The following is a 72,089-nucleotide window of genomic DNA, read 5'->3' on the forward strand; positions in this document are numbered from 1 at the left end:
CAGCAAAAAAGAACACAAAAAATAAAACACAGAATAATTGTTAGGCTCTGATATAATCAGTGCCTGTTCTCCATCACGGGTCTTCCATGCTTATTAATTGGAATGTATGTTCATATATGCCTATGAAAACACATATGCATGTCATCATCATGCATCAGAGGTCAAAGTTACAGTGCACTTCTGATCAACTGAGAGAAAAAGATCTACGGAGAACTGTCAGGATGTCAGCAGTGTTGGCACCCTTGCTCTTCACACATACAGACTCAGTGTCTAGTCTCATTTTTAATTTAGCAGACAAACCACTCGTACTGACTGATCTTGCATTGAAGCTGTTACCAAATTCAAATGCCCATCGTCTTGATATAAAACCTCAGTGGGATCTCCGAGCTCCTGGGTCCAGCTTTGCCTGCGAAGTTGTATACAAGCACCAGCATTCCTTTGTTTGCCTGGTCTCCACACTGGGACACTGAAACTGCCTATGGAACAGAATAACATTTATTTTAATCTGAGTTTTGCTTCCTGGAAAATTCCTACTCTTCATCCCAATTTCAAATATAACCTAAATATTTCTACGGATATCAGTGCTGGCTAAAAGTTGGTAATGTAATTCTAAGACTTAAGCATTGGAGCAGCAATCTGTGAATGCCTGCAGGAGGAGAAAGAAAGGATAAACAAGTCCATGTAAGAAAGATCAAGATGCTGCAATAACAAAAGCCAGATATGTCTCTAAGTCTCTGGAAAACTATTTTAGACTAAGGTTTGTGATGCAAGGGCCAAGGCTGGATGTGGCTCTGGGCAGCCTGTCTAGTGGTTGCACGTAGCAGGGGCTTGAAACTAGATGGTCATTGTGGTCCTTTTCAACCCAGGCCATCCTGTGATTCTATGATTCATTCTATGATGCACCAATAAGATAGTACTTAAAATGCATTTGGAAAAAAACCAAAAAATTATAAAGTCAGATAAAATCTTAAGCTGGCTATAGCTGTAAGCCTTGAACTGCCTTGAAAATGCATTTTCAAGGTGTACGACACTGTTTCCTTGTTATTCTGGTTATTTTATATTACTTCTAATAGAATTCGGGATGAGGAGGGTAACCTACCCTTCTCCCTCACACCCTCTCACAGAGGTGTTGTGTCTTCCTATTCAGCTACTTGCAATTCTGTTAAAATTATCTTAATTGAACTCTTCTTTTTGCTGCATTTGAATGCTTTTCTTATGCATGGCACAATTAATATTTCATTAGTGAGACCTTCAATTTTCCTAAATGATTTAAAATCATTTGTTTTATTCTTCTATTTAAATGATTAAGTCAACAAAGAAGAACACTATGGGGTTTGCAATAGATTAAAAAAAACCCAAACTTCTACATAATTCTTCTTTCCACAGGAAAAAAAAAGATTTAAAAAAATCCACAATTGAAAGATGAGCTGAGTATTACATGAGGTGCAAAAATCAACTTTACAGCACCATTTAGCAAAGTATCTACTTTACAATTCCTCCCTCTCACACCTACATGAAGATAGTACTGCTGTGCAGGATTTCTTAAAGTTATTATTACCTCAGTTCAGTGGCAGTGTTTCTTTGCACAATTTAATTTGTACAAGTTGCACGGCTTTCTATTACCAGCTGCCAAGCAGAGAAGTACATTTAAATCTGTGTAATAAGCAATATTCTTACTCAAGAAGTTGGCTCAGATGTATTCATTTATCTTTTAAGTGAATAGCTTCATTTCCTAAATCACTACATAAATGAAAATACCTTTAGCTTTCTGTGGGATATTTGAACACTGGTCCATCTTATTAATATACCCAACACTCATTCAGCATTTTAGTGCAAAGATCCAGCAGAAGTAACGCATCTGCTCTTCCCTCCTGATAACTTCCATTGGGATACTGGATATACCTTTACAGCTGGTACCTTGTTTTCCAAAGAGTAGCCAAAACATCTATTAAGTAACGTATCATATCACCTCTGAGGTGATTTGATTTTCCATTTGAGAGAAGGTTTTGTTTATAAAAAACAGTATTTCAGTGATATTTTAGGTACAAATTCACATCTTTCATAAATAACAACAACCCTTTGCTCATTTAAGATCCAATATACAACTTCTGAACATTTTATTTTCAGGGATACTCAGAGCTATTCAGTGAAAGTGCTCATTGATCTCAGGTTAATGTTGCAGCACCACATGATCAGCAGCGATAAGTAGAAATAAAGGTCTTTTAAGTCTTTTTATACCATCATTAGCTGCGAAGTCAGCTCTAAAGTCACCTGATGATATCACTATTCATATTCATACAATCTGAATTGATTTTTAAGAGCAAAATTTGTTTACTTCAGCTAATGAACAGTCAGAGATAAATGGAAAGTATTGTTTTACCCTCAAATGACAGATCCCCAAACAGCTGTTTTAGAACAGTATTATGCTAATGATCAATTTTCTGACCATTAGATTTCAGCAGAGCATTCACAGGCTTAAAGGCAAGACTGCAAATGCAATGGATCAGTAGCCCACATGGGAAAATGTGTGTGTGTGTGTGCACACGCGCAGGCTGAATCATCAACCATCTCATATAGCTCAGTAATAAAGTAATTGCTCTTCTTGACATTTCAGATGAGATTTGGGTCAGATTCTGTACCGTCCCGCTTATGGGAGTGTGCAAGGAACTGCCAGGAGACATGCTTCACTCCACTCCTGCTATCAATCAGCCATCCTAATGGAGTGACCGCTGCTGCTGCAAGGCAGCAGCATTGTTTGCAGCTTGCTGTCCTGCAAGAACCCACACCCAGGGATCTGCACACACTCGTCTGCGGCGTCTCTTCAATAACTAGTTGAAATGAACAGATCAGGCTTGGGGGAGGGTAGAAGAAAAAACAACAATAAAAAAGCACAGACAAACAAAGCCTAAACAACCCCCATCCAACAGCAACAAACCTTGTACAGCTGCACTACAGCGAATCATTACAGGCTTCACGTCTAGTGAGATGAACGTATCTGCTAGAGTCTCACAACAGCAGCTGTGAGATTAGCGTCAAATTCTCCTGAAGACACAATAAGAAAAACTCTGGATTGCTGAAATTAGTTCACAGACCAAATATATCAATTATCAAGAAGTACTAATGCATTTGAAATTCTACCCATTACTTATGGCTCAGTACCGTATAAAGGCTGCCCAGATTGTTTTCCTACAACAGAAAAAATTATATCCGTGGATGTATTTTGTGAAGCCCATCATAAGCACATCATGTTGTCAGATATTACCCCATAAGGTAATAGTACTGATAGTGTCTATTATTCAAATAGTCCAGGAGACCAAATGGGGGTAAAAAAAAAAATGAATCCAGCAAGACATTGCCCTCATTAACCTGGAGTTCCAGAACAGATTGTCTGTTGTATGATCACTACAAATACATTCTGCAGTGGCAGAGATGGTCTTCCATGTCTTATGGATATCTGAGAACTATGGAGGATCACACACAGAATCACAGAATCATAGGGGTTGGAAGGGACCTCCAGAGATCATCAAGTCCAACCCCCCTGCCAAAGCAGGATCCCTACACCAGGTCACACAGGTAGGCATCCAGGCGGGTCTTGAATATCTCCAGAGAAGGAGACTCCACAACCTCCCTGGGCAGCCTGTTCCAGTGCTCCATCACCCTCACCGTAAAGAAGTTCTTGCGCACATTGGTGCGGAACTTCCTATGCTCCAGCTTCTGGCCATTTCCCCTTGCCCTGTCTCCGCACACTGCTGAAAACAGTCTGGCCTCGCCACTTTGCCCCCCACACCTTAGATATTTATAGACCTGGATCAGGTCCCCGCTCAGTCTTCTCTTCTCAAGGCTAAACAGACCCAGATCACTTAGCCTTTCTTCATAGGGGAGATGCTACAGGCCCTTCATCATCTTTGTGGCTCTCCGCTGGACTCTTTCCAAGAGATCCCTGTCTTTTTTGTACTGAGGAGCCCAGAACTGGACACAGTACTCCAGATGAGGCCTTACCAGGGCAGAGTAGAGGGGGAGGATCACCTCCCTCGACCTGCTGGCCACGCTCTTTTTAATGCACCCCAGAATGCCATTGGCCTTTTTGGCCACAAGTGCACACTGCTGGCTCATGGCCAACCTGTCGTCCACCAGGACACCCAGGTCCCTCTCCGCAGAGCTCCTCTCCAGCAGGTCATCCCCCAACCTGTACCGGCGTATGCAATTATTCCTCCCTAGGTGCAAGACTCTGCACTTGCTTTTGTTAAACCTCATCTGGTTTCTTACTGCCCAGCTCTCCAGCCTGTCCAGGTCTCGCTGAATGGCAGCACAGCCTTCGGGTGTGTCAGCCAATCCTCCCAACTTCGTATCATCAGCAAACTTGCTGAGGGTGGCCACTATCCCCTCATCAAGGTCATTGATGAAGATGTTGAACAGGACCGGACCCAGCACCAACCGCTGGGGAACACTGCTGGTTACAGGCCTCCAACCAGACTCTGCACCGCCAATGACAACCCTCACAAAACACAAAACACTCAAGTACTTGCTCATTGCATTTGTTGCTATATTAAATATTGCTTCTTTTCCCAAGTACTACCCTTCCACCCAGCTATTAAGAAATAATTCCATCGCTCCAGGCTATTTTCATTGGCCAGATATCCATTTACCACAAATTGAAGTGTCTACAGAGAAGAGATACAATTCCAGATACACCAGCACACATAACTCTCAAATATATTCTAGTTAATTCTATATAAAAATTGCTTTTAGAAAACTGATTTGCATTAAGAGCAATGCTTGACATATGTATCTTAGAGACATTATATTATAATAAGACTCTTTGTAGTAGAAGAGCAAGAATATCCACATTTTCAAAATAAAGGGAGTTAGCTTTTTCGAAGTCACAATTTGAGAGACAGAGAACAACTTAAGGAATTTTTGGTTTATAATAGTGGGTCCAAGCCAGTGAGCAATGCATCTGATTTTAAATAAATTACTAGACACAAGCTTCAGGTCTGTTATGCAAGTGAGTGCACAATGAACTACACAGGGAAGCGTGTCAGAGACTGTATTTCAGATAGAGTTCTCAGCGTACTCTTAACAACTCACTACTGCTATCTAAGAAGGATCATAGGGTATCGATGAAGATCTCTAGTAGAGAACAGGGTCAAAAACTGATACCCATACAGATACATTTGCACAATGCTGAATAAGTTTTCAGTACATTTCCTTAAGGCATACTGCCATCATGGATTAGAACCACATCAAATGCTATCAGTAGAAGGGCTGAGTTTATAAATCTCTGCTAAGGAGGGCCGGGGTGTGGGCAGGCCATGAGCTGAGCAGGTACAAGCCTGCAGCGTACTTGAGCAGCATACTGCTTTAATCGTTTCCCTTTTGAGAAAGCTCGAAATCACTGATTTACTGCTGATAACTGCAGACAGAGTGCAAAGGCAGTACATAAACAGCTAGGCAAAGGACTTAAGTAAAATAAAAGCAGTTCAGCTTGAATGTCAAAGCAGGCTGTGGCTACCAGGTGGTCACTAGAAGAATGATAGGAAGAAAAATGGACTCTGAGTTGGTAAGCCTTGAGTAGTTGCGCTTGACACAGAGCAGGTTGCTTGTCTTCCTGCTGCTGCTCAGATAAAAACATACTCAAGTCCCATATGCTTTATAATCCTAAATGTGTGAACGAGAGCATTTCACACATTCAGAGTGAAAGCCATATACCACTTTTTTTTTTTTTTCTTAAGATTAAATATCCATTCCCTGTGAACAGTTAACTGGAAAGCACTACCCCATTCTGAAAGATTATTTTTACTCCTGGTTGCGTTTAAGCGCTGGTAGTGGAGGGGCCGGGAAGAAGGACGGCAAGCAGGAAACACTTCACCAGGTTCCTCTCCTCAGGCAGCCCTCAGTTCCTCAAACGGAACCCGAAGTATCCCATCTCGCTGACACGGCTGCGGACGTGGGCGCTCAGCGAGGTCACGGCACCACCTATTGAGGGAAGGCAGCAGCGCAGCACGCTTCCAATTTACAAAGAGCATGAATCCCCTGAAGAGTGGAAGATTGGTTGCCAGCCATCAATTATGTATATTAATAAATCGGCAATAATAGTGGGGGAGGTGAGAAGGGGGAACAGGAGGTTCTGCACTTTGGGATAGGACCCTAAGTACTCCTCCACCATCCCTACCTTTCAGCTCCTAATTTTGCTGCTCTCATCAAGGTTACAAAGTAACTGAGTTGTATTCAATATTTCTGCTGCTCTTTTGAGACAGAAATAGAATCCCTCTTGCGTTTGAAAAACCCAGCTTTCATTTTAAATCAGAGCAGGACAGTGGGTATGTCCATACATCAGCTTCGTTTCCTCACAGAAATCAAAGAATGGGAGCTTCTAAGAATTATACTGGCCATCCCAAAGCCCACAAGGCAACACCCCAGCCATGACCACCACAAACACCACCACTGAAGAGCTGGATCCTGGTGCACAATGGTAGAGACGTCAAAGCCACAAAGCTCCCCTGACCATAAATTGTGCACAAATTAGTCTGGCCTGCTGGGTCACAGAGCAGGCTAAAATAGAAATAGCAGCTCTGCCGTATCCCTGGGACAGGAGAGGCAGCAAGAAGCAGCTGCAGATGGTGCAAGTTCTGGAATCCACAACAATATTAGATTTCTAGGATTTATTTTAGCATTTCTTTGCCTATTCAATGAAAAAAAAAAAAATCACTGTCAGTGTGGGAAGTGAAATAGTTCTTAACTCATAATACCACTGTTTAAATACACTGAAAGAAAAATATCGTCACAAATTGAAAGAGCAAATTCAATCACTTAAACGGATTCCCAGGCAGACCACCAGTAACATTCCTAAAAAACAAAATTAAAACATATTTAGCATTCAAGAAATAATACATATCCCTGTAGAACATAAACATCCACTAATTTGATATGAAAAACAGAAGATTTTTAACTTATTTTTTTTCCTGGACATTAACATACATCATGGCAACTCTTACATTACTCTTCTGATCACTTTGAGAACAACAGTATTGTGGTGTGGTGGTCAAAGGAAGTGTGAAATAAAGGCAAATTATGTTTATTCTTCTATCTCAACTATATGGCTGGTGCAGCTACAAGCATTGCTTCTTCCTGAAAACCTCTCAGGAAAGATACCCGCAACTGCAGTCAGTAAAATGTTACATTACAGCGATGCTGAAGCTCCTTAATCAAGTTCTAGTTTTGCTGTATTAGGTGATCGACTGCATCAAGAAAATTGACTGCCTCAAGAAAAAGTAGCTCCATTATGGAGCTGTGTCAGCTCTGCAGAGCCCATGACAGCTCATTAAACTGTGTGGCACCTGCTCCCCTTAGACAGGAAACCTGAGCAAGTCATCTCAGCTTTCAGGCTTAAGAGGCAAGGATTCTTGGAGGAAGAAAAAAGAATAACAAACAAAACCAAAACAAAGATGTAGAGGGATCTTTACCTTATCTGACATCAAGAGACTTCTAGCAAAATTAAACATGTGATTTGGTATTCTTTACATTGCCAGATAGACATCATTTTCACACTTGAAGGCAATTAGTGTCATTCATCACTGGTGTACACAATCTTCCCTCAGGTGAACACATTAGCACAATAATGTCTTCTAGGTATGTGCTCAGTTTCACGGTCATATAGAAAGCTGCATGAAATTGAGAAATAAAAGGAAAAGCAAACTACAGCCAGCCAGAAATACCTCCAAAATCATTCAGAAATTGTCACTGTCAGATCTTTGAAACTAGGTTATTTTAAGACGTCAAATCTTTCTCTAGTTACACTGACAAGCATACAGCGCTAGGAAATTTTGGGTCTTTAAACTTGTCCAAATTCATATTTGCTTACCTATTCCCATCTAAGTGTATTGGTCACATTCCTCAGAATGTGACAAGACAGAGTTTGAAATTCGCCTGGTAGGAACTCACCTTCACACTCCTTAGCAGCTCTGGCTGGAAAATAAAGTGAGAGGAATCCAACAAATTTTTCACTGCTAAAAGGTAACACAAGGTAGGCAATACAGGTAGCACAAGAGAGAAGCAGCTCTTCACAGGTCTTTCAGCTCTTATTCACACATAGTGGAACAGTGAAATTTCCCATTCTCCAATTTACAGTGTTCAACAGAGGGCTTGTCCGAATAGGAAACTGGACAACTCTGAGAAGGAAAAATGAGTATAGAAAAGAAAATAGAAAGCATGATTGTTATTTTTTTCCCCCATCTTCACTTGCAGTTTAAAATAGTTAACTTTCTAAAACTTTCGTTTTTTTAAAGAAATCCACAAACTGAAACAAAACAGCCCCAAACTCCACAGCTCATGACTTCTATTAATTATGCATTACAGTTAGAGCAGAAAACCAATGTAGCCTTCATAAATATACAAAAATAGGTTTCTGTAAGTGCAAATTTAAAAAAACACGTTCCAAAAAATCTGTAACATTACCTATAGCATGAGAACATGCTATGAATGCATCAAATAAAGCCTTTGTTAAAGATTAAAGCTTTTAGGCAATTATGATTCATAAAATAACACTGTAAATAGGTGTAGTGAATCTGGCTAGGATGAAGTTAATTTTCTTCATAGCAGCCCTTATGATAATGCGTTTTAGGTTTGTGGCTAGAAGACTGTTGATAACACGTTAGTGTTTTTGGCTAACACTGAGCAGAGCTCACAGAGCACTGAGGTTTCCTTTTTCAATACCTCTACTCCTTTCCTCCTTGCCCCCCAGGAAGTAGACTGCAGGGGAGGGAAAGAAGCTGAGAGGGACACAGCCAGGACAGCTGAATCCTTACTAAGGAAAATTCCATATCACACCAGAAGGTCATGCTCAGCAATAAAAGCTTGGTGAAAGTAAAAGAAAGGGGGATATTAGGGGTAATGGTGTTTGTCTTCCCATTGTGAACACCTGCCTGCTGACAGAAAATAAATTCCTGATTTACTTTTGCTTCTGGACATTGCTTTGTTTCACCTATTAAACTGGCTTTATCTCAACCCATGAATTTTCTTAGTTCTGCCCTTCTGGCTCTCTCCCTCACCCCAGAAGGGCAGAGGTGAACAAGCAACTGGGTGAGGGCTTACCTGCCTGCTGGAGTTAACCCATCACAACAGCCACAGCTTTTGTGTCAGTTTCTTTAGTAGACCAAAGTCAGACAACAATAAATCATTCACATATGCTGCTTTGCTTTACTAGACTTTATTACAGACCTAACACATTAAAACATAATATCAAGAAAGGTAGACTGCAGAGTTTTTACACTATAGAATGCCAATATTTTAAAAATTGAAATGACACCATTGAAACTAGATGAAAACTTGCAAGAAAAGTATAGGAGATGAGGAAGAAGAAAAATATGAAATCAGTTTTAAAAAAGAAAAAAAGATTCATGACCCAGACTTTTTTTTTTTTAAATAGAAAATTTAATATCATTCTTTGAGTCAAACAATTCTGTTTAGAACCAAATATCCATAATGAAGTTAAATTCAGATTCTGAACCTCTAAATAAGATCCATTGTCTCAGTTAACTTGCATTAAGCTAGCTTGTGTCTTCTGTATCCCAAATACCCCTTCGAGTGTTTATTTATCATGCTGAAGTTGATAGATTGTTTGCCACACAGTTACAAGAACAGGTTTACAGTTTTTAAGTTACAAAAATAGTTATAACTCATTAGTATTTCTATACATAGTTCAAGCTATTATACGCATACTCTGTACAGTGGATGTTAACAGTGGTTAAGTTCACTTACTTGAAAAAACAAAAACCAACACAAAAATAAATCACTCATGGTTAGACCCAAAATACTTAGGCACCGTAATGCTTGCATGTCTGTCAGTAAACATCCCTACTTAAAGCAAAAGCAGTTTCAGTATCCAAAAAAACACATCCACACTGTGATACCCTTACCACAGGTCTCACACTGTGCCTTAGGGCTGGACACACTACCTCTAACTGTACAGATTTCTTACAGAGAACAGCTCCTGTCTAACAGACCAATCCAAGGGCAGAAAACCAGGTTTGCATGACAAAAGCCTTAGGGGCAGCAAAGCAATCTCCTTCATTACCAGAATCTCCCTTTAAAGGTTAAAAAAAGAAAAGGAAGATGGCTTCTCGAGTAGACAAATACCAGATGTTTTTGCCATACCCAAATAATTGTTTTTAACATGTTTGGTTGGATTTTATTATATTGACTGCACTCATCTTGTTCATCCTTCCCTTTCAGAAATAATAAACCTAGAAGCATTGCTAGAGTTTTGGATTTTTGTTAGAAGCAATAGAAAAATTTAGTTCAGAGGAGAGTATTACTGCTAGTCTTACTTGTATCTTAACTACCTGTCCAGTCCCACTGATGTGAAGGTTCATGCCTGACACATTTCATAAGATGGTAACACACAGATATCCCATTACAGACTGGGGAGAGAGAAGGGGCAAAAAAAAGCAAAACCACAACTAAACCTCCCATCAGTTCCTCACCTCCCAGAAGGAAGCCTCAAATAGCAAAGAAATAAGGAAATAAATTATTTTTTCAAGTCTATAAATCTCTCTTTTACTACTACAAGAACCATCCTTTCCATCATGTGGGCACAACATTTCAGTCTGATGGTTAAAGACCCTAACAGTTCAATCCAAGAGCTCAGAAATTCTGTGGTTAGCCACACACTAGAAAGACTAGTCATGTTTGCAACTGCTATGAAGAAATTTATTCACTTGAAGGACTTCAAGGACAAACTGCAACAAAGTCAACTGAGGCATGTGCTTAACTGTGCCAGCACAAGGCTGCAAAATATACCACAACATTAACATCAAGGTCATGCAAAACCAGAAGTGCATTAAGAACTTCAAAGCTACACTACACAGGATAAGATATTTAATGCTTGTCTTTCACATGAAATTAAGCAGCGAGCAATTGCCCCTTAAATACCAAGATGGATAAACAAATCTTCAAGTTTTAGTGGCTTCATTCATTCATTTTTAAAGCATCATATTTAAATCTAATTTTGTTCTGTGGGTCAGAGCAGCAAATCAGCTAACATTCTTACTCATTTAAGTGTTTCATAATAGTTTAACTTCGAATTTTGAAATTTTATGCCTATTGTGTATGGAACACATTAAGGTTTTTGTTTTGGATTATGCCATTGCACTACAGTACCTGAACCACTGTTTCAACAGATAACTAGAAGAGCTTTATTTTAAAGTGCAATAGGTTTTGCTAAAGGAATTACTACAGGAAGAAACAGTTCAAGTGAACAGAATACCAGAAATAAATTCCTTGAAATAAAACAATACAATGTTGTCGTGTAGGCATTTGATCATATTCTAAGATTAAGGGAAAGTTACAAGTGAAATACTCATCATTTCAGAAAAATAAATAAGTTAATCCATCAGAAAACCTCTTACACAGATGAAGACAAATCAGGAAAGACAACGGTTCTTCAATCTGAATTTCTGAAAAGAATTTAGAAGTTGTACTATTTGAACTACAGTAGAGCATAAGGCTCTCATCTGTTACAAAACAAAAATCAATAGAAGTAAATGAGGTTATAAGAAGTCTTTCATTTGAACCATAGCTTGTTTACAAAACTTTGTTTGGTTAATTACATGCTGACAGTTATTGCAAGCACAAAGTAACATGCTTTTAATGCTCCTGTAAATTACTTAATTTGAAAATTCACCAATACTACCAGATTCTACTTTCAGGTAAGAAATCTTAGTTACTCAGTAATCCCACCACAAATTAATAGTGTTAAAATTTATACCCATTAGGTATCCCAGGTGATAAGCAGTTATTAAAAATAATATTTTATTCTTTCCATGGATGTGGAGGGATAATCTCACTCACCACATTTTATTTTAAAGTAGATAACAGAGCATTTTAAGCAGTGGGAGATTCACAGATTAATTACGCATTTTGCTCAGCATGTCTGCCAAACTTCTAAATGTCAGTCTGAGTTGTGTCACAACACCACATAAGCAAGCATAAAATCCCTAAAAACAGTCGTTCAAGCAGCATCTGCTACCTACTGTGACCAAATAAGTACATCATTGCACCATTCCAGTTATTTTAGATTACTTTTTCTCCTTCGAATAAAATTTTGGTTTAAACTGGTACAAAAAAAATATATATCTGCCTAGGGCTGTTTTCTTTTCTTCTACATCAGAACGAAAAAGAAAAAAATAAATACAACAAACTTGAGGCTTAAATACTTGGACACAGAGGGAAAAAATACTGCTTACTGGTTGACTTCAAATACAACATGGTTTAAAACAGATTTCTTCGCATATGCTCCAACAGAAGTGAATCCTTCCATATCACATAAGACACTAGATGTTATTTCTCTGCTTCTAGCCAGCTTCCTTCTAGTCTTATCAGCTCTATCTTTTCAGACTGTCAGATCAACTTCTGCACATGTTGTATCATCCACGACTGAACCTGATCTACAAGTATAGAAAGACCAGGAGAGCCAGTTGTGAACTTGTCTGTCTTGTGATTAAGACATAATGGAGATTTTTAAGTGCCTAGATACAAGAATAACTTTCAAAATGTAAGTAAAGTTAGTCATCAGAATCAATTACTCCAGTACTGAAGTTCTCCTAAACCAAAACTCAATTTTTCAATCCTATCAGAAACTACAGGAAACTGACAGTTTATGTTCCAATATAATAGTCAAATTTTTCATAGGCATTCAGGATAAGTGCTCACTGCATTTAGAGACTTTTTTTATATACTTTTTTTCCTCCCCCTTAAAAAAAAAAATCATCTATCTATCAGAGTTGCCTGATATTTTTCCCCACTACCACCTTTAGGTCCATCTGAAGAACACTGATGAAGAATAATACAGACACATAACTTCACCAAATTACTGCAGCATAAAGGATGATTGGTTGCAAGTTGTTACTCTGTAGCTTTTTTCCATAGTGTTTATTGCTAGATCATTTTATATAGCTTATTTCCAGGAGATGGGCAGCATAAAAACTACAGCATTTCAAAGATTTAGTATTCATTACAACATCAATAGAATTTTCTTGAAGCTTCACCTAATTCAGAATTAAAAGAATCCCAACCTAGTTAACTAAAAAGTTTTGCACCTTGCCCTTAGAACAGTCAGTTTTCAGAAGTCAAGCAACTTCAAACCTGAAATTTACAATTACCATGTTTGATAGAAATCCCAGAAATTCTTATTGTGCAAACTAAACCAATTAAACTATTTTGTATTAGTTTCGTTCTAAGTTAACATTTATTCTTTCAGAAGGAGTTGCTTTATCCTAACCCACACAACTGATGTGAACTATGAGTACTCAGGAGATTAAGGTAACTACTGCATTGCTTTCCAAGCCTGTGCACTAAATACACACACCCCAAGGTATTAGCACTGACAAGGAGCTTAGATAGAAAATAAAGCAATAAAAATGCTAAAGATTTACATCTAACTGCCCAAACCCATGCCCAGTTTTCCACTTAGTTTCTAACTACACAATTCTGATCTTAATAGTCATACTCGAAAGTTTAATTGAAAAACAAAAGAATGGAATGACACTGTTGAAGTCTTAACTCCTTCACTTTCCAGTCTTGAATTTTTCCTTTGTCAGCAATGATTTGGCAGGAAGAATTTCTTTTTATTAAACCTTGTTTTAAACCTGGCAACATACATTCTCCTTATAACATCCCAGAGATGGCAGGGGGCAATATAAATAAGATTCTAAGAGTTGTACATTCAAGTATAGTGTCCTCCATGAGAGCTTTCCTGGCTTTCACAGACCGCATATCACTTCTGATCAAACATAGCAAAAAGTAGAATCCCAACCAAAGAAATATTGCCACTGGTTTACTAATATTAGTTTCACACCCAGGTCCCTCATAGCAATCTTGTTACTTAAGTAGTTATACTGCAAGTTTCAAGAGTCAAATATCGAGAACTGAAAATATAAACTTAGAAGTCATGAGTATCAATTCTTCTAAAATGCTCATTAGTGACACATTTCACCTAAACAGACAAATACACACAATTACTCTAAATTGATAAACCACACTGTAAAAGCAAGGTCCCAGTTCAGCTCAAGAATCTGTAATTCCCCCTCTCCCTCCAACCACACAACTTGACAGAAGTGTTTACAGTAACAGAAAGCAAACAGAAGGGGAAAAACACAACATTTAACAAGTGCATTTATATACATTTTGAAACTTCTCCCTCCTTGCAATTAAAGTGAACAGGCCACCATGTTTCCTTTGCATAACATGCACATGTTCTCTCCTTTACAAAGTACCAGTCCTATTTAAAGGATTTCTGCAAGCATCAAGAGCAGTCATTCCACACTAATGAACAGGTGCTTTTACTGAGGAGGCTGAAGTACATTTAAATATTCTGACTGGCCCAGCTGGTAGGTTGTGTTTCCTCCACAGTCCACATACTGGTATTTCTCTCGGGATATTTGCTCAGAATGGCCAAAGTAAGAGGTTGTCACCGTCACTCTTAGAAACACAAAACAGAAGAGATGCTTGTTTTGTAAAGGACTATAAAGTTCCCTATTCTAAAGTCATTAATAGATTTTTAGTGAAGTTTTAGAACAAAACATGTTAGGAACAAAGTTCTTTAAAAAGTTAAAAAAATAATACCAGTTAACACAATCTACAGATTTTTCATCATAAATTTCACAAGTCACAGATTTTTTGTCACAAAAAAAGTCCCAAGCAGAGTTTTTTCCTAAAGACAATAAAGCCAGAGTTTAATCATTAATACTTGGTTTTGAAAGGGGAACAAAAATGATTACAGAAGTTACATAAACATTGTTCTACTCACCACCCTTCCCAGCCACCCAAAACAGGCAGCTGTTGATTTGATCTGCTACAAAAAGCAGATTCTGGCAGAGAACTAAAAGCCTTTGACTGACTCAAGGTCATGAGATTTTCAGCAAGTTTTGAACAGCAGCTGATAAATAGAAGCTCATAACAAAGTTTGTGAGATCATAGGAACTCTATGTCACAGTCCAGCCACAGAGTAGATACAGTACTATATAATCAACGAATATAAAGATGTTATAATTATAAAATAAACAAGAGAATTTGGCTAAGCAGGTTATAACAACAACAAGAGAATAGACAGAATGCTTACCCATATCCTGGGCTCGCTACAAAACTCCAGAGGAGAGATCTCCAGAAGAGATCCTTTCCCACTGGTAGTCAGCTCTTAAATGGGTCTAGGAGAGGTGCAGCCAGGCTCCACCCCTTCCAACAGCACAGGTGAATTGCCTTTACCTGTGCTCCCGTAGCTGACTCATTGCTCACCTCAGGTGATCAATCAGAGGTTCAGGCCGTGATTCAGCAGTTCTCATACAAGTACTAATGGTTGCAGCTACTCAAGTACTTTTATACTACCAGACCCTGCCAGAAGTTATCTTTCCACAGTTCCATTTAAAGAACTGAGGATACTACACTAGAATGTAAATTGATGTCATTTTATCTAAGATATAGAGGCAACTGGATTAAACATTTCTGAATAACATTTCAGTGAGGACTATGTGGCTTTTAAAGTTGCTTCCCACAAATAGGAAATTCCCATACTTACTGCATCATCACTACTATGTTATGCACTTTGATTGATGCTAAAGTACAGAAGTCACTGAAAAAAAAAAAAAAACAAACAGCTGTTAGATTTACATCAACATCTTATACAGAGTTATCTAAAAAGCAAGAATTGTTGCTTCAACCAGAAATCTTACTATCTGTATACATAGAGCTTGTAGAGTCACTAGTAATGACAACTAAAGCACTTGTTGAAAAAACACTGTCCATGAGCATGTACTCAGTCTAGGCCTACTCATACACACAGTCTTGCTTTTTACAAGTATGTTCATATGTACTTGCTTACGTGAAATGCTAGCCAACAAAAATGTCTTGTGAAACAACATCCACTCTCTTTCAGAAGCTAGCCAGAAGTTAACCTGAAGAACTACATCACAGTATGTCTTCCCTAGTGAAGAACTCTACTATAAAAACACATTGGCATCATTTGCTACAATTTCACTTCACATTACCAGATTTAAATACAGACAGGAAATTTTACCATAGAAGATTGTTATTCTAGCTTCAGTATCCTTCTGTGTAAGATCAGTCATTTCTATTAAAAAAGTCCCTAGGGTTTATTCTTGCCCCCAAAATATCATAGACTTAGAAAACCTCCAATGTGTTTTTACAATAATTTACTTCTCTATTATGCAAAGTGATCTTTGCAGACTCCAAAAGCAGATATTGTTTTCTTAAAAAGATAAATTTTACAGACTTGTATTTTCTGAGCTGCACTGGTATGTAACTCTCTGTGTAACTGGTACATACCAGTTACACAGAGAGTTACAGAAGCATATAGACTTTCTCTTGAAATTAAGCTTCAACAACTGCTGCAACACTCTCATAGCAATACTGAAGTTAAAGCAACAGTACAGACCACAAAAGAAGTATTTAGAGTGTGAATAGATCCACAAGATTCAGGATCACTTAACCACTAACCTACACATCTTTAAGAGGTGACGGAAATACAATGCTTTACATTTATTTGAAGTTAGCCTCCACTTCTCCGTCTCACACCTGTTCCATCTTATTCCAACTCTTCAAGGCTATAAGGTTCTCTTATAGCTTCCCACTCAAAAGGGCTGGCATTCACAACTGCACATAGCATCCAAGTCTCAACAGTTAACAGTTCAAACCAAACGGTTAATTTCAGCACAGGAGAACCAATACTCAGTATTGTTACCAAGATACATGAGTCATCAGTCAAATAAACTTTCAGAAACTATAAATAACAGCTTGAAGTTTAAATAAAGGCTATAAACACTGCTTACCATCATATACACACAGTCTAAAGAGCTGAAAATAAAAGCTAGCCTCTAATTTGTATAAAATGAAATACAGACTTCCCTCTACAACAGTAATTTATGAGAAACTTATTAGTGAATGCATTATAGGAACATATTTATGTTCCCACCACTGAAGTAGCTGGCCCATGCTATTACCAAGGCCTAAAATAGATGAAATAGAGATACTATTCAAAGTGCTGAGCCACGTACAGCAAGCCAGTATACGAAACCACAAAAAAAAATAATAATACCATTTAAGTATTTTTCAGTACTATTAAATTAATGCAAAAAATGGCACACCATCTCTGTAAACACATTTCAGCTCTGAAATACATTTCATTTTACAAGATTATAACCATCATAACTTTTACCAAGGCACAGGCAATATTTAGAGGCTGGTATACTTACAACATGTAGCTCATTTCATCTTGTATGACTGTGGGCACCATATAGTCAATCTAAAAAAAAAAAAAAAGCAATAGAAAAAAAATATCAACTAAGCAGAATCAAATATGAAGATTTACATACACCCAACTACAAAAGCCCACGCTATTTACCTGTTTCATATCCAGAGGACCAATGTTGGTGATGTTGTTTAGCCGTGCTTTGCCAATAACTGTTTTTGAAAACTGAACTTGGGCTGTGATGTTTGCTACTTCAACAGAATAATAGTTGTTGTTTGTTATATTTAGTGTGTTCTGTAAATAACAAAAGCAAAAAAGCAAACAAAAAAAACTTTAAGAACTTCTCATGTTGAGGAGCATAGATTTTTGAACTTACGTATGAAATAATAATATCTGAAATCATGCAACTATACTTTCCTGTCATCTGAAGTCTCCTTGGGGTAAGGTGGAAGGGAACCAACACTCCTGCGCAAGTAACCCTGAGAAGGGGCTGAAGACTGTGCTTCCCAATACATTCACAACTCCACTTATGACTTCCTTCCCCTACAAATACTGACTTCTTCATTCTATTCTGTTATCCCTTCCATGAAATTTAACTATTTCAGGACTTTTCCTATCATAGCTACCTGTTTTATTCAAAGATGCCATAAAGAATTCCATCAAAAGTGTATGGAAAGAACTTCTTAAAGTTTTAAGGTGAGTAGGAAATAATTTTTCTTCAAAATCAGTTTTGACAGATACACAATACCAGTTGCTGAATGGCATCCCTGTATCCACATTCCACCTGTATTCCCAAAATAACCAAAAGAACTTCAAAGTCACAGTTCCCATGAAATTAGGAGACTCAGCAGTAGCCTACAACTGCAACTGTATTAGCTACAGCTACAGGAAGCAGTCACAGCAAGTCCAGTTACATTTTTCAAATTGCTCATTGCATCTGCTGATATTTCTTAAGGCACTAAGTCTACCAGCTAGCCCACAATTTCTATGTATATTAAACTGTCTCAGCAGCATCTCTCATTGCACATATTGCAAATATCCAAACAATGGACAGTCTTACCGTAATATTTAAATATATTATACGTCTGCTCTGTTCATAGTTGACATAAACTGACTTCACACCAATGTATTCAACATCGACTGAGCGAGGAAATAAGAAAAATACAGCCAGTCCAGAAAGTAGGAGACATACAATTACAGAAGCAGTCACGTAGAGTTTTCTGTAGGGGGGGAAAAAAAAAAAAAAAAAAAAGAGGACATTTCAGAGTTAAAAGCATATTAAAGGAAAATAACACACCACTCCTCTCGTTTAAGTGATAAGGAACAAGACTAAACAATACAACTACATTCAGCCTGTTTTGAACTGCCTCTGATTTCCAAAGGGGGGGATAAGGGGGGAAAATATGCTGCACTTCATGTCTACATCACAAATAGAGATGATACTCTTGTATGTATATTAAAAAAAAAGTTCCAAAACATGTGGTTATCGCAACATTCACAAATTTAAGGTAAACAAAAGAGGAAAATATTCATTTGCTTTAAATAAAAGCACTTCCTTTAAAGTTTATTTATAGTAGAACCTTCCTCATTCTGCAAAAATCTTCAGCACGCTGTACTTGTACCAAAACATACCCAGAAAAGAATAACACTTATGTTTTACTTGGGATTCTTTGTAAAAAAAAAAAAAAAGAAAAGAAAAAAAAACAAAACACTTTCTGGGAAGCATCAGGAACATCTTAAAACCCTGCTATGAAACTGCAAGTCTGCAATTAAATTAACACAAAAGGAGGAAGGGACTTTAAGCAATAAAAATACACAAATAAAAGGCTCTACATCAGCTGCAGTTTTCTCAAAGTCAGAACACTAAATGAATATTTCTGAAATTTAGACTACTACTACATCAAATTCATTATCTGTTATCTATTATGTACAGTTACTGTATTTTTTCACATCATTATTTACTGTTTACCACAGAGACACCCAAAGATTTAAAACACGTATGTGAGAAAAAGAAACCCTTAGCCATTTAATTACAGTGTTGAGTAGATCCTAGAAGAAAATACATCTTTTTAAATTACGTTATATAAGACAGACAAGGTTGTTTATTCTACTAGCAACTCAGATCTTTAAAAATTAATTCTAGGTGACTTATTTGGTAGTAGTGGCCCGAAGTTAACACTTCCTCTGATTTGAATCAACTGTTTGAAAGGGTAGATAACTGCAGGACGAGGGGAAATGGTTTTAAGCTGAGGGAGGGGAGATTTAGGTTGGACGTCAGGGGGAAATTCTTTACAGAGAGAGTGGTGAGGTACTGGAACAGGCTGCCCAGAGAGGTTGTGGATGCCCCATCCCTGCAAGTGTTCAAGGCCAGATTGGATGGGGCCCTGGGCAGCCTGGTCTAGCATTAGATGAGGAGGTTGGTGGCCCTGCATGTGGCAGGGGGGTTGGAGTTTTATTATCCTTGAAGTTCCTTCCAACCCTGGCCATTCTGTGATTCTGTGAACTTTAATAACGAAGACTAAGCATCTGCTTAGATCCATTAATATCCTACAGAGAGTGATAAATAGTTGCAAAATAACTGTTGATATTCAGATAAATACTGACATGAAGACATCGTGCAGTATTACCAACTTTACAAGATGTAGTTTGATGGTTGTGTGCATACCTATTAATAAATAACTCCTGCAAGAGCTAGAGGCGAAGGTTGATAGTACAAGCAGAGTTTTTTCAATAGCAAACAAAAAAAAATCCACAGGTAGCGATTTTGCTTGATTCTTCTCATCTCTTTTGAATTATTAAATTTTAGCTGGATGAGAATGTGAATACTGTAGATTCATGCATCACAACTATTAACTTACGTTCTTCTTGGCCTTAGTCTCTGATCACTGTATGGAATTAATGCTACCAGCTGGTTTTCCTGCCCTAGAAATAAAAACACTATTTCAGAATTTAAACAAGAAGAGTCATTACTTTTGCTATTACTTCAAATAAAAAGTAGCCTTTACACCTTTACAGCACTGAATTAGGACAAACATTTACATTCCAGTTAATGACTGAAGTAAAACATTGCTATAGCATGTGTACCCATGCCAACTCCTGAAATAAGACTATGGATACCAACACCAAAAGGAAAAAAAAAAAAAACCACACAAGGCTGACAAACACTAAAACAGCAACAAATTCTGCCTCTGTGTTGTACTCGTGCACAGGAGGCAAAACAGCTCAGGTGCTTCCTTTTCTCTCTAGCAAATGGTGCCAAACAGATTTCAGCTCTGTATGTTAGATTATAGAGTCAGAAACCAAGAACACAAGCACAGAGGATCCACTGAAAAAACACATGGATGACACCTGTCTTTATGTGTTTTGTGATTTGCCATAGAAAAAGATATAATTGGGATTCATCTACACCAGTACATACATGCCTCAATAAGAACGCTAATCTGCATTTTCAGTCAAATACAGAATTTGACCAGCACTATCACTTAGCTAATCAATCATGCTGAAGTGATTTCAACCTGAACCACAAAGCCAAGCCTTTGCTAAGCATAAATTAGTATAAAACATCAACCTTGTAAACAGCTCCACCAATTTAATGCAGATTTTCAGCTCAGCAATCTTATACTGAAAAGTTAAAGCTGGCCAAGTGCCAAAATGCAATTTCATGCAAGTATTAAACAGTTTAATCATCATAGCCCATATTGTGGTCTTCTGTAACAGTCATGCAATGATCCAGAGAATCCTTAATTTCTCATTTCTCTTCTTAAAAAAAAAACCCACAAATATATTTTCCTTTTTAAAAGTACTGAAGAATAATTAAAAAGATAGTCCTATTTATTTTGATAACCCACTTGAAGTTTCAGTTTTACTCAAACTATTCAATTACAATTTATGAGAAACAAATATTTATAATATTCAGTCAGATGTTTAATAAATTAAACGCTTTGTATCCAAAAATCTTCCAGCCAAAAAATAAGCTTCTGAGCACAGAAATCCCATTATTACAGAATTTTTCCTTGCACTAGAATAAGTACAGAATTGCCATTGGTATTATTAAATATTTCAAGTAAGGAAGTAAACAAACTTCCTTCTTTTCAGTCTCTTAGTTAAGACATTTTTTGTCACATTACTTCGCTGAACTTCCTGTTTGATGCATTTGGAAGTACTCAAAGAATACAGTGTTGTATGACATTTAACAGCTACTACATAAATCCCTTTTGATATCTTTAGCTGTTTAAACATCCTGTGCCCCAGCACTTGCCTCCAAGGGAGGCAAGTTATCTGTGAACTATATGAAAACTTAATCCAACAGAAGCACATGTATCTGTGCCACATCATCCTTGTACAGCAGTCAGTTTGCCCAAACTGCAAGTTAAAATCAGTTTTGTGAGCTTTTACAACCAATATTGTGACTATATGAAATAAGAATTCTAACAAAAACAAAATCTTCCATCAGTTCCTTCCCCTGGTAAAGGCAGAAGGCCGTGCCTCAGCACACTGATTCACCACTTTCTCCTTCCCAGTTTCATGTACCCTGCATTTTCCCTTAAAAGGTCGATTTCTAAATAGCTATACATGATGATTACCATACAGGAAGGAACTCTAATAAAGCAAAAATGTTTTATTCAATGAAAAGTGAACAATGAAGGCAGCAAGTAAAGCAAACTGTCAATAACGAATGCAAAGGTGCAGTGTGCTCCTTCCTGCAACAGCCAGAGAATACATGTGTTTCCATACCCAGCAAGGACAAATGAGACAAAGGGAACATGAAGCAAAGTGCAGGGCACTGAAAACAGTGAGGGCAGGAAAACAGCTATGCATGATCCAGGAAAAATGCTGTAGGTAAAGCTTTCAATTTCTCTCTGGTACACAGCAAACCAAGATTTTAATTTTCCAGATGCTCTTAGAAAAAAAAAAAAATCCAGTATCTTGTCTATCAACCCCTATAGACAGAGCCCTTCCAAATGAACACCTGAAACTCTGTCTTCAAGTAAGTTACGACTCTGGATTATATTTGACATGCACAGAATTCACCTGTCGAACCAGTTGCTCAAGTGTTGAAAAACATATCTGTACTGAAAGTGACTTTCTACCGCAGAAAAAGAACAAGGGACATCCCAGGCATGCCAATCATCCTGGAAAAGCACATTATGTTTTAGAATGTATTCTTCAAAGAAATAATTCTGAAATTTGGTTTTCAGTATACAACTTAAAAAAAAATAAATTCTTCTCCAAGTTATAACAATACCAAAGCATGATCTACTAAGGAGAGCTGAATGTTATTAACTATTGGCTTCGCACCCTTACCAGCACACACACCCACCTGTTTTCAAAAGCACTACTTGTTCTTCTAAAACAGTCAGTTGGCCTGCTGTCCTTATGCCAATTGGTAAGCAAGGGAAAAGCAGGATGTTTTGCAGGAAGTAACCTCATTTTTATTAATTCTGATTTTTTACAAGAAAATATCAGATCAGCTATAATTTATACAGGCCTACACTCTTCTTCTCCCCATGTCTAGTTAACATATAGATGTTCTCAATACTTGCAATTACTTTTGCAAAGTTGTGTATTTCTTCAAATAGTTTAAAATTGTTACTTAAAAAAGATACATGAAAATGTCTAAAAAATAAGATGTCAGCAAATTCAACTTGCAAAAACTAGGGATTAAAGCAGAGAAGCAAGGCATGCTGCACTGCATAGACAAGGAAAGAGCTAGCAGGTAGCAGTCAATGCTGATTAGATATACATTTCGTTCACACAGCGTAATAACACTAAAATGCTCAGTGCTAAAAAGAAAAGATGGCTACAAAATATCTTTACTAGAGAGTTATTTGCTATTGCTCATTATAGTTACTACTGCACACATCTATGAGGTAAATTTATGCCTTTAAAAAAAAAGTAAAGAAATGAAGGCAACTTACCTCGTGGAATTCTTCCCGTTCCCTGGCAGGTAGGACAAGTGACACTATCCCTTCCTGTGAATTCCACGTATGGAAACTGTGACACATCCCCACATCTGCCATCCTCACCGTGTGATTCTGAGTGAACTAACCCATTCCTCATATTATCCGACACTGTACCTCCATCATAGCCATCTTCCTTACACGTATGTATTGGTAGATGAGAAAGAGATTTTCCCATTTCTAAAATAAAAGGCAAAAGAAGGTTTTTCCATGGAGAATGATTCAAATACGGCTTGCAATTTACTCCTCTGTATCAAGTAGCTATTAGTGTATAATCATTTCTCAGATTAGCCTTCTATTTACTTCTGTTGTGTTTAGATTCTTAGACTTGCGAAGTGTTAGGGCCCAGTTAACCTGGAGGCTGTCTCAAACCAAAAATCTGATCTACAGGGGAGACCCATTCAGGTGCTCAACACACATGGGTTAAACAAGGGTGGATAAGAGGCTCCCAAGACAGAACAATCAACTGCTGGCAACAAGTTACAGCAGTCAAGCAGCACTAGACAAACTGCTACAGGACACATTGATCTCAGTGAAATAATTTCAGGACTTAACACGCTCCAGAAACCAGGCTCACAATGTTCAGCAGAACCTGCACATGCAACTGATTCAGTTCTAATAAGCTCTTTAGGGCAAACTTGTTCTGAGAACACAGGATCAGCTAGCAATCTCTGGGATAGAAATACAGATCATCAGGTGCTTAAACTGATGATTTCTTTAACACAAAAGAGGATTTTTTCACGGTAAAAATCAAGGGTAAAAAAAAAACAAACACATTAAAGCTGTCAATACGTAGCATTTTTAAAGGCCTGCTAAAATACTAATCACAAGAACAGTTTGTGTTACCCATGTGATTTCATAATTTTCTCATAAACATCCCTCTACAGCCACACTGAAATTACCATGAAACCAAAGCTGGAACCAAAAGCCACAATAAAGTGATAGAAGAGGCCTGCCTGCTAATTTGCAACAGGTATGAAACAACTCAATAAGAAAAAATAAATATATGTCTAGGAATGGCAGTCATCTGTCCAGCTTTAATCCATAACCTCTTTTAATTAGCCCACAGAAACACTAGGCACTCAGCTTACTGATGATGTCTTGGAGAACAGGGGGATTTAAAGCAAGTATGCAGAACTTTGTTTTTTCCACTGTAATTGGAATTTTTGCTAATAATTATCACTCTGGAACACCAAGAGAGGAAGCACAAGAAAGGTGATCAAGAGAGCAATGCAAGTCAGACTATTTTAGACCAACCACTCCAGACAGAAAAAGATCTGAAGTATGGCAATTGTAACATAAGCCCAGCATTAATGAACTGTACTGCCAGAAAAGCTAGGTGAATGTAGGAGGAGAAATGTAATTCAGCTATTGCCAGCAGGTTTCAGCAAACGTGATATTTTATTATTTACTATAAGGATAATAAAACCCATACAAGAAAGAAAACTACTTATCTTTTTGTTGCTACGGCAATTTTGAAACATTCTAAGTTAGGGAGTCATTCAGTGTAATAGAAATTAGTGAAATGAGAATTGAAACCAGTGAGCTATCGAAAAGAGTTTCCTAAAAAAGGCTGAAGTCATTCCATGCACAGTTTTCCTTCCTACTACCTCTGTAGCTGACCTACAGCCTTTATGCTACAGAACTCAAGTCTTGCAGCTTAGGTGACAGCTGTTGCATGCTTAGATCAGTCCCTGGTCCTTCTGCATTTAAACCTCATTCAATTTACCTATTCTACTGATGGGACACCTAGGCTATATCAACATTAACAAACAAAGACAGAACAATAAAAACAAAACTAGAAGTGAAAACAGTTGTTGAGGATCCAACATCCACTATACATCATTTTGTGCATTTTGTGAGTTTTATTTCATACTATCTCTTGCTGAGACTGAACAGCCACTAGTAATTGAAGCACATCATCTAGTTTTAGTCTCTCTCAACAGGAAGACAGCTCACAAACTTTCCCATCACACCATGATGTGAACTGAAGAGCAGCAAGCAAGGATAGCTGAAAATTCATTTCACACCCTCGATTTGAATTAAAATAGTAATGCAGATGTATCCTTCAATGCCAAGCACGCATGAACTTCAATAATTAGAACTTAATAGCCTTTTTCTACCACCAGTGATTTAGGAGATTAATATCCCAATTTGCAGATGACAACACTGGCAATTTCAAGAGAAACTGAAATGCATTCCTCCAAAATGCTCTCTTTACCACCCTTTAATCGCATAACAAGCACTGAACGTTACAACAGCTGACCAACACTTAAGAACACCTTGTTCTTTTACCCCTTGTATGTCAGACAACAGTTCTGAGAAAGAGTTATCTTTGTATCTGACAGCTTCTATACTGTACTTTCTTTTTGTAACAGCTGTGCTCGGACCCAGTCTCTCCTGATGCATATATTCCAGTCTCCTTAAACTTTTGCAGAATTACCTTGAATTCAGTTTGTCAAGAGACAGCTTTGCAAATTGAAAAACAATGTTGAAAAAAGGCAGTTTTGTTTAAGTTTTCTCCCTTCAGATAGCTGATACACACCACAGAACACAACACCGACAAAACCCAAATAACACGTGAAACAAAACAACCACATCCTGAGCTATATGCAACGCTTATGAAACACCCTTTTAGTTTCAGAGCTTGGTGAAATCTTAGAGTTTAATTCAACTACTGTAGTCTTCCAAAGAAAGAGTTAGGATGCCATTCCTACTTCTTACGCACAAATACACAAGCTCGAGGTTAGAAAACTACTTATTTTTCACAACAAAACAAGGCTCCTACGCATGGCAATTCTCCGTTGGTCCATCAGCTGTGGCTGAATCATTGCTAACATCCAAAACACCGAGGAGAGGCGCGGCAATGACTTGGCACTCACAAACATGCTCCGCACGGGCAGGCACGTCCGGGGATGCACGGCACCAAACTGCCTCTCACCAAGTCTTCGCGATCTACCTCTCTGTCTTCTGCAAGACTGGCTCTTCCAAAAATTAACCAACAGGCCAAGACCCTTCCCGACACCCCCCACGTTTTGCATCCGGTAAGCCCCGCAGGCGGCTGCTCTCGCAAACGCGGCGAGGTCCCGCAGGGCGGCCGATCACCGCAGATCCGCGCTCCCCCACAGCCCTGACGGTGGCTCAGCGCCGAGGCGCCTGGGGCAGCCGCGGGTCTGCCCGCACCGCACCGCACCGCACCGCACCGCACCGCCGCGGCTCTCCAACCGCCCCCGGCCCCGGCAGGGCCTCAGAACCCCAGGCCGCTCTCGGCTCGGCTCCCGCCCCCAGACCCTGCCGCTCTCCGGCTCCCCCCGTCCCCACCTGCTCGGCGGGCCGGGCCAGGCTGCACCAGGCACCGGGGAATGACAGGGCCGGAGGCTCCGAGGGCGACGCAGCTTCCCCAGCCCTAACCCCGGATCAGGGCCGTGCGCAGGCGCGGGGGGCGGTGCCGCTGCGGGCGGGGAGCGCCTGGATGGTGGCCGCTGGCCGGCGGGAGCCCGGCGCCCTGCGTTGTGCGGCATGCGGAGAGCCGGGCGGGCTTGCTTCTTGTTATAGTGGGCACTGTCGTTATTTCCTCTTCCCTGTTTGATCGGTGGTGGCGGAGGTAAATTACCCCACTGCGCTCCTGGGAGAACCGAGGGCAAAGAGAGCTGTGACAGGCCGGCATAAAGGCGGTAGGAAATAGGCACGGTGCCTCTGTCGGGGGCGGCCATTTGGTTCTGTAACTCACATCGCTTTTTACAAGGATCTTGCACAGCCCACGTGTATTCGGGGCAAGAGCAGTGAGATGTTTTCCAGGCATTTAACCAGAACAAAATAAAGCATATTGGAATGGAATGAAGTTGAGGTTGTTGCTCTCCCTGTGTGCCTGCAGCTGGTCTGTGAAATGGCTGCTCAGGGAGGCTGCTCGAGGAGTGTGGGGCAGCCAAGGGACATGAGGCCGTGCAGCGAGGCACGGCTGGGGATGAAGGCGTTCAGAGGGACAGGGAGCAACTCAGCCCAGCTTGGGAGCCTCAGGCCAACGGCAGAAATGGATCAGGTCTGGGGCTGTGGGAGGGAAGGCCTGAAGGAGGCCACGTACCAAAGTCCAAGGGCAAACGTAAGGGCAGACTTCAAGGTAGAGGATAAGGAAGTAGAAATTATGACAGCATGGGGTGAGCATGAGGACAGGGCATGGCTCCAGCCTGCTCTGGATGCTGGGAATGGGCACATGGCTTCCAACATCAGTCCAGAGCTAATGCAGGTGTGAGCCTTGCTGGCACTATCGTTCATGTTGGGCTCTGTGTCTACAAAAGGAGAGGCAAAGAAAATAACTCACCTGCAAAAATGCACACTCAGAAAAAAAATGGTCTGCACATATCATGACTTCAGCCAATGTCACCCCATTTATTTTCTTTATCCTTGGAACTTCCTGGTGATTTCTGGGAGTTTAAAAGGTCTTGTTTAGCAATCGTCCTCACTTCTGTTGAGCCAGCTCATGTATAGGAGAGGCCTGTGTGCTGCTTGCACTCCTCCACTGCAGTCAAACATGGTCAAGCATCTGAAAGTAGTGGCAGAGCTGCCATGTCACAGTCCTTGTCCCTCTTCAGCCAAGACTTTTGCCAGTCTTCAGATTTCCTGAGGTCCCCGTCATAGCTGCCAGTGCAGCACGGATGACCATGATATTCTGTGGGTTCCTAAATACAAAATTGAACAGAACCCTGGCTTGTTTGGAACATATATGAACATAACATATTCAGCAGCAAATGTCAGATGATGTGAATTTGGTAAGCCTGGCTACTGGCTTCACTGGCTATTGACTTTTGGTTCAGCCTCAAGTTTATATTGATCCACATCAAACAGTATCAAAGTTTCCAGCTATCCAAACAGAAAATGAGAACACAGTCTTTGCCTTTTGAATAGTATCAGATAATAATGTCAGTCAGGCACACTGATCTGAATCATTATACTACAGGAGACATGAAGAATAAGTCTTAGAAAAAGGCTTTTGAAATGGCTTTGGGAAGTCACACTGAATTCTGACTACTCAGAGTTACTGAGTCTGACTAAATATCTCAGTAAAAATATATTTTCCTAGCAAATTTGAATTACAGTTTTATGCCTTTGATTGCAGCAGTTTTTGTCTGACACATAAACTAATCTACAAGGCAAAATGCAGGTCAAGGTGTTACATGTTACACAGTTGATTGAGACATTGTTTCTCCTTCCACCATAGATCATAACAGTTGAAATCTGGTTGAGGCTTTGAGTCTGTTACTTTAAACAATGGATTGTTTTGTATTAATACATTTTCGAACTGCTATTAGCCTTTCCTTCTGTGGATTTGATACAAGCAGAAAGCTTTTTCCCTTGCCTTGCCTTGCCTTGCCTTTTTCTCTTCCCCTCTCCTCTCCTCCCTCCCCTACCCTTTCTTCCTTTCTTCTCTCCTCTCTCCTTCCCTCTTCATTTTATGCTATTTTCATGTAGAAAGTACATGTTAAAGATAATTTAAGAAGAAGTCGAAATACTGGAAAAATCTGACTCACTCATTAGGTGCCTTTAGCTCCTTAATAGTTGCCTTAAAGATCATTTATTTATTATAGACTAAATTAATGCAATAAAAATTGAGAATAAGCAATACTAGGAAATCCTGTAAAGTCTCACACCCACTATACAAGCTTGAAAAACATGAGAAGTATGTGGTATTACTGATAACAAGATGTACACATTACAAACACATTAGAAGTGCTGAAATGTGAGATGAGATACTTGAAAGTGTTACTGAAGTGTGCAACTGAGCCTGGACTGATAGAAACAAAATACCTGTGGTTATAGAAGGGGTATTTTACACATTTTACACTGCACAGCATCCAATACTACCAGCTCCTGAAACTGATTGGATTGTGCTAACCACCATTGGATTGGGACTACATGCTTAAACACAGTTACAAAAATTAATAAAAATGTGTGATAGGCAAGTGGTGTACAGCATGAATAGCACTGTGAGGGGTATGAAATGGAAACAATCAAATGACAGGAACAGAGAATTTCAGATCATCACCTTTGAACTGAGTTATGGGACAGCTGCAAGTGCTCTTAGTTCTCATAGATCACTAACCAGCTGCATTTTGTACTTCCAGTAGTGCATCAATAAAGAAAGCCAAGTGATGAGTCAGGTTTCAAGTTGAGTTTTGTGGCTCAGATATGACAGGTGAGTCAAGTTCTTGCAAGAGATGGAATTAGCAATATCAAGAGCAGTCAACTTCACCAGTGTGGAGGCTCCCAGTGCACGTCTGCATGACCTCAGATGCACAAGAGACTAATTAATTTTATTTCTTCTTCAACCCCGTCACATTGTTTATCTGAAGAAACTTCAGACTGACCATTTATTTCACCTTCAGAAATAAAAGCAACTAGTTGGCTGAGCACTGAAACTAATGCAGCTTCATTTCCTATAGATTTCCTCTCAGATGACTATTTACCCAAATTATAACAAAAGAACTGCATACACCTCACATCTTTTCTTGCAGAGTATTCTGACAATAACATGCAGGCTGCCACATTCACAGACAGAATTTGTTAGAAATTTGCTTACTGGATAGAAAGTTATTACGCACTGACTTCCAAACATTCAATCCCTTGTCTCTCTTCTGCCTGGTTATCTATCTTTATGAAATCTGTACAAACTTTCTTATCTCTCAGACTCAGCTGAAACTGGCTAACACCTTCAAAGTTACTGAGTGATTGCATAGATCTTGTTTTCATACAGTCTGCCGGCCTGAAAATTGGTGGCATGCTACCTGAATGCTGAGGTAGATACAGCATTTTAGCTCTGTTTTTATCTCCAACCTATATCCAAACTTCTCCTCAGCAATAATCAAACAAACCAGAAAGAACCTAAACTACCAAACCCCACAAAAATAAATAAATAAAGCAGCATAAAAGCAATGATTTCTGTCTAATCTAGAATATAAAGCAGCAACATGAGAGAGCATGGGCACTGACCACTTGCTGATAGGGAAGAAGGCCTTTAAGAAAGCTTGTAACTGCTTTAGATTGACAATTACCACTGGTATATAAGGCAAAGTAGGCTTTGCAGATCTGTTACAACTGCCTATATGGACTACTTTCTTCCTCTATCTCAGTCAGCCACAGAAACAATTTTTTTTTTAGAATTCTATCACCTGCTCATCAGGTCACCCAAGAGAAAATGATGATTCCCTATACTCTGATTTTCTTTTTGAGAAACTCAGAGAAAGAGAGGTACAAGCTATCCTGATAAAAATTAATAACAGCTACAATTTTTATTGATTTTGCCCTTGATTTATTGCAAGGGCCACAGTCTTATTTTATTCACAAATCTATCTAATCCCAGAATATTCCAAACCGATTTATACAATAGTTTCAATGTACATGTAGGCATATGTAATCTGAGGCAACTCTACTCCAGGCACAGGACAATAAAGCTCATGACCCTGCCTGTTTTCTGATCAGCAACATACTGGTCACTGCACCCCAGTGTTCCTTCGAGCTGTGGCTGTACTAAGTGTTAAGAATTTAAAACATGAATATCAAAAGCTCCACTGTCTTAATTTGGTCTGTTTGGGTTTTTAAAAGAGTTCTGTTTTTGAGACATCCTTTCCCCTCCTCCTCCCCCCATGAAGAATTCCCTGTATTTCAGAATTGCTGATTTTAATGATATTCAATGGTAAACATTTTTAGATGCATTTAATGCTTGAGCATAGTGTGTCACAGGTACTTTAATTGCTATGTATTTTCTGATGATAGGGCCTGAGTTATTTTGCATGAATAAAACATAAACAGCCTTTTATAACTGATGTATTTCTGATATATTGCACAGCTATCAACAGCTGTCATTCTTCCAACACTCTATGGTCTTCTGCAGTGTATACTTTGCAGTTTCTCCTTGTTCATTACCTGTGTGCAAACCTTAAATTGTGCATTAGTTGATGAATTAGATGATTATGTTCTGTAGATATATGAAAATTGAATTAGAAATTGTGCCCAGTCCTCCACAATTCTGATGCTATGCATTAATCATGGCTTGCTTGCTGTATTGTGTGCTTCCAGGAGTTGGAGAAAAGTAGCCCATCTTTATCCTATTTGTATATTCTCACCTTTCTTTTAGAGGAGGAAAAAAAAAAAACACCAAAAAACCTGGAAATTCAAGAAACTGGATATTGATGAGGAAATACAAAAATGCCAACAACCCACAGATCTGGACAAAGAATAATAAATCTTCTGATCAGTTGGGTGGATGACCCAGTGATTATAGTTTAATGCTTTTGAATAGCTTCTTTTAGAACAAGATTTTTACAAATCACATTCCAAACCACTTGTCTTTACCTTAGAAACATAGCAGCAGGTGCAGCTGTGACTGCCTTCAGCCACACGTACCAATGTAGAATGATACCTACTCAGCAGCCTCATTGATTTTTGACTCATCTAGTTTACATCTGATCTGTGTTGCAATTTCTTACAGATCAAAGTGTGAGGAAAGAGATTCTAGCTTTATTATTTCTAATTTGTGGCTTGACTAGCTTTAACCAAATGGGCTGTATGCAGTTAAAAGTCTTATTGGCAGGCTTTTTCACTTGCTCATGGCCTACAGTGGAATTAATGGAACATTTTGCGTTCTACCATTCAAATTTATTTGACTTTAAATATATATATACATAGAGATACACTTCTACTTATATTTGGGAAAAGTAATGACAGATGTATGAGTTGCATAAACCTTTGAGGAGAACTAACTTCCTGCATTAGGGAAGACATGCAAGTGAGGACAACCAGTTTCTCACTGGCTTTGCCAACACAGTATAATTAGTATTTCATGATGCAATAAACAATTGTTTTGTGCTATTGTTTTGTTGTTATGTAAGGAACACACATACAAATCCACTTGTACCTTAAAAGTTTCCACATTCTTTCACTGAAGTGTTTTGGGAGAAGTCTGGTATTCTCTTGCCTTTAGGATTGGTTTCAAGACTCAGGAGCCAATCTACAACTCTCTGTACAATTCATGCCACCATTTATACATAGATACTGATTTATGATATAAACAGATACCTGAATATGCAGCATCAGAAGCACAAATATAGACAGATAACATTGAGGAAATTATTTCACATACTGCCTGAAACCTGTTTGCCCTTGGCTTTCTAAGTTAAATGCTTTTTCTTCTAGGTATTGCAACAGTAAATATAGTATTCCTCAGTAGCACATGTCTATTCAGTAACCTGCATGGTATAGAAAAATGATAGATGGTTCATTGAAGATTTAAAATAACTTGAAGTTTCTTAGCCTGCCAGAAAACTCACCTGGAGATATACAAGTATTTTGGGATGAATATTCCAAACATTATCAGTGTAAAGATATCCTCTTCCCAATCACAGGCATGCTCAGCCCTTGGCCTCTTCTGAAAACCTGCCAGGTAAAGGTGACAGAAGATGTGATCTTTCAGTTTTTTTTTTTTCATCTGGGAAAATGGATTGAGGCAACCAGTTCACAGGGGCTGCTTACTTTTTGAGAGGTTTAGCTTTCAAGTGGTTACAAGTTTTACTTATCACTGACTAAACCAAATTATGAATTGTAAAGGACATAAATATTCATATGTAGTTCAAGAAATGGAACACTCTTAATTCCCTCACCTTTCAACAGAATCTTCCATGGAAGCCTATGGTTATTTTCTTCTTTTCTCCCATTCAGCTGGCTCCACTTTTAATAATTTGTTTAGTAAACAAAAGCTTTCTTTTTTCTGTATCCCTCTTTTGTATTTTTTTATATGATAGACTTCTGTCCGTAAAAAACCAGTATCATAACACGTAAAGGCAAGTAAAAATAAAAATATGTAAGTCTGTTTTAAGGTACTATTCAAAGACTGGTACTTTGCAGCTATGTTTTCTTTCTTCACAAAAATACTTCAATAGTCATTTTAGTTAGGATATTTGCTGCACAAAAGTGGTTCCATTGTTTATGTTTCTATTCACAACAGAGTAATACATTCAGCAGAATTTTAATGGATATACATAGAGATGAGATTAGAAATTAATATTTCGTCTCATCATAATCTAAAAAACAATTTATCATAGAAAATATTGTCATTTAATTGCAATGAAATTATCTTAATGAGTATAATCTGTTACGTCTGCTTTTTTTGACTACTTTTGCATTACTTTGAAATAGTATCCTATTAAAATGCTTTTCATTATCATCATGACAATGATGTCAAAATATTTTATTGAAAATTTAATCACCCTATTACTGTCTAATTTCTTCTTTCAAAAGTAGTTTGGTCTGAATGGCCTTTTTACAGAGTACGTTGCTACAGAGTAGTGTTTCTAGTTGGTACATAATGAAAAGGTATTCATTCTTCTAATATAGAGTGTAATTTTATTCTTTTTAAAAAGTGGAGGATTCTATTGCAACAAAGAGCAATGCCATCTTTAAACAGGATAATATCACAAGAAATTATTCTTTCATTCTTTCCTCTGTGACACAGGAGATAACTTCTGTTGTTGGTTGGCACTGTAGTGATATGAAGAATACAGGCTTAACTGCTTGAAGAGTAACTCCTTTTTTTTTGGGGGGGGGGGGGGGGGGAAGGGGCAAAAGATCCATTTAGAGAAGAATACATTTAAAACCTGTAGAAGTTGCTGGAATAACAAAGAAATTCTGGAAGGACAAAATTTTTTTAAATGACAATATTCACAGCTTATTTCAAAAGTGACAAAATTTCTCTGCTGTAACGCAGACATTGAAATCTCTAATTCTCAAAGCAGAGCATTTGGACATTTCTATGAGCAGTTGTAAAGAACGTTTTATCTCTCCATTGGAATTAAACATGTGGAGACTGAAGAACATTTTCCCAGACTGCCAATTTGATTTGTTTTCATTTCATTTTGTCTTCTGAGAAGACCATAGTTCTCCAGGGAGGGCATGTGCAAGGCTATATGGAACGTGAGGATATCTGGCTAACAGCTTCTCAGCATAAAACATAAGAAAAAGAAACAAGAAAAGTAATAAATTAAACATTCTGATAGTGCAGGCTCTGAGGAAGAGGAGATAACAAAACAATAACAAAAATGGGAATCCTTAGATTGCTGATTGATAGGCCATTGAAAGACCTGCTGAAGCATAGCCTTGAAGAGGGTCAGTCAGAGCTGATAAGAACAAGGAAAAAGAGATTATCGTATATACTATGGGAATGAGGAAAGTTTTAATTGAGTCTTTGAGGGGACTTGTGAAGTTCTGTAAAATTTACTGTGGCATGTTTTAACGATTGTGGAAATGAGCCAAACTTATGGCATGTTTAGGGAAGGGGTGAAATATGGGGAAAGGAAGAGGTAGAGATGGATCAGGAACAAGTGGGAAAATGGAGAGGAAAGGAGGTAAGAGGGGTTGGTTGTATGTGAACAAGCCACTAAGCAGTAAGCATGTCTGACTAAGCCCTGTGATTCACTGCCTCTGTGTTGTCCATCTTTTTATTGCATATTGTCATTCCTGTCTATTTACCAAGTGAATGTAATTCCTTGTGGCTTGTAAGGCAAATGGTATCCTGGGCTCCATCAAAAGAGGGGTGGCCAGCAGGGACAGGGAGGTGATTGTTCCCCTCTACTCTGCTCTTGTGAGGCCCCATTTGGAGTACTGTGTCCAAGTGTGGAGCCCCCAGTACAAAAAAGACAGGGAGCTGTTGGAGAGGGTCCAGAGGAGGGCCACGAAGATGTTCAGGGGACTGGAGCACCTCCCCTATGAGGACAGGCTGAGGGAGCTGGGCTTGTTCAGCCTGGAGAAAAGAAGGCTGCGGGGTGATCTCACTGCAGCATTTCAATACCTAAAAGGAGCCTACAGAGGGGAGGGGAATCAACTCTTTGAAAGGGTAGATAACTGCAGGACGAGGGGAAATGGTTTTAAGTTGAGGGAGGGGAGATTTAGGTTGGACGTCAGGGGGAAATTCTTTACAGAGAGAGTGGTGAGGTACTGGAACAGGCTGCCCAGAGAGGTTGTGGATGCCCCATCCCTGGAAGTGTCCAAGGCCAGATTGGATGGGGCCCTGGGCAACCTGGTCTAGCATTAGATGAGGAGGTTGTTGGCCCAGCATGTGGCAGGGGGTTGGAGCTTCATGATCCTTGAGGTCCCTTCCAACCCTGGCCATTCTGTGATTCTGTGAATGTGCCTGACTGACAGTGAGCCTCATGACAAGTTAGCTGGTGACTGGGACAGGAGTGCCAGCTCCTGAATGCAGAGACCGCTTGTTGAAGTGACCCATAGGTCTGGGCGCAGATGGCCACAGAGCTAGCTGCCAGAGACCCACATGCATACGTGAGATGTGCTTGCAACCTCTGAGCCCAATTAGCTGGTAGGTTAGAATATGGTCAACTACCTGAAGTGTTCAACACAACACAAGTGCCTTTGTTGCAAAGTGGCAGCTGTGTGGGTGCAGGAGAGAGCACTGCTCTTCTCATGTTGGACATGGGAATGGGAATGGCAGAATGCACATCAACAGAAGAAAAATCCTGGAGTCTTGCATTCCCCCTAGCTAATTCATTCCCTTCAGCTTGCTTTACCAGCCATCCTAATCTCCTTTCCCCTGTGTTGGCTTTGTAGCCTATGGTATGCCTACATTGTGTCTGTACTGCATGCAAACAGAAGATGAGCTGGGTGTCAGCAACTGCAGAAAGCAGTCATCCATATGGAGAAGTCTATATATCTGCATTTTACAGCTTTGCTTCTTAGCACCTTCTCAGAGGTGGTAATATGATTTTATAAACATACATAATACCATAGGATTTTAAAGCTTGCCTTTTCAGAGAATAAATTAAGCTAATATGCAAGTGCAGCGGAGATTTCAAAAATGTCTATCTGAAATCTTGGTGCACTTGCAGGAGCTCTATTCATATATTACAGTAGCACATTGATTTAATATCTCATTTCAAGTCCACCTCATGGATCTCTGGAAATGACATAGCTTTTGCCATCAACGTGATCAGGCTGAAAAGTTGCTTTTCTATCTTCATTTTTGTTCCTGAAAATACACTTTTGACACTTGATTTGTGATAGCTGACACCTCACAGCTGATATACGACTCAAGAGTTAAGAGGCACAGGGCCAGACAGAATGAGCTAGCTGTAATCTCTAAAACATACAGCACTCTCTGACACCAAATGTGAAAATCATCAATGTGTACTTTCTGTCATACAGAAATAATAAAATGAAATGGAAATTTCCTTGAATTTTGACTCAGAGTTTTCAAACTTCTTGCTATGTGTTTTTCACAATTTTTTCCTTTTCTTTTCAAGAATGTAGAAAGCAGAATTATATTTCTGTTTTATATTTTCTGTATTTTGCATTCACTTCTGTGTTCCTACAGCTACAAAATCCAAATTAAGTAAAATGGGAAAGAGACACCAAAATGCCACTAAAATTTCCATGAAAAAGCCACGAGAAATATACAGGGGCATACGAGGCATAGAAGAAAAGATGAATACATGATTTCAGGTATTGGTGTGATCAAATTCCCTAAATGTGTTTTGAGAGCAGCCATACTCTCCAGGTTTGGAGAGTGAAATCTGAGTGTATGTCAAAGGCTATTTCAGCATCTTTGAATTACAAAACTGTCATAATGTGTGAAAGAGATTCCCAACTATACAAAGGAAAATTTGTATCAGTAAGCATTTTGTGGAAGCCAAATTTGACTCCGCTTTTGATTATTTATTTGCCTCATGGATCTGAGATCAGAGAAGACCATATGTCATTACTGCCCCCAAACCAATCAATAAGCAAGTTTCAGCAGAGAGACAGAAAGATACACCAGGTGGTTTGTTTCAGCTAAGCATCCTTGAACAGAGACCAAAAATGACCACAGTGTCAGGAAAAGACTCACTTCAGTCCAGTATGAGATCTATTTTTCATTTTGACCTAACAAAGAGAAGCAGGATTGTTTGGCTCACTAGAGCCTGGATTAGGAAACCGAGATGTTTTATGATCCTGTTGGAATGTTGTCAATCCCAATGAAGCTTACTGCCTAGCAGTAGGAAGAATACTATTTTATGACCACGTCTTAAAAACAAGGAAAGTAGTGCAGTATTTTATAAAAGGTTAAGTTCTGCAGCTGAATGGCAACTGTGCTATGCTCCCACCTGTAGTTAGGTTTAAGTTATTCTGTTAAATTTCTAGGTTTCACTAAGTATTACAACTTGCATGGACATTGATTCATTCTTTGTGCCAGCTTCTAAGTTCTGATACATAATGTTTTCTTCAACTACCTAGCTGTAAGGGGTTTGAACTTGATTATATTTGCTCTTGTGTAACAAAAAGCTCCAGTAAACTAGCCTCCTTAAACACATGTAAAGATAACACTTCTCTTAGCAGTCTGGTTATAGCTTTGGAAAAGATTTTGAAGTCTATTAACAATAGTAAATCAGTACATGTCGATTAAATGTACATTTGGCTGCCAGTTTAAATTTGTTCTGTATTTATTTTCTCAGGTTTGGCCATTACCAACTATTTCACCTTTTATCAACTATGAGCACCATAAACCTAACAATGAAGAATGATGCAAATGTAACCATCCTATTGATTGAACTAGAGATTCCTCTCCTCGAGAAAGATTGAATGTACCTAGTGAAACAGAAACCACTTAGGTAATGGACTTGGACAAGGTAAATAACAGGTAAAACTCCCATTGAATGGACAGCATGTTATATGTCTCATGGGGAAATCCTTATAATAGTCCTTGTCAAAAGACAGAAGTTGTACTGAAGTCATGCTTCAGAGAAGCTGAAAGTGCATCCTCATGGCCTTCACAGCTCAGAATAGTTCAGATGAGTTAAGATGAAGGTTGTTTCACTTCAGGATACTGAGCATAGTTTATAGCTATGGTTTTCCTTAACCTTAAGGAAGACACAGGCTCTTCTTTCCCATCCCTGACTAGTTGCATGGCTAGGTTTACTGTGGCTTGATTTCAGCCTTACCTGTTATCCTGGACAGCCAGAAGACTGTGAATGTGCAGTGCTGTCAAGAACAGTAGTATTTCTCTTTAGGAGCAAATGGGGAATACTGCCTGAACTCGTTATCTACTGACACATCTACATTGCCTGTAGAATGTGCTATTGTTAGTAACTAACTCAGCATTCAGCTCTCTGTGACCATTTCAAGTCTGAGCTTTTTTACAAACAATTCTCTAGATTGTTGCATAGGAAATTATAACCTCTGTAATGTTATTCTGGTTTAAGTTAAAAAGTATGGAGGAATCTTTGGCTCATAAACTGGAAATAGTCTTCTGCTTTTACCATTTTCTATTTTAAAGTAGATGTTCATCACTCATCTGATGGACAGTATAGATGAAATCTCGTCTTACTGATAAAGAAATTCAGTAACTTAATTGCTCAAAAGCTGAATCACTCAGCCATCTTTAATAATCTTCAACCATCTTCAAACTTAACCTTTTCCTTTTTGCTTATTAGGACAACAACTCTGGCTTCACTATTTCTCATCACAGGAGGCAATTGTCCCGATCCTTTACTGCTCATTCTCTATTTTTTTCTTCCACTTGAACAGATTATTATTCTGTTCATGTGTTCAAATGAAATATTCTATCAGCCTTTCCAGAGTAATCAAAATATCCCAAGCTGAAAGGGACCCACAAGGATCATTGATTTCATCACCTGTCTTCACACAGGATCACCCAAAATCTAAACCCTATTTCTGAGAGCCTTGGTCCAAATCTTTCTTGAACTCTGGCAGCTTAGGCATAAGACCAATTCCCTGGGCAGCCTGTTCCAGGTCCTGATCACCATCTCATGAAGAACCTTTTCCTAACACTCGATCTGATCTTCCCATGGCACAGCTCCTTGCCGTTCTCTTGGGTCCTTTTTCTTTCTTAAGAGAGAAGAGATCAATGTCAATTCTTCCTTTGCCCTAACAAATAACTTAAGAAGAGATCCTAAATGGTCACCAGGATCAGCCACAGCCCCAGAGTGGCAGGACCATGTGGCCAGGGTTGGGTTGAGGCCAGGATGGAATGTCTACCACCAGGTCAGTGGCCTCTCTGAAACCAGTTTAAGAGCTCGCTGCATTGACACCAGTTGCACCAGCTCTAGCCTGGCCCTGGGCCTTTGCAGTCACACCAGTAAACATAAAAATTTTTTAGAGGGGAAATTCAGCTTATGTGTATATAGAGGAAGAGGTTATTTTTGGAGTGTCTGTTTATTTTTGCTGACAGGTTAGATACATAGCTGCTGTCATTGTTTTCAGCTGCCTTTCTCACCCTAGAGAAAGGATGGAAATATTATGCAATCTGTTTTGCAAAGTGTACATATCCCATGGGCTGCTCTGTGCTGTGGGAAATTTTCCCCAAAGTTGTGATTCACCAATGGGAGGTGCACTGTGCATAACTGTGTTGGTACAGCAGCTCGGTTACCCAACACACAATGCCTTGTGTTACATGGTGCTGTAGGGAGTGCTGGGTGGTGTAGTCTCACCACTCTCTCTCTTTCCTCTCTTTCCTTTTTTTTTGGTAGCCCTGCCTAAGTTTACTATGCCCGAGTATATCCACACAGTCAATATGTTTAAGATTCCTTCTTTCTTGTAACCATATTAGGAAAATTCCCCAACAAGAGCACTTGGAGGAAGCAAATCTTTTCTTACTTTCTGCTTCTTCATTAGCAAATATTTGTTCTGCTATTGTTGATATTCAATTAGAATATAAAAGGCCAATTTAAAACAGATCAGTTTCATCACAGATCAAATTGTTTTACTGATTAAGACTGAGAGGAGCATAACAGATTAGTGAAGCAGAGAGTAGAAAGCTGAATTGTTTGTATCTAAGGATAATATTTTACCTCCAGCAGATATGACTAGTATTCAGCTTTAATTAGCTGAAATAATACTGATAGATAATGTTCAAGAGGAGGCCAAACCATAGGCACACTGCTGGTTGTAATGACTGTACTCCAAGTGCCCTCACACAGTTTATCAGGGGATCATCAGTTCTGGTGAAGACAGAGCCAGGAGGCTCTGCATTGCCCTTCCCAGTGCATTTGGTTCCAGCAGAGTCAGTGATTGAGTGCAAAGGCAGCTCTGCTCTCCACTGACACTGAATTCATGTCTTCTCCTAAGGAGAGCTTCCCAGCCCATGTAGGTGGACCCCTGTATATTGCATATCCAGGTTCCCACTTGTTCCATGTATGATCCAGTGAATTCTGCTGGAATTCCTCAGTATCAGCTGTACATGCCTTTGCTCATGTATTTGACATAGTTAATCACAATCAGCTATGTTACTCACAGAAATAAAGTCGATTCTGTATTCCAGGTCAGGATGCACAGCTGGCACTTACGCCCTCTTCCCAGGGCACGTGCTGCCTATCTCAAAGTTCCCTGTTGCTTAGCTGTATGATTATGACTCATATATAGGTTAACATCATAGTAACCCACATATTATTCAGTGCTGTTACTTCACCAAAGTGCTTTGCAGAGCAATAGGACAGTGACAGCAAATCAACGTTCAGTCTTTCAGGGGAAAGTCTCATTGGTGTTAGTTTGTCTCCTTGTTCCACTTTCCTGCTAGACTGCTGCCATTTCTTACCATGGCTTTGTATCTGAATTACAGCCTGATTAAATCACTTAGTCTGCATTGGTTTATCTCCGGATTAAAAGCGTAAAGGCATCAGAAACACAATTACCTTTTAGCTACAGCTTTCCTGAAAAAGAAATACCAAGGTTACAGACAACACATGGATCATGGTGTGATGTTAAAGCCTTGCTCAGTGACTCTTGAAGTGTTAACTAGATCAGACAGAACAAAGCTGGGCCTGAGCATAAGTGCATGACATTATGGAAATATGTTTTACAGATTGTTACAAAGGCCTTATTCTAATAAGCATGAAAATTAAAATAAATACAAAATGCTATATAGCAGTTTCGATTATGCATAAATGATTCCATTCAGAACCTGGGGAAGAGCATGTACAAACATATTTTTCAGCTCTGTGTGAGGATATGATGATTGGGATAGAGAGGACCAACCCTTGATGAACTTTTTTAGGGTCTATCCTGATTAAATAGCAAGTCACATTGTTCCTACTTAATCAGTGCTAGCAGTCGACTGCATGAAACAGAAAATGTGGTTAACCATCAGTGAAACTGTATAGAGGCAATTTCACACTGTATTACAAAGCGTACAAAATACATAAATGAGAAAAAGAGAAAATATTGATTCTTTTTTCTTTTTCTGTTCGTTTTCCTCAAGTAACAGGTACATTATAACAGTGTGTGGTAAGAATATGTTTAAAGATTTTGATGAAAATATAGTTATCTGTTATAACTCTTGATAAATTATTACATACGTGGAAGTAATTGTATTTTAAATGTTAAAGTTTTGTTTCTAATACTACTTGTAATTTCATAGGACATCCAGTTGTTTGGTTTCTCTACAATGTGCAGATTCTACTAATGATCTCCCAAATTAAAGCTTGACATCAAATATTCATTTATACTCTGATTATGCTGCTAGCTGACAACTCAGTCGTCTACTGAAAAAAAACAACAACAAAGAAACAGAAAAATTCAACACTTTAGCAGATAAGAAACAGAGAATAGAGAGATTAAGCAAGTTCAGTGAGGCAATTGCCATCGGAGATCTTTTTAATTTTGGTTGATAGGGGATGAGGCAACAATATATCACACTGCTGAGACTAATTATAGCAATCAGGAAAGGTAAGGCTTTGCTAAAATGTCATTCAAGTTTGCACATATAAAGGTAGCAAATAATGAGAGACTGCTCATAGGAAGCACTTACTTTGATAAAAGTGGGTTTAAAAATCTTTGCATTGGTAAGAGATATTATAATAATTTGTTACATTTAAAGCACATGAACATTGGTTGCAATTTCTATGGATCTTCTAAAAAACACATGCTCTTCTTTGGGTTCAGTAAACTGAATATGGTTTATGTCAGGTAAGGCTTTACCTCATTTCTGAGATCTATTTAGATGAAGTTGTAACTCAAAGTAAAGGCTATGAAATTTCATACTGCTGTGCTTCTAAAGGTTTCTTACAGGAATAAATCAGTCTGGTATTTTAAATGCCATCTTTGACCATTGTAACCCATCTGTCCCTGAGGGCACATTATGTGAACAGCCTAAAGGTAGGTAAACCCATCTTCCTGAAATTCCAGAGCTCTCATGAAAAGAAATGGGTGCTTTATACATTTCCACATTTTTCTAAGTCTCACTGATCACTGAATGAATTTCTGACTGTGCAAGCCAGTGCCCAGTCTCCAGTTGGCTACATAAGTATCGGAGCATCACCAACTTTAGGTAATTTTTTTCAGTAATTTCAAATATTTATATTGCTAACACTGTTCTTACAGTGTTTGCTTTTCCAAAATGAATTACTTCACTAAAAAAACGTTCATAATTTTTGACATAATTATTACTATTGTTATTTTTATTGCTCATAATATATATGGTGTTTATAAATATTATTTAAATGTATTGCCATCACAAATAATAATAAAAAACAACAACAACAAAAAACACCACACTTGTTTCAGTAGACAGATGAGGTGTCTATATATGCGATAGATTCCTTCTGAGAGCATACCATATAAATATTATGTTCTGTGCTTACATTAATGTCTTACTACATTGGACTATTGCATGCTACTTTAGTGGAACACTGGATCCTGCTGGCCAGCTTCCAAAGCTCAGCATTTTAAAGAGCTAGTAATGGTGTTGAGGCTCAGCCAGACACCTGTGTCCTCAAAATAACAAATTCTTTATCTAAATTCATTCAAAAGGGAGCCTAACACAAATTACATATTTCTTCCATTGGTGTTCCGTGTAATGTGTCTGCCGCACAAGGGAGAACCATATTTGGTGACACAATCAGCAGAACACTGTGAAAGTACAAAGCTTAGAACAAGAAAAACAAGCTTCCATTCAAAACTGAACTGTAAATTGTCATGTGATTAAGATGTGAGATTATTTTTGCATTTAGGGAAGAAGCACGTGCAACATGTGCTCTTTCATTGCAGTATGATTCATGCGGTACAATTCATTTCAGTTCATTTCTGCAAGTTCTGTTTTTCCCTTTTTTAAAATAAATTATTTTTGTTTTTTGTTTCTTTATTTTTTCCTTACCAAAAATATAAATATGAAATACAACATTGCTGTCCTCATTTTATGTGAGAAGTAAAGAAAATATGAGGATCAAAATCACAGATTCTCTAAAGCAATGTTTAAAATCAGTTAACATGTACCAACTAAAGAATATGTTTAACATAACACAGTGAGATTAGAAAAGGTAAAGAGAAGAGCAGCAAGGCTGATTAAAGAATATGAGAAGCAGAAAAGCAGAGTAGGAGTGACTCGCCTCAGAAGGAGAAAACAGGTGAGCAATAGAAGTGTATAAATCATGAATAAAATGGTAATGATATATAGAGAAGGAATAATTATTCAGCATATCTAGGAAATAAAATGAAAGCTAGAGCTCAAAACAAATAGATTTTCCTTCACAAAGTTAAAATTACTCAGAAGAAATTGTTGCTATAGATTTTTAGGGATCAAGAATTTTACCAAAGCAATTCAACACATTCATAGAAAAATCCATCAAATGTTATTTACCTGGATTAAGTTCACACTGGAATTGAGTTTCCCACCTTTAAGCTGATTTGGTTTTATACCCTCAGGGCCAGATATGTTATGGTTGTCCCAAATGCCATTTACAACTTTGAAGTGATTTATTCCAGTAAGAAAGCTTTCTAGAAGTACATCAGAGTGAAATTTCATAGCCTTTGGTCTAATTACAAGCTATTTATAAACACACTTTCTGGTTGAGGAAGTCCTCGGCTACAGAGCTATGGAAAAAGAATGAATGTATTGGAGAATTACATCTGGATGCTTACACAGGAACAGAAAGAACACCATATGCAAGGTTGTCAGGACCTATTGAAATGATATGAGGCTGAAAGGGACAGTTTCCTGTATTGCATCATTACCGGTGATGAGATGTGGTGTCATCACTAAGAGCCAGAGACAAAATGTCACTCCAAGGAGTAGTGACTTGTGAATTCCCAGTCAACAAAAATATTCAAGACACAGCCCTCAGCAGGTAGGTGATCTGCATTGTCTTTTGGGATAGGAAAGGGGTGATCCTTCTGGATTTCCTGGAACTTGGACAACTGTCAGCTCCACTGGTGCAGTTTTATGAGTGTGGCTTGCAGGCTCTTGTACATGGCTGGAAAGAATGTATCAGTAATGGTGTTGTCTATTGAAAAATAGCTGAGAATTTGCTCTATCAAGGAGTGTTATTGTTTTCTTTGTATCTGTTGCACTCTCCATGGAAACAAATAGGAAGCATCACTTGTGTAGATACACGTGCATAAAATATATCCCTATACTTCTAGAAGGAAGGAATTAAAATTAGGCAATAATAATGTTGCTTTAACACTATCAAGGCATTACCATCTCTGTTTTGCCTGCCTGCACAAAGTAATAGGTACGGTGTAGCTGGCTTTCTACAAATGGCAAAAGCAGAGCAGTTGTGGTAGGATATGCTACAGTCTCATGACAAAAAATAACATGGATTTTTATCTGCTCATGTATGTATAGATACAAAATGGTTCTTTTGTTCTCATGGCTTGCACAGAGCAATGCAATCTGTTGAAGTATTGATACAATGAACATTAATGAGTACTCATACATATATAAGGAGTTTTCGCTTATTAGTATGTCTGACTTTGATAAGAAGCATCAGTATTATGGTCTCTAGGAGTTAATGAAATGGACAATATGTCTGTCACTAGTTTTGGAAGGAAAGGCAGGAGACTTTTAAAATTTAGCTTTTCTAATCAGGTTATTTATAGTTTAAAGAGTTTTTCTTTTTTATAAAAATAAAAGTTTCCATCTTCTAGATTTAAAGTGTAAAGATATCCTCCACAGGACAATTTTTCTACAGAAGAAAAAAAAAATAATATTCCAGCACAAGGATAGCACAGCAGCTGTCTGCTTACATACTAACAGGCAGCCAGACACACAGAGTTGTGTTTCTCCATTAAGAATTAGAAGCCCCCCACAAACAGGTGAATGGATAATTCACTTTTTATGTTCCTTCTATTTTTAACAAATCTGCTGAGGTTGTCAACCTGTGTTTTGACACTGCAAATGCTTATAGATGACTGATCTTAATTAATATGAGTTGCTCCAGAGAGTATAAGGCCAAAACCAGAAAGTCTTTCAGCCAGTGATGTTACCCACAAGCACAAAACTTCATGTAAGTGTCTGCAGGACAAAGACTTGGGGTAGCACTATCCATAGATAGTTCTATGAGGCCCATGTCTCTCTGCTAGGATCTGTCCTGAGACTAACAACTCATTTTACATGATCTATATTTCATCTTAACTAGCACTTATTGCTGGTCTGAGAGGGACTGGAAATGGTGAAATAGGATATGACTTCTTAATGGGTCCATTTCACTTTCCAAAAGCTAGGCATGATAAAATTTATATTTTTTACAAATTTATTTGAAATTCAGTTCAAACTCATGCTATAGCTATTTTTCCTTTATTATACATTATCATGAAATATATAGTAATGATAATTGAAATAAATGAATATAAGAATATTTTCACAGCCTAATTAACTAAAGCTCTCCTCTGGCCTGTTTTAATGTGTTTTTCTTAACACCAAAGATTTCTCACTGCACTGAGAAGGGCTTTCAGATTCTCTCACATGAGATCAGTCCTCCTTATTAGCAACATGTAAGGCCATCTTTTACATTTGTGTTGCCTCTCATTCCTGAACCTGAACATTTGACTGTTAGTCTATTCCTTTGAATGGGTTTTTTTGAAAAGGTTTTAAAACTATAATTTAGCTAAATTAGTGAATCTTGTTTCACCGGAATCCCCACGCCAATGGAGCAGAGGGACTAATTATATGTTAGCCTCTTCAGGTACAACATTGCCTACAGGGAAGGGCTGAGATCACAGGTGTGAGAATGTGCATGATTCATCTTCCCTCTTCTTACTGGGCTGGTTATTTTGCCTCTAATTGTGGATGGATTGCCAGCAGTATGCTATGGTGGGTTTTGTCTGGAGAGCTTTAGGACAGTGAAGCAGATGTGAGTGCACAAAGCTGGGTCTGTTGGTACAGATGTGGTTCTGTTTGTATGGATGTTTTTTGTTACTAGCTACAATTTAGTTATGAAGTAATTTTGTAGACCTACTAGGTTTACTCAATGAATTTCTGGCTGAGCAGAAAAGTCATCAGTAGCATATAATATTCAACGCAAATGTAAACCTGCTCTTTCCTCTTTAGACCTAGATACATTTTATGTTTGGTTTATAATGGTTGGATGTTTGAAAATGAGTGCTAACCAGGTAAAGCTGCTTATGAAGTGGATGAGCCTGCCTTCAAAGTGTCAAGATGAGACAGAGAAACAAAAGATTAGGAATCCTGGAGGCTTGTATGCTCAGAACTGGGATACTGCAGAAGTGTTCCTTTCCTCTTAAATACAAGTGGGTACAATGCTGTAAAGTTCAGCTTCTTACAGTCTAGCAATGGTACTGTGCTTCTTTCTGTACCTTCTAGTGTTACTTCTACAGGACTGACTGCACATTTCTAACATTCTGGATGTATCTACTATCTTTTCCTTCATAGTGTAAATAGACTAAGACACTGTAGATAAGGAGAAAGGTATGCTGGAAGGAAAGGAAGTAGAAAATATATAAAATAATTCTCTATTTAAAATTTTCATAGGTTCTTTTGGATATAAAAACCAAACAAGTCACATTTTAAGATACTTCCTTGTGGCTGCTTATTTTATGCAATATGTAATATTTCTTCTATTTGCCTGTAATTTTACATACTCACTGTAATTGGATGGTTAAGATTCCGTAATGCTGATGTTCTGGATTTAAACTAAAATGCAAATTCAAATCCTTCATTAAGAACAGTGCCATAGGGCAATCAATTAATGAATTAAAAATGTTCCTAGGCTAAAAAAAAAGTCTTAATTATTTGCATGATAATGTAAATCAGAAATAAATACACTTCTGAAACACTTGAAATCAGTTAATGCTTATGGATTTGTTCAATATTTGAAATTATTTCTGCTGAAGTTTGCCTGAACCACATGTTAGCAAGATGACAACATGTGGATTGCTTTTAATATTTGTTTTTAGTTTATTGATTACAGGAAAGGTGTGGGAATCCTACAGCTCCCTGTAAACATCCCAGAAACAATTTCCAAGCATGATTAGTTCATCCTACATGTATGGTTACACTATTACTGTGACTCTCTAAATGTGTAAAAATGTGGAAAAAAAAATTCTGGGGATTTTTTGTGGGGTCATAAATATTTCAAAATTTCTAATAATGGTGTCAGAAAAAAATGTTAACATAAATAAAGTAAATAGAGAACAAGCAAATACAGAGGAAGTTATATAAGGGAATGGAAAACTCAATAGGAGAAATGGATTCTTCTGACATTTGACAGCTTTTTATGAAAGAAACAAGTCCTTATTTTATGGTGATGGGCAAGATGGAAGTATAGAAACTGCCAATTTATTTCTAGTTCAGAAATCTTTTGGCAGGAGGAAAAAAAGCACAAAACAATCTGAAGAGACTTTCTAGCTTTAACTATGGATGTCTTATAGCTTGATTTTAGTCTTATTTCTTCCTTTCAGTGATAAGGTGTATAAGTAATGAAGACTCCTTCAGTGCCACATCTGTCTTTCTTACTAATTCCTCCCTAGTCTGTAACATACTTTTCCTCTTTCTCTCTTTCATTATTATGGTTAATCTGAAATGAAATGGGTTGTTTGAGTATATATGAAATTTGAGATGAAATTTTTGAACAGATTATCAATCAGGTTTTGAGAGGAAGAGAAAACTGAAGGGAGACTGTAAAGCATGGACCAGAGGAAGATTTCTAGAGATGCTGTGTCCAGTTTGGGCAAAATGCCCTTAGCTTACTGGAGAAACCAGCTGTCTCTTTGAGATTAGGGTTAAGTTTCTTGGGAATGCCTCATTGTTCCACTAATCCATTGCTTCGTAGCACACATATGAACACAGATGGAGTAAATTTTAGTTTTCTAAAAACACTTGATGGATATGGAGGTGAATTCTTCCAACCCTGGCCATTCTGTGATTCTGTGATTCTGTTTCTTATATACAATGTATGATGAAATGAACTCCTCAAAAAGCATTTCCTTCCCTGTTGCTCATTTCCAATGTGAGAAACAGGTAATATACTTCACTGTTGCGATGATTCAGTATATAATCAGTTACTTATCAATTATTTCAGGTTCTTCAAGAATTACAGCTTCTCCTTCTGCCATTCATCTTTCTGTAACAGAATCCCAAGTGGTATTCTAATCATCTTGGTTGTTTATTCTAAGTAATTATCTGCAGGGCACTGGTACTGTGTATTTTGTATTTACATTCACCTAGACAAGCACAAGAGGGAAAAAGTCTCAGCAATAATTGTGGTTGCCAGTGCCAATAAGGCCATATGGCTGGAACTGGAATGAGATATTGTATTTCTTACTAGTTGGGGGCAAAAAGAAATTTCTTCCAACTCAAGAGTTGTGTTTAAATTTTAAGATACTTTATTTGTTCTGTATTACCTGTACACTTGCAAATACACTGGTGAATGGCCTGAGTGAACGAATACTGTTTTTCAATTTTTATATAATAACATATGAAATACAGTTGACTGGATATTAATGCAAACACATACAAAAAAAAAATAAACGTCTAAATTGAAGCACAAGTACACTTCTCAACTTAGCAGAAAAAGAAATATTTCAAACTTTGTTGTTAATTCAAAAATTAATGTTCGAAAGTTTGAGATTTACTTACTGCTCTGCAGGTGGTCTTGATAGGATCCTTACCAGAAGGGTTACTGCATGAAGAAAAACTTCATGTTGGCTGTGTATTACAGCTTAATTGCAAGAGTGAGGGCTGTTGTTTTTGGTTTTTTTAGACAATATGTATGTATTTCTTTTCATTATTCATTTAGAAATTCATCTGTTCCACTATTACTAATTCAGTTTAAAAATACAAAACAGTATTTAAATGAAAGGCCTTTATGCTGAAACTTCTGCCCACCCAGGTAAATCCATAAGAAAATAATGGCATTTTGCACTAGAGTTATTGTTAAGTGCTTGTGTGCATACATTAAATAAATACAACCCAAACATTTTCCTGGCACTAATATCTGATTAGCTGTTAACAAATAAATGAATATTAAAAAATTTCCAGAAGCAGAGTTTGGCCTGTCTTAGCACTTGGAAGATACATAAAGATAAATAAATCAAGACACAATATGGCCATGTTTTTTGTCAAGGATTTCACCAAAGTATAATAGTGACCTAATAAAATATGTTAGTCTTTGGATTTATATAAAAGCAGCAACAACAACAAAACAGAAATGAGATCTGCACTATTACCCTTAAATTTTTTTTTTTTTTTTTTTTTTTTTTTTTAATATTCTTGTACTCTGAGCACGACTTGAACTAAAGCACTCTAATAAAATGTAAATAGTACTTAGCCACATTTACTGGAGGGGTATGAAAAGCAACAAATTAGTTGAGGTAGATTTATGCCCTAGGACATGTTGTAGGATACAATATCGGTGGCAGTTTATGTACAATGATGATGTGACTGCAATGTCAAGTAAAATAAATGCATAATCTTCAGGTTTCAATATGTGAAGTGGCAGAATAATAAAATTTGAATACAAATATCTGCTACGTTTATCTTTACTTATAGGCTGGTCACCCTAAATTAGGCACAAATATGAGATAAAGTGGTTAAAACAAACAAACAAACAACAGAAATAAACCCTAATTTATGAATTCTGCAAAGTTTTGACTGATATATAACTTCTGACTAGCTAACTGCTTAAAATTTGTTGAACTTGTGAGAAAAGAGAACTGAAGCACAGGAAATAAAGGGATTATTAAGTAAAATGGAATAAGTCTGTTCTTTGTGCTTACAAGACATGAAAACATGTAAGTTCAATATAAACTTGTGTCTGGCATCATTGTCACATAAAATGAGTTCAGTTCTACTGGAGTTAAGCCTTTGGGATCTGGTAAGACCTTATAATGCTCAGTTTGGCCATAATCTACATCAATATATTCTACACATACACTGTTCATGGGGGCTGCTTTGGAGTATTCCTGTTAGCAGAGTCAAGAATTCAGAGATGAGTTGTTAGAGAACAGCCCTTATCAATCTGATTCAGGGCTAAGCTCTCAAAAGTGTAAGTTTTTCTGGGTTTAAATTTTAGAGTTAAGAACATGATAGGAATATGACAGCGCTTAATAGTTATTTATGGGTTCTTTCATAACTGCAGTCCTGCTGATTAAATTAGTAGGAGAGAAATTCAGTTAACAAGGTAAAGTGGTTACACAGAGCCACCCTCTTGATTTTTCTTCCTCTCATTCTTTCATAAATAAATGAAGAAAATTTCAAGCTGTTTGTGCTCAGATCTTTAAGGTAATTTACAACAGAAGCAATTGCATTTCAAATAGGATCGAGGGCATTTTTGCCCTGGGTTTTGAGGCTAGTATTAACATTTCATAGTTCCCTTAATAACAAAAGGTACAACAGGGAAAACTGGTATCTATCTAATGAAAAAGAATATCTAGTGATTGCTATGAATAAACCAACAGCTCTTCTAAAGTGTGTAATGGCAAGCTGTAGAGTTAAATGAAAGCAAGTGATGCTCATTAAAGTGTGCTATGACACCTAGTTAGATTCATTAGTGCATAAACAAAGGTTTAAACTGCAGAAGACAGCCATGCAGTTTCATCTGCAATGGGCTCTATTTGAACAAAAAGAAAAAGAAATACTTATGAAAAAAAATGTTATTGCTAAAGTGCCATGTGGGAAACTAGCTTCTGTTATTACTGATTTCTTATCCTTAAAAAAAAAAAAAAAAAAAAATCCCTTTGGCTTCCTAGTGCTATAAATGATCATATAAAATCCACAAAATCCAAACAGAAATAATAAAAGCTTCTGAATTGTCCTTCTGATCTTTAACAAGCTTTCCACTTAAGGATTGCCTGTCTCGGATCCAGAAAGCAGCTACCCACCAAGAAATGTGTCTGGGTCCTGCTTGCCCAGTGGGAGAGTCTGGGTGAGGATTTCTCAGTTTAAAGGATGCTGCCAAATTTCAGCATGCTTTTAAGATGCTTCTATCCTTATACGTATTATCCCAATACATTAACAGTAATGTATTAGATACTAATATGAAGGAAATTTAGCACAAGAATTGTTTGACATTGTTTATACTACTTTACTTGACATGGAGAAATACAATGGCCCAGAAGACTTCATTGTGTTTTTTTGGTTTGTTTGTTTTTTTTTTTTTTTTTTTTTTTTTCATTTTTAAGCTACTAACATAATAGCATTGAATTTAATCATATAGCTGCAGTCCCAGCTGCTTACAACAGGAAGGGAGTTGCTGAGAACTCCTTTTGAATGGGTTTCCTGCATTCGTGCCCACAGCAGTGGGCAGGTTGTGCTTATGGGCACGCCACATGCCTGACGAGGAGCAGGAAGCCCTGAGGCAGAGGAGGAGAGAAGCTGAGCAGCTGCAGTTCTTGCCTCATTTATGTCTTTTGGGCATCCCTGCTGGGGAAAGGTAATGGCAGAAAAGCAGAAGCAGCTGGGTGCTGTAGAAGTTCCCTTTCTTGTTACCCTGCTGGTTGTGATTTTCCCTCAGCTTCTGCAGAGGGAAGAACTCACCATGGGGTATATGAGTTTCAGAGGATCCTCTTTGCTCTGTGATTACTATAAACCACCAGCAGTCACAAGGCTTAAATTATTCTCGAATTTTGTAGGCTATAGGCTGTAGTACAAATGTTGAATTAGCCTTAGTGATGGAAGTATTAACAATACAACCATAGTACTGTCTGGAGCTTTGCTCTTTTTTCCTAAGGATATTTTTGGCTGTGGCTGTGTACAAGGGGATATTGAATTTATAAGTGGTATTCCTGAATTAAGCCTGGGTTAACTGGACTTACAGCTATCATAGAAGAGCTGCTGCACATACAGCAGATAGACCGACAGTGCTCCCATGGCAGCTGCTGTACTCCAGGCTTTGCCACATGGGAGGAACTGCTGCCTGGGCCTGGCTGCTGAGTATGGAACCTGTTCTTCAAGGAAGTGTTTGGGAGAAGGTAATTGTGTGGGTGCTGTCATGCTAGAGCGTTAGTTCATCTCAATTAATAATAACTGATTTAATGAGTCAGGTGAGGCTGGACTACTGTAAACCTTAGACCTTTCCACTAGAAAATTTTAAATGTTTTTCTTAGACATTCTAAATCAGCACCATTTCTAAGGCTGCAGCTGAATTTATATATTAAACTTTGACACGCTCTCAGTCAGTGTTGCCTGTCTTCACAATGCTACATCACAGCTGCATGAGTTCCCAAGTTGTCAGGCTAGTTCTGGGGCATCAGATTTGAAGGAAGGCAAATTATGGGCTCATCCTATGAGTCCCAATACAAAAGAGTCTTATTTTATGCTATTCTATAGAAAAACAAATGTTGATGAGTGCCTTAAGACAAAGAGAGAAGGAATTTTGATTGTTGGTCTTGGTGAAATAATTAAAAGGATGCAAATTACCTGAGTAATGACAGGTTAATTCCTAACACAGTCAATCAACCCTTTTAATTTTGTGCATAGACTTTTCTACGTGATGCAACAGATTTTTCTTTAAGTACTGGGGAAATCATTGTGTATTGTATCTATGTTTTGTAAATATTGTAGGGTTGTGCTTATGTATACAGTCTATTCTTTCATTATGCAAGTGTTAAAGCAGTAATGAAGGTAAATTCTCAAGTAAGATACTAAATAGTGATACATTACAGCATGTAATTTTGAGTTCTAATTCTATATTGTATTAGTCTTATTGAGTGCACTGACAGTGTCATTTTTAAAAATTTCACCTCAGAATCAATCATTTTACATTATATTACATAGTTCTCTTCACTCATTCTATCCCTCGAGACTTTTTTAAAATCTTTTTGTTTTCTAAACAGATGGCCTGGTTATATATTTATGCAAAGAGGGAATGAACTGCCTAAATTTTAGAGTAATTAGCAAGACTCTTAAGTGTTTTTAAAATCTCAGTGTAGTAGTGCCTTTTTCTGATCTTATCTCCTGTCACACTTACCTCTAGATAGCAATGTTATCTACAAGTAAGGACACACAGACAAAAATACAGAAGGGGATTTTTTATTTTAAACAGTGTCGTCACAGAAAGGATAAGATCTATGTTAAAACTGTAGTGAGGCACTGGTGACCAAGGCTTGACAAAGAAAGGAACTGCTGCACTCCAGTAGATCATCTGTGGTATGTTTAAAGACAAAGAAAAATGACAAAATTCCTACTGAAATTCCTGAGAAGTCACATGAGAAGTCCAATTCATTTGGAAAAGACAAATGTGTGAGTTCAGCACTTTGTGCTGCTAACACAACCTGAGTGTTGTCAATGCAAGCACAGAGAATTTGAATGTGTTTTGAATCCAGCATTTTGGAAAGCTGTTTCTTTTTAATTTCCCCCTTCTTTTTTCATTTTAATTTTTAATTTTTTTCCAAAGCCTTCAGTTACTTCAGGAGTCAACCCAAAAGCTGTGTCTACTGTGCCATCCTGGTAGATCTAGAATGCTTAAATGCTCACTAAAGTTCCAACCATAAAATTATCCAGCTTCATATGAATATAGGGATAATTTAAGTAGTCACTGTTGCACTGAGTAGGTAGTGCGAGTGAACAAGTAATTTAATATAGGTAAGTGTAGGAATAAGCTGTTGATTTAATGAGACAATATTATTCCTTTTTACCAGAGATTCCAAAAGATGGAAGTTTCTGTTTGTTTCAATTATTCTCTTTTCCTGTCCTGCACAGTACATGGCTTCTAACTAATGAACCTGACTCATTTAAGAATAAACAAGTACTACCTTCCTGTCCAGTCATTTATGGTCATGCTTGACCTACCTTCCAATTAAATTCATTTAAAAGCCAGAGTTAAAGCCAGTTTTCAGTTAATGAGGGTCACTCACAAAAACTAAAGCTGATCTTGGATAGATGGCTTGCATCAAAATACTGTACAAAGTACACTAAAAACTTTTAGTGTAGTTCAAAAACCAAAGCAGGAAGAAAAAAAAATAATGATGCATCTCTAAAAGATACTAAACATAGGTGGTGGTTAAGGAAATTTTCTTCTCTAGAGGATTTTAAAATAGATTGTTAGGCATAAATCAATGGGATTTTTAGTATTTTATGAAATAATATGAAGAATGTTACTTCCATGCTGTAAATGATTAGAAACATGTTTCATACATTTGAATAGTTCCATTGTAATCAAGCACTCTTGGAACAGACATATTTGTAAGTATTATAGTTAATAAGATCTGAGCAATTTTTATACTGACTACAGTTATAGATATTGTAACTTATCGTATTCATCTGCAAATCACCTTTTAGAACGTCAGCAGAAAGTGCAGTGGTTTGGAGCAGGGAGTGCAGTTAGATACAATAGCCCACAGATGGAGATGGTGCTTTCTCTTCATATTTGTCATTTTCAGAATGAATAACTTCCTAGATGGAGATTTAAAATAGGAGAGAGTCTTAATGTTTATCAGTAGATGAGTATTTTTCTAAAGAAATGCAAAGTAAAATCTATTGTAATATTTTTTCCTTTGGAGCTTTATTAAAATCCATTATGTGTTCCGAAAAGATGAAATAAAAGATGAAGTATACTGTGCAGATAATATTTTCAGCTTTGGATATAGGAAATGACATTTAATTTTAATATTCAGAAGTAATAATTTAATATCAGGTACTTTCATTTTTGAATGAAAAATTTTTGAAAGAACAAATAAATAATGCTTTTCCAGTTATTAGTGGGTTGATATTTGTATATTCTTTGTCAGTTTATCTTCTTTTCATTGCACTTTCTATCCTTCATGCCTTGTAGCTCTGCCTCATAAAGCCTTCTGTCATCTATTCCCAGATTAGTATTACTGTGTGGGCCATTACACACTTTTATGGGATTTCTGCATGAAAAAGTGAAAAAGTGATTCTTGATATATTCTGCTTTCATTTCATGTTATCTGAGGTTCTGTAATACAATTAAATTCTTTAATCAATGTTTCCTTTGGTTCATTTGAATTATTTAAAGTTTACTGTTCTTTTACTCAGAGGTTTAGAAATCTACAGCTGGTACAGGAAGGAGAGATGACCTAGCATGACAAAAGATTACAGGAATCAAGACAAAAAAAATATGGATTGTTTTTTTTTTTTCTTTTTTTTTTTTTCCAGGTTTCCAGTGCTGTCTTGAGAACCAGCATTAGCCACTTTGGGAATCCCAATATAGGAATGCATGCCTACACCATTGTCAACACAAACTTCACTCAGAAGGGAGGACCTTGGGAGTAAGAGGGTGATATATTTGTTAGTGACCTGAATGCTGCCTCACAACAGTGTTAGGATGCCAAGAATAATTTATAATCCCAAGCTTTTCCCAAACTTCAGACATTAAAATTTCCAAATGAACTTCTGCATCATGATGTAACCCTTTGGCAGTGCTGATAATGGCATATTCTCCCTATGTTGTGGGAAACAATGGGAGGGGAGCATTCAGAAGGATGCTGATGTCCTTTCTATTCAAGTATGGAACATGAGTATTTCCCTGCAGCAAGTGAATGCTACAAAAAAACCCACAGTACTGTAAGCCATGTATTAGACATTTGTCAGCCACTTCACACCTTGTGTCAGTTTTTTGCAGAGTAACTAAGGTACAACTTCCACTGCTTTAACGCAGGAGTTCTGAATGTCTTTTAATGGCATTTCTTCTATCAGTGGTTAAAGCAATAGGGCAAGATGAATTATCAGAATTACAACACGGAAATAACAAATAACTGTCTTATGGACATTAATAAGAAGTGACTGCGAACCTCAAGGTCAATTAACGGGAACTTTAGGCATAATTAGTTAGCTTATTTTCATGCTTGTTGGTTTGATCATTGAAATCCTATGCCAAAAAATTGTTTGTTTATTTTTTCCTTGTAAATTAATGAGCTCTCCATATTTAGCTCCAAGTAAAGTCCCTAAGTAAAATTCTGAAATAAGCATTATGCTAGTCTAACATACAGCTAGGGTGTAGGTTCACAACATCTGTGGCCTTAACTGTAGCTTTAGAAGATCAACCCTTCTTCTGAAAGCATCTTTTCCAATCTCTGATGTAGCACCAATTTTCTCCTTGCTGTTTACTAAGTAATATATGGCCTTGCGTAACTGTGAAATAGTCAAGCTGAAAGGCAACTGGAGGAAAAGTGCAGAAAGCCAGATGAAAGTTAGCAGCATGCTGGCATAGTGCCTGTTATGTGGGGAGTATTTCACTCCCAGGACTTAAAAGCACTCTATTATAAGTCTGCAAAAAGAAAATGACCGAGCCTGACAATGAAATAGATGATGAAATGATTGAGACTGGTTGCTAAGCCATAAAAATGTTTTTTGCTAACTAGTGTACCTAAGAGGAGTGCATAAGTAGCAACATCTCTGATATAATAAAGCTACTAATTGCATTATTGGTTCTTAGCAGATGCACTGCTTATTGTCTTTAAAGAATACGGTCACTTGTGACTAAAGGGCTGCTTTTCAGTGAATATGACTGTACTTAGCACTCACAACTCTATATCTCATTAGAGGTTGCTTCTCTGAATTTTGTAAAGGGCAGAACAGTCTTCCATGCTTGGAAGCTTAATTGAGCTGATGATTAATGTCCAGAGGTTTACGGATTTCTTTTGAAAGGCAAGTATTTTAAAAAATAGTATTGTTTCCAAAATACTAAGTGTTGCTAATTATCCAAACTTCAGATTATTATGAACACCCAAAAATCTCGGGAATGATTTGTAATAAATCAGCACTATGTGCTCACACCTAGAATCACGCATTATCTAAATAAGACAAAACTGGGAAAAGGGCTATTTTAGACCACATCTCTGTTAGTCATTTCTGATGTGAGTCACATAGTTGCCCCGTAGCAGAGGGTAGAGTGTCTCGTCTGCATAATACAGGCATGTCCCTTTGCTTCACTATGGAAAGATGACTGGTTTGATAACGTTACAACTTTTCCATTTCATTGCTCCTGGAATAGCAAATCCTGACTAATTTACAGATTTTCTTCAGTGTCCTACAGGCTGCTTTAAAGTGCTTGTGATCCAGTGGATAAAACACTCTTTTCCGGATAACCTCCCTGATTGTTTGCCCCAGTTGCAATAACTTGTTCTCCTACTTTACCTTATTCGGGAAGGTTAGTTTTTACCAGAAGGTTGCAAGGCACTCAGTTTGCCAAGAGAAATATTCCTGTATTCTCTACTCATTTTAAGTGTGAACTGCTTACCTCATTGTACTGTCTGTCTTCATCATTTCTTTGTCTCGGTCCTTTTTTTTTTTTTTTTTCACCAACAAGGACAGTAGTTGCAGATTTAGATTTAGTAGTTGTAGATTTGTAGTTGATCTTCAATTATTTTTTTAAGGAAACATACCCCGGAGTATTAAATAAAAACACGATTTCACATATTTCTGTTTCACAAGGTGGTCTTTTGAGAAGAATTTCCTAAGTACAACTGTTTGTGGAAAGGATATAAGTAAATTTTAGTTCTAAAGATCACAAAGCAGAGTTAGAATTAAGCTTTGCAAACAAAAAAACAAACAACAAAACATTATTTATAGAAACTTAAAAGGTCCTTCAATATTTAATGTTACAAACTTATTTTTCTTAATGTTCTTCACACGAATCAAATGTAATCAGCACATTCATTTCTATAAAAAACAAAATTAGAATTGACCAGGATTATATTAGCAAAATGAGTGAATCACTGTGCTGCCTGAAGTTATGGAACACTCTACTTCTGTTTCACAGTAATTAGTAGCCATCTGTGCCCATACCACTCTACATAAACAAAATGCACTTTAAACATCAATTTATTGTTCCAGAGTGGATTTGTGGGTTTGATTCAACAAGAAGAATCTTACTAGGGCTGTTCTGAATGTAATGCCTCCCATGTTATTATGTTGGCCCAGGAGGTGAGAGGCAGATTTTGGTGGTATGGCAGTAGAACTTGAACCTTTCCACAGATAATCTTTATATTCTGTCATGTGAAAGATGGCAGCAGGGGGGCAGTCTGACAAAAAGACATCTGACATGAAAGTGCATACGAAGCAAACGTGTGGAACTAAATTTCTCCATGAAGAAACAATTGCACCTGTTGACGTTCATCTACACTTGCTGAATGTTTATGAAGCCCAAAAAGTGGATGTGAACACAGTGAGGTGGCGGATGCATGTTTCTGCAGTGATGACAGAGATGTGAAAGACAAGCCACTTTCCAGATGGCTATGCAGATTTTTATGCGTGCGGCATGCAGGCTCTTGCTGGAGAAATGCACAACTAATGGTTGTGATTGTGTTGAGAAATAATATTTTTTAGCTTGAGAATTTTCTCTATCAAATAGTGCTATTGTTCTTGTTTGCCTGTTGTTTTTCCCATGGAAATAAATAGGAAGCCTCACTTTCAGAACAACCTACATACATTCTGTCCACACATAACAACTTTTTCTGATTTTTCTGATTCAGTGATTGCTTTCTTACTGTTTTACTTTAATCTTGCATCTTTCATCACTTTTTCTTTCCCTACAATTCACTACTTTGCTATGCCTTAACTTTTGGTAGAAAACAGGAGATTTAAAGAAAATAAGAAAACTAGACAGTAAAGATACCTAAAGACACTCAGATTTTCGAAACTTTTGTTTTCCCTTATGGGCATTTTATATAACAATACATATATATTTCTACAAACCTGGATTGGTACAATCATAAATTAGAACAATTAAAATAATTTTAGATGAATATATTGAATGAAATTTATGTTATGCCAATGTTACATGCACTTGTCCTAAACAAAAGGAACAACTCAGAATAGTAATCTGGATTCGAGACTAGTTATCCTTGTTTTTTAGCCTGCTCTTTGCTTTCTGATGAGGTAGTGATAATGAAATTAATTGTGCTTACCACTGAACAGTCTGTGACCAAATCTGTAAAAATAATGAATTTGATCAGATTATGCTGTGGTAGCATAGTCAGCAAACTTCCTTGGTAAAAAATGAATTGGTCAAAGCAAGGCGAATGAAACCTTCTTCCAGAGGAAGAAATGTGTAAATTATGCATAAGATAGCAGGATGACTTATTGATTTAAACAAGCGTCTGAAATTGTGCATTGCAGGGGTTAACTATAGAATTTACTGATGCTATAGAACCTAGAATTTGTCTGAATAAACCATGGCACTTACTAACTCAGTGAGCCTTCCATGTAACAGATTGATATGAAAAGACAGAGTGAGCAAGAATGCTTATTCCAGCTGCACTGTGACCATAAATGCAATGGAGCCAAGTGCTTGGGATTTATTTTTATTTATTTATTATTTTTTGAGGAATGAGGGAATTTCTAGAGACTTTTAAGATCCTTTACTCTATTTTCATGTTATTTTCAAGCACAAAATACTAAGGAAATACTTGACAGTGACATTTCTTTACCTCCCTGCATCTCTGGAAAAAGAGAGTAACTTGACATTTGAGGTGGAAGGGAGTCATCTATGAAGGGAACTTCCACGCCACTTGAACCAGTTCTGCTGTATTCATAAGCCAGCATCTGCTCTTGTAAATTGACTAATTGTGGTTGCAAGCAGGTATTCACTAATTAGATGCTCAATTATCCATTTTGCTCAAACAATGGCCATTTGCATGTATAAAATTAAAGGTTTTATAGACAGCCATCTCATTCCTGGTAATGAACATTAAGCAGGGACCATCTTAAAGGCATCTATCAACATTTCAAGGCTTCAGGGAAGTCTGGGGGCCTGGAATTCTCTTATGAATAAGTACTGTGTAGCATTGCCTAATAATTAAAGTATATATGTGGCAACATTAATATCAGAATGTAGCAGAAGCCAATATAAATGATAATTAGGAGAAATGACAGCTCAGCAAAAAGGAGCGATAGCATCATTAGTGCCACTAGGGGCTTTGTGAAGCATGCTCTCGCTGTAGAAAAAGAAAGGGAGTGGGAAAGAACAGCTTTTGATTATGCCGGATAGTTGTCCAGAAATTCAAACCACTCCTTAGGTAGATTGATATAAATCTTTCATTTTGAGAGTGTCTAATTGTGACTTTTCAAAAGGTTTTCAATTAGCCATCATAACTGCTTTTTGAAAATAGGACTTACTCTTGATACCAGAACCTTTCTTCTATCTTCCCTCCATACTGTGTTAAGAGAGTTACTTCAGAGTGGCACACTGATATCCATGAAGTCTCTTTAAAATACCTTTAAATTAAAATGTAATTAACTATTCATTGTGAAATAGCATGTAGGGTTCTAGATCTCTCTCATTTCTTTCTCAGTCTATGATGAGGACTTTGCGTGCCTTGTTGGGGTGATGTCAGTATTATCCTTGTTCATAAAGCAGCTTTCTGATCTTTGAGTCAAGTGTATGAGGAAAAAAATAAGAACAGTAACAAGTAAAGTTGAAAATTGTTACTTGCTAGTCAATATCATACTCATAACTTTTAACCCACAACTCTAATCCATTTATTCACTGCATCAAAATAGAATAAAAGTTTAAATCTAGGATATATAACTGATAGTACTGTCTTCTTTTTATATTAAAAAGTAATTACATAATGCTCTATATATCTCAGATCCTATAGACCTGTTTCTGATCATGATTGTCAATCTTGTCAGTACATGGTATGTGTCAGAAGAAAGAGAAGACTGTAACTAAAATCCCAGTTCCTGCCAGCTCTCAGCTACTGAAGCAATCTTTCTCTAGATTCATTGCAGCCTTTGAACAGGTCTGATTTTTTTTCTGGATTTATTTTTTTTCCTGTGATTACTGCTGCTAGAAGCCACAGAGAAAGCAACCTGTTACAAGCACCTTCCAACCTGGGGGACTTTCAGACTTATTAGTCTGGAGGATTCTTCTATCTAAAGAACATTGAGCACCCAGCTCTTTAACATTTAACTCCTTAGTGTGAAATTTTTCTAAATGATTTGAAACAAATGTCATCAACTTTTAAGGCCTAAAGAGTTACACTGAAAAAAAAAAAGAAGTTTTTGTTTAGCTATTCATATTATAAATTAGGTTATTTATTATAAATTAGGTTATTAAACATGTATATAGTGCATTACTCGCTGATATTTATTACTTCATCTATTTTCTTGGCTTTTTAGACTTGTAAATATGTACCAGAGATGGCAGGAAGGAAAAAATATCTTCATCAAAGCCACCAGAAATTTTGTTTTCAACTTCAGGGATGAAAATTAGATGTCAATTCTTATTTGGTTTTATAAATCCTGTTTCTGATGTTTTTACTCAAGTTTTGATATTGCTACTCAGTTGTAGCATTTTTTGTTAGAAGTTTTTGTAAGAGAGACAGGGTAGTTATTTTTGTCTTTCCTCCTAGCCATATCTATTCTTTCACAAGAAGCTGAGTCCTCACAATATCACTTAAATGCGCAATAAAAAATCAACTGTGATCTGAATAAAATCTGCAAAAAATCACCATGCATTTCTATAGCTCAGAAAAGAAAATTCCCCAAGGTTTTGGCAGACCCAGTCATATGAATAAACATGCAGAGTGATTTCTGCCTAGGGGATTTTAAGAGATACAAACATAGCTCTATGCACAATCTTGCAACCATTTCTACTGGGCTGTTCCTATTATGATTTATCATGTTATGGTAATGTTTATGAGATACCACTTCACAGAATGACAGTAGTCTGCCTGACAGTAAAGTGCCTTTAAAGACTATTTGAACAAAATATTTACATATTCTGCATAACCTAAAAACATAATAAATACTCTATATCCACATTTCCACAATAATCCTATATAGACCTATATATTCTATATCATGTAGAGTTCTTTCAGTATTACTTGTTTGCTTAGATAACGTGCTGAGTTCTGCTCAATAGTGTTAGAATAGTACTCTGGTTTAATGTCTTGGAATTGATTTTTTTTTTTATGCTATGCCATGTTTTAGTCTAGTAGAAAATAGTGTAGTCTTTTGTACAAAAGGTAGTGTCATGGCAAAAGTGACAAAAAAAAAAAAAAAGCAAACAGAAAACTCATTGTGCCCATTCCTATGTTTTATGGCCATGCTCTCCTTTGATCCTGTCTCTTGGAACAGTGCTGTTTCCATTTGACTAAAGCAAAACCAGGGTGATGCAGTTTGCATTTGGCCATTTCTGAGCAAACCAATGCAGAAAATATAATGCATTAAAAAATGATTGCTTCTATTCGGCATGTTCAGTTCATATGTGCTAGTGATAAGCTCACCTAGTACCTGCTTTCAGCAAATGAAAAGGCCCAAGTAAATGTTTACATTGTCAGACCAGATCCTACAAAACTTTTACGTGAAATTTATATTATTATCCAGTGTCTTCATGGGAAACTCACTTTTGTTCCACGGGAGTGAACCCAGTACAATTTTATGCCTAAAAATTGGAACAAAAAGAAAGCCCTAGGAGATCTTTTCTAGAGAGATCTCTTCCTTCCACAGGGCCAAAGAGGGGCTTATTCACATAGCTATGTTAGGAGACTCTCTGGAAAAAAAGTAGCACATCATCAAGACTGAAATGAGTAATGCTGTATTTGTTCTTATCTTGAAGCACAATGAAGGTTGCTGCTGGGAATACAGTGTTAACTTGCTTCAGGCTAATCCAGGAAGGACTCCCTGCTCTTCTGTGAGTAGACTGAATTTTTAAAGTTTCTGACTTACCAATAATTTGGGCCATTTGTATCTTCAGTATGCAATACTTCATAGTAGATATAAGCCTTGTTCATTCTCCTTAAACTTCAGCTAAGCTATTTATCTTGAATTAGGATTATCTGCATTTTTCCCAAGGACTGATGAGAATAATGAGCAATTACTGCACAGCGAGCCAGCTTTTCATGAAAATTCTTTTCTTCTGTGTATATTCCACCTATCATTAATTGAAACTGACCTTTATTTTGAATTGCTAACTCTCTAGAGATGCTCTAGTCTTAAAACAAGAAAAAAACCAACAATGTTTCGGTAGCTTATCCATACTCTATTTCTTAGTTAACTAATGTTAAGAAGGTTCATTATCATTAACAAGGGTAATATCCTAACTGTAGTTTTATATAGCCATTACAAGTGCATTGATGGTGTTTAGTAAAGGTTCTTGTTTTCATAAATCAGAGTTTATCATGCTAAAATTGACAGGTTTTTGTTTGGTACACACTGGATGTGCTCTGAATGACAGTGTTTCACCTTCCCAGGTAAGTACTTGTTAAAGAAAAGTGCAAGCCCAGAACAGAGCACTTTCCGGGAACTTTGATTAAGGACTGTACAATCCATACAGATTCTGGTATGGATATGGAGGTACCACCTCTCCTTTGCAATGAAGGTTTAAAATACTGACATTAAATTGGAATTAAACCATCTATTTTGTCTGCCCTGTGGAACATAAGCTATCAGTGATACATGTGTATATTTATATATTGTATTTATATATACCCCTTTGTAAACATACATTTAATTTTTCGTGAGATCAATAAAATAAACTAATAGTTTAAAAAATCTGTCTGTAATTTGTATTTCATGGAGAACTGGGTGTGTTTCTTAAAATTATGCAGACAAACAGTAGTAGAATCATAGAATATCTTGAGATGTATGGGACCCATAAGGATCACTGAGTCCAACTCCTGACTCTACACAAAGCCATAAAAAAATGAGACCATATTATTAGAGCATTGTCCAGAAACTTCTTGAACTCTGGCAAGCTTGGTGCCAAGACCACTGAGGAGTTCCTGATTACCCTCTCTGTGAAGAACCTTTTCCTGACATCTAACTTTAACCTCTCCTGTAGCAGATTCATTCTATTCCTTTGGGTATTATCATTGGTCACCACTGAGAGAAGACCAGTGCCCACTGCTTTGCTCCCCCTCATGAGGAAGCTGTAGGCTTTCCCTCAGTTCCTTCTTCTCTGAGCTGAACGAACCAAGGGACATCAGCCACTCCTCATACATCTTCTCCTTCTATACTCTTCTCTACCTTTGTAGCCCTCCTTTTGGACACTCTAATATTTTTAGATCCTTTCTGTACTGTGATGCCCAAAACCACACACAGTACTCAAGGTCAGGCCTCACCAATGTTGTGTACAATGGGACAATCACTTATCTCAACCAGCTAACAATGCCGTGCTTGATGCACCCCCGGTTGGCCCTGTGGTTGGCCTTCTTGGCTGCCTGGGTACACTGTCGACTCATATTCAAACTGCTGTTGACCAAGACCCCCCAGATTCCTTTTAGCAGGGCTGCTCTCCTGCATATCATCCACCATGTGTAGCCTGGTTTGTTCCTTCCCAGGTGCAGAATCCAACACCTGCACATGTTAAAATTCATGTGGTTGGTGATCTCCTGGCTCTGTAATTTGTCTAGATCTCTCTGCAAGACTTCTCCACCCTTGAGAGAATTAACAGTTTCTCACAATTTAATGTTGTCAACCAACCAACTTGCTCAAAATGCTTTCTAGTATCACATCCAAGTAATTTATGAAAACATTAAAGAGAAGCATGCCAGCAGAGCAAGGGAGGAGATTGTCCCCCTCTATTCTGCTCTCCTGTGGCCCCAGCTGGATACCAGGACCAGGTCCAAGTCTGAGGCCCCAAGATAGGAAGGATGTGGGACTTTTGGAGAGGGTCCAGAGAAGGTCTGAAGCACTACTGATTGTCTGCCAGCCTGATAGAACCCCATTTACTATAACCCTTTGGGCCTGACCCATCAGACAATTGCTCACCTGACACATTGTTTTTGTCTAGATGTATACAGGACATTTTGTCTAGAAGGATACTGTGAGAAACAGTATTGAAAGCTTTACTGAAATCCAAAAACATAACATCAACTGGCTTCCTTTTCTCAATTAGTTGGGTGACCTTGTCATAAAAGGGAATCAAGTTAGTTAAACAAGACCTTCCCCTCATGAACCCATGCTGGCAGTGACCAATGACCACATTGTCCTTCAGGTGTTTTTCAATAACTCCCAGCATAATTCTCTCCATAATTTTACCAGGCACTGAAGTGAGACTGACAGGCCTGTAATTACTAGGGTCTTCCTTTTTGCTCTTCTTGAAAATTGGAACATTTGCAAGCTTTCCGTCAACTGGGGCCTCTAGACTGCTGAAAAATAATTGAGAGCAGTTTTGTGATGACATTGGCCAGCTCTCTGAGTACCCTGGGATAAATCCCATGTGACCCCACGGATTTGCATGCATCCATGAGGAGCAGCAAATCCCGCACAAGTTTGAGCTTGGCTGGGAGTTGATCATTAGTGCAGTCATGGTCCTCCAACTCAAGGGTGTCACATGAGGTCTTATATTTAGAAAGCTGTTTCTATTAAGATGATAAATTAGAAAATAAAGGTTGATAAGAATGAATGGATGCTCTGCTGAATTGTAACTGTGCAGTCTTCTATTCAGGGATTTCCATACTGTTCTTTTAAGGATAAGGTAGACTTTGAGTTGTCACGTCTCATGACCGACAAATAATGTTCCTGCAGCTCTATGCAATGGCTGTATGCTATACTATCATATTAGAAAAAGACATATCCAATGATAGGTTCTTACTTTAAGGTTCAGAAAAGTGCAGATAAGCACTGAGTTGCTTCATGGACATGGGCAATGTAATTCTATCTGCATTTTGCCATTGTTTTCTCTTCAAACATTTCAAAGCAATCAGTGGCAGAGTTGTGTATGCTGTGTCCACAGTGCTGGAAAATGAATAGATGAAAAAAAAGAACACCAATTAGTGTCTGATGTGCTGGTGATTTCTTGGGTAGGCTTCTGCTCAATAGAAATTGCAGTGAAGTAACTAATTAATGTCATATCAGACAAAGAACATGTAAAATAGTAACAACTTTGTCCGTTTATCACAGATTTGCTGAAATAAGGTGGAAGCCTCTTTGTTCTACTCCAATATGTTGAATTGCTTAGCTCCTTGCCTATGGCACACATCTTCTCTTTGAGCTCCACAAGGAAGGTTTTTCCCTTATATTTTTGCATCGCTAAACTCTGGGTGGTTTCATAAGTTCTTAACAGATTAAGGAAGAAATTTTTCCTTGGTTCTTTACAGACTTGCCACCAGAACAGTTGATCTGATTTCTTTTCAGTTCTCATCCTTGATATTCTCTAATAGGCCTGAAAAAAACCATAATGATATTACAAGCACAGCTTGAAAAGCTATTAGGTCTGTTCGGAATGAGATGGCGATTTCACAATAGCAGAATAGTGCAGGTGTCAGAGATGCCTGCAGGTTTGCTACCAGAGTGAAAAACAAAAATGTCAGTATTCATGAGACTTAAGATTACATGCCTTATGTATATATATTTTTTTATAAACAGTGAGTATATATAGATATGTAAAAAGAGAATGCACAAATTGCATTAAGGAAGATAGTTTAGAATGAAAATGATAATGAGAATATTAGTAAACAATTCAAAGATTTTATTATTATTTGTGAGTGCAATTGTGAGGCTAGAAATTGTAGCTTTCTCTCTTTTAAAAAGTGGAGATGGCAGACAAACAAGGGCTTCTGTGAACTAAAGGGAAAACTAGGTTACATATTTTGTCAGTTTTTCCTTTTCCTGGTCTCCCTCTGAGCTGCTGTTCAGGGCTGAACTGTGCATCAGCTGTATCCCTGTTGTACACAGGTATAAGTGCATTAAAAGATAGAGTAGCTTTCATACATGCCTGAGAAATGATGTCTCAAGCAAACATCACTATTGTTAGCGGAAAAAAAACCTAAAACATTTAAGTATTGAACATCTGTTTACATATAACATCTGAGAAAAATAAGTCTATTTTGTAGATGCTGCTGAAACCTTTAAAATTATGGCATGATCAGCTTGTATGGCCAAATGGGATATAACTGACTTTGACCTAAATCTTTGCTCCTTCTGACAGAAATAGGAAGTTAGGAGGAAGTTATACTTTGACCATTGTGTACTGTATAGGTTTCATCAAAAGTATCTCTTTTAGAAGCTGGATAAGTCATATCAGCTACCCATTTTTTAAAACATGCTGCACAATAAGCATTAGTCACAATCGAACAGGTTGTTCGGAAAAGCTGAATCTCCATTTCTGAAACCTGATTGAACTCAGTCTAGATCTGAAGTTGCCCTGCCTTGATTAAGGAGTCCAGAAAGGTCCTCCAACTTAAATTATTTTGACAGTGTTTAGTGATATTTCTAAGACATAAAAATGACCTGCTTTTCCATCTGAAGTATTAGTTTTCCATTTTTAATTAAAAAATAATTTTAGCATAATTATCCCTCAGATTGTGTTCATCAGAAATGGTGAAGCTTGCAAGACTATTTCTGCATCCCTTGTTGAAGTCATTGAAAGATGACTCTGTGATCTGTACAGTGCTCAGTAAATTGAGATACTAGTGTAAATTGAGTACAACTTTCTGTGTTGTACGTAGCTTTTCTTAAAATTAATTAAAATAATAAAAAAAAAAGAATTTTACTAAAATAAGTTTTTAATGAAAATTGAACTGCTCAGCATAATAAACATTTAGATTACCTATCAGGTTAGCATCTGAATAATTTTCAAGTATTTATTGAAAATGCCATGTTTTGGACTGCAGTCTGTTTCATGTGATAGAATAGATGATATTATTTAATTTATCACTGAAGTTTCTGCAAATTTCTGAATGCCACTGTAGACTGATCACGTTATTGCAAGGCATGCAATCAACTTCACAATTACTCGCTCATGGATATTGGTGCTAAGCTTATATTTATACAAGCATTTGACGTGGTAATCAATGTGATATCATGCAAGATTGATTAAAGTTGATCATGCCATAACTCATTTTTGCTTTGTGAAACTAATTTAGGGTAGACTGATGAAAGAAAGCTGCTTGGAATATTTAGATTCCACTGTGTGTCCAATGTTCTTTTAGAGGTAATGAATAAAAGTTGCATAGATTTACTGCTTTCCTCAGAGTGCAAGAAATAAAATAAAATAAAATAAAAAAACTTGGAACAAATGTTGGTCTTGCTGTAGTTGCTGCAAGTAAAGATGACTCTAGCAGAGCTCTGAGGATACAGAGTAGCTCACAGACTTGCCTGTGTATTTCAGGTAGGGCACTGAAGCAAGGATTGGTGCACTCGTGTATTTGCCTAGTTTTGTTTCTTATCCATGTCTGGAAAATATTCGCCTAGAAAGTCTTCTTTCTTCAGGTATGAATTTTCTGACATCCAGGAAGGAAAACCCAATATTTGAATTATTGAGAAAGGGAAACATAATAGCTGTTGGCAGCACTTCCATAATACGAAGTGAATATTCATCTTCCTAAGAAACACTTCTCCTTAAGAAAACGCTCGTAGTGCTGTCATCGGCTGTTTAGTGAGTGCAGAAGCTGAGTGATTTACGCCAGTCCTGGCGAGCGCTGTGTTTTTGCCAGCCATCTGCCCCAGCTAATCTCCGAATTCCATCTCCAAACGGGGATGATTTACAACTTCCTTGATTAATGACATCTCTCATTTTCTTCTTAACGCGGAGCAATTAATCTCACCCCGTCCCTGGGGTCCACCGCAGTAATAGGTTTTTGGGGGGAGAAACAGTCTGCAGAACTCCTCCTGTATATGACACTTTTATTTTCCCCCTGCCCTCTCTCCCTTCTCCCCGCGTCGCACAGCTGGCGGTGGAGTCGAAGTTACGCAGCGGGGTGCGCAGGTGCCGGGCCGGGCCGGGCAGAGGAGCGGGGCAGCCGCAGCTGCATTGCGGATGGAGCCCAGCGGCTCTCGGGAGGGGCGGGCGGCCGCGTGATGCCGGGGGGGGCGGTGAGTGCCCGCGGAAGGGAGCGTGGGCGGCGCGGGGCACCGGGGGGCGCGGAGCCTCCGCTCCGCCCCGCTACAGGAGGCGGGCAGGGAGGGAAGAAGGGGGCCCTGCGCGGAGAGGAGCGGTGAGTGCGGGCAGAGCGCGGGGCGGGGAGAGCAGCGCTGCCTTCCCGCTGTGTCCTCGCATGCCCTCCCTGCGGGGAGCTGCTCTGTGAAGCCGGGCCGGGGGACACGGTGACGCAAGACTGGCAGCGGAAAGGTGCGCGGGGCTCCTCGCGGTCGCCTCTCACCTGCGGTACTGGACCGCGCCCGGCACACAGCAGTGCCCGCTGCGCCCAGTGCCGCGTTGCGGGAGCGCCGCGCAGTGCCTTACGGGGCCAGGGAGTTCTGGGGCTGTTACGCGGAACGGAACGAGTTTAAAAGCGGCCGTGGTTACTCTCTTGGGAGGGCGAAGCGAAAAAACGTGCCGTGAAGCCAGTTCTGTAGAAAGCAAAGATACACTGGGCACGGAAGTGGCTGAGGGGGCTGGCCGGGCGCTACCTAGCCAAGCTCGTCTTTGGGAGTGAAGCCGTCACGTTGTCTTGTTCAAGCAAATAATTACCGTCTGAAGGACACGAAGCAGTAAGCTCTTTTTTTCAGATCGCTCCTTGCGTGTGCCAGGAGCTGGGCTGGAGTTGCTGTCTGTGTGCCAGCAGCGACTCAACCGCGTGCGCTTCGCCAGCCCGAGCGGTGCGCTGCTGCCTGCGCGCTGTCGGGGCGTGAGTGATGCGGAAGGAGCGGCGGGTGCGGGAGCGCGGGGATGGGGATAGGGATGGGTTCGTCCAGTGTGGAGAGAGATTGCTTCTGGAGCACTCTAACTACCCAAAGGAAAGTGAAGGACAAGGTAGGGTGAAAAAAATCTCTACAGTAGTTAACGCTGCTAGCATACGCGCGAGTTGATGGTGTTTTCTTTTAATAGCTCCTCACCAAGTGCAGCGTACGTCTGTGGAATAATGGAAACAGAAATAAAGGTGTGGGTGTGGTTTTGTGGGGAGTGTGTACGGTTTGAGATGTAGCACTGCGGCCAGGATGCTGGATTTTGAGTTACAGTTCTGCCATGGCTGCGTTTAGCAGTTGATACGTCAGCACTGAGTTTCATGGAGCTTCTCTGAAGAAAGTTATTTAAACAAACTCTTCCACTTCGTTATATAATCTCCGGTTTTTGAAACAAATCAGCTCATCTCTTAGTTTGTAGGATAATGCAGTAAAATTATTTGCTGTTGATATGTATGTTAGAAGACTCATTCTGTTACTTCCTAATTTTAGGTGTCTTTTCTCAAAGATTCTATTGAAAAATCTTTTTTTCTTCTCTCTGTTTTTTCCCTTCATTTTTTCCTTTTTCCTTTTCATTTTTTTTAACAGATCTTGTGAAGGGCACCTAGGAGACATGGGGACAAAGGTCATCCAAGTTGCTTGAGAATGATGTGTTGAAACTCTGTAGCAGGAGTTGTTTGAGGGTCATGTTGTCCATGAGTTGGTACTCTTTTGACTATATTACTGATTAATATGTAGTAATTATACCTGATTTTGGTATTACTGATTATAGGAGTTATGCAGTTTTTTTCTGGTGAGGTGGAACTTGACCTTGCCCAGATTTGTGGTCCTTGGATTACTCTGAAGGTTAATATTGTAGATGGCTTATCTTTTTATGCTGAAGAGTTCAGGGCATCTTTAGCAGTATCACAATATTCCTTGAGTTTTGTCATTTGTTTTACTGGGAAGTACAACACAGCAGAAATCCTAGCTGTGGTTGGGCACTTGATTCACATTTGTTTTCCCACACTGTGCATTTATGGTGGAAAGCTGTCAGAGCAATCATATTCTGATACGGTATTTCTACAGACTGTATATCATGTCAATGAACCATATACCACTACAGTGGTCTTATGTGGTGTTTCACATGGCCATAGGAATGGAGGAAAAGAACTGTGGTTACTTAAATTAGCTTCTCCATCAAAGCCATGTGAGAGCAGCAATGTTTTTATTTGTGTCCTACTGAAATAGTAATGTGAATAGAGGAGAAAGGAATAATTTTAACCAGAATTTGTACTTGTGCTTTACATTTGTAGTAGTTCTTTTCGTAACTATTTGGGCAATGTCAGATGATTTAAATTCCTTGGAACCTACCTTTCACTTACCTCTTTAAATTCTAGAAGTGCAAGTCACTGCTTTATTACACTTAATCAATAGTTAATCAATGTATTCAAATTGCATTCAGAATGCAATCAGAAAGAAAGCATTTTAATTTTAACAGCTGCAGAACAGTGTTAAAATTAATTCGTATTTATAGCATAGCCATCTTCTCCAGCTTCTTTTCATTTGCATGAAAAGATGACAGTATCTAATGGTATTAAGGACAGCTTGGATTTTTTTTCCTTTGGTAACATGGGGGAAAAAAAAAAAAAAACAAAGAAAAACATTAAAACAACCCACCTTCGTTCATTTCTTAGTGCTTTCAACTTTTACCTGTCAATGTTGCCAATCAGGGTTAAATTTGTGGTGAAGATGGTGCAGGAAAAGATGTGCTAGTATATACATACATCATGATTTCAATATGCTATTCTGGACTGTTCTGACATGAAAGTTACCTCTCTTCCAGAAGTGAAGTTATTCATGAGATAAGTTTATTCGATATCTCCCCTGAGCTGTCAGCTTTACTTATCACAACTGCAGCCTGTCAGAACTGTGTCCTGTCCTAAGGCTGCTGCAGGCAAGGAGGATGCCCCAGTAATATCAGAGGTGGTTTTCAGCTTTATTTCCATTTGCAGACCATTAAAAATTCTCCAGTGAAAATACGGAGATTTCTATGCTACTGTTAAACTTGTTGTCAGTAGGCCTCTTTTTAGTAGTTATGCATAGTAGGCTTCTTGGGAGTCAATAGCATAATACA

The 72,089-nt window shown here is 38.1% G+C and overlaps 1 protein-coding gene and 2 long non-coding RNA genes across 6 annotated transcripts; 1 reads left to right on the forward strand and 2 right to left on the reverse strand.

The window, feature by feature from the left end:
- Positions 1 to 330: 330 nt before the first annotated feature.
- Positions 331 to 26,826, reverse strand: TMEM106B (transmembrane protein 106B). Of its 4 annotated transcripts, none has more exons than XM_031614508.2 (8): positions 26,539 to 26,826; positions 23,176 to 23,397; positions 20,116 to 20,179; positions 18,318 to 18,477; positions 17,411 to 17,551; positions 17,262 to 17,311; positions 15,569 to 15,622; positions 331 to 476 (listed from the first exon to the last, which is right to left on the reverse strand). In XM_031614508.2, exons 2-8 carry the CDS (start codon positions 23,393 to 23,395, stop codon positions 371 to 373), a joined length of 795 nt encoding a protein of 264 aa, XP_031470368.1. In that variant the 5' UTR covers positions 23,396 to 23,397; positions 26,539 to 26,826; the 3' UTR covers positions 331 to 370. The 4 variants fall into 4 exon arrangements, with proteins under 4 accessions (XP_031470368.1, XP_031470369.1, XP_031470366.1 ...); XM_031614509.2 differs by lacking the exon at positions 331 to 476 and adding an exon at positions 8,012 to 8,168 and having other exon boundaries at positions 26,539 to 26,825; XM_031614506.2 differs by lacking the exon at positions 331 to 476 and adding an exon at positions 10,977 to 14,475 and having other exon boundaries at positions 26,539 to 26,712.
- On the forward strand, positions 26,123 to 57,721 carry LOC149917509 (uncharacterized). The gene is made up of 3 exons (XR_016467783.1): positions 26,123 to 26,261; positions 37,704 to 37,877; positions 55,556 to 57,721. It is a non-coding gene; the product is annotated as an uncharacterized LOC149917509 (long non-coding RNA).
- LOC149917510 (uncharacterized) lies at positions 27,412 to 41,466 on the reverse strand. Its single transcript, XR_016467782.1, has 3 exons — positions 40,502 to 41,466; positions 32,538 to 32,643; positions 27,412 to 27,893 (listed from the first exon to the last, which is right to left on the reverse strand). It is a non-coding gene; the product is annotated as an uncharacterized LOC149917510 (long non-coding RNA).
- Positions 57,722 to 72,089: the final 14,368 nt, after the last annotated feature.

The sequence above is a fragment of the Phasianus colchicus genome, chromosome 6, assembly GCF_987193195.1.
Source record: "Phasianus colchicus chromosome 6, bPhaCol1.hap1.1, whole genome shotgun sequence".
In the NCBI taxonomy this organism is placed as follows: domain Eukaryota; kingdom Metazoa; phylum Chordata; class Aves; order Galliformes; family Phasianidae; genus Phasianus; species Phasianus colchicus.

Bases quoted from the DNA above. Each gene is read 5' to 3' on its own strand.
- TMEM106B (XM_031614506.2), bottom strand. From the start codon at position 23,395: ATGGGAAAATCTCTTTCTCATCTACCAATACATACGTGTAAGGAAGAT. The intron at 17,312-17,410 runs GTAAATAGCGTG...TTTTTTTTTTAG, and splicing joins GTCCTCTGGATATGAAACAG to ATTGACTATATGGTGCCCAC. The intron at 14,476-15,568 runs GTAAGTATGGGA...TGTGTTTCTAAG, and splicing joins AACATAGTAGTGATGATGCA to AGTGACGGTGACAACCTCTT.